Raw genomic sequence first — 60948 nt, 5'->3', positions numbered from 1 at the left:
AAAACAGACCATACCACCAGTGCTTCATCCAGAGGCTCACTGATGATGTTACCGAGTATGGTGATAAATTGTCTGAAAATGAACCCACTAGCTCTGTGCGCCAACTTACATCCAGAACCTCAACCTGAGCTACAAATCTTCTCAAAACTCACTATTATCTTAGAGATTTGTAAATGTTTTGCATGACTTTTTGTTTGTAATACCTGTCTTGACAAAGCCAATATTTTATGTAATTTTCTTTAACGTTTCAACAACATACCATACCTTTCAAACATTTATGTATATTCAGTTTCCTTAGGTCTTGCACTGCCCTTAAAACAATATAATCGAGATGCAAATTCACAAATTGGAACTGTTTTCTAAAATATTAGAAACACAGCTACACAGCTGACATTAAGGAATACATCTTAAGTGAAAAACAAAATGCAGGTTTTTTCCCCTTTATTCTGAATGAAAGTGGCAAAAGTGAGGACTGCAGATGCTGGAAACCAGAGTTTAGGTCAGAGTGGTGCTGGAAAAGCACAGCAGGTTAGGCAGCATCCGAGGAGCAGGAAAATCGACGTTTCGGGCAAAAGCCATTCCTGATAAAGAGCTTTTGCCCGAAACGTTGATTTTCCTGCTCCTCAGATGCTACCTGACTTGCTGTGATTTTTCCAGCACCACTCTGATCTTTCCAGCACCACTCTGATCTAAACTCTTCTGAATGAATGTGGCAGTCACTAGGAAGGTTAATGGTTGTTGCCCTTGCCGAGCTGGCCTCGAACTGATCATACTGTAAGGCTATTGCAAAGGGCAGTTCAGAGTCAAGCTCTTGCTGCAGCACTGGAGTCATAAGAAGCCAGACTGCAGAGCATTGGCTTAAAATGCAAATCTCAAGTTCATTTCTGTCTTGGGTATGAAATTGGCTGGTGAAAATGCCTTGGAAGTGTAATTTAGTGTTTGTTAAGTTCTCCTGCACTCAGGCCCTCCTCCTCCTGAGTGAGGTCACACTGCAGACACGTGACCCATCACAATGGAGAGGTGGTGGCACGGCGCATGCGCAGTTTCCTGGCGCAGACGCAGTGCTGCCGATGAGGTTGCCATGACTCCGCTGTCAACAGCCGAGCCCGGGACCGGAGCGGGGAGAACAGGAGGCAGCAACCCGGAGATCACAACCCGACACGGCCCAGCAGTGCAATCAGGTCCACTTCCTCAATACTTTCTGCTCACTCTTTAAGGCTCGGCTCCGCTCGGGACGGGACGGGGACCCTGGGGTCTCTCCCGGAGGTATCCCTGACCCGGGACAGCGACCTCGGGCCTCTGTGGGATCTCCCTGACCCGGGATAGAGACCCTGGGGGCTCCCGGGAGTATCCCTGACCCGGGACAGCGACCCTCGGGCCTCTGTGGGATCTCCCTTACCCAGCTCAGAGATCCTCGAGGGTCACTGGGGTATCCCTGACCCTCGACAGAGACCCTTGGGGCTCCCTGGGACAGACACCTTCGGAGATGCCCGGGGCCTCCTTGACCCAGAGCTGAGACCTTCGGGGCTCTGTGGGATGTCCCAGATCTGGGGAGAGCCCCTTGAGGGTCCCTGGGGTATCCCCAACTCAGGACAGACCCTCATGAGATCACGTACCTGGAAATATGTGCTCAGTTCTTAGTCCACTTTTATCCTTAATTGAGCATTCTAAAAAATAATATAAATTATTTTAAAACCAACTACGCAAATATCCAAGTTAGCTCTGTCTTTGTTTGACAACTTTGCAGGCATCCGCTCTCAACTGAACTCTGAAATTAAACCTCAAGGGCCTTCTGGAATTCAACTTGTTTATGAGAATCTCAGATATATAACATCAAGTTCTGGCATTAGGCTGTTCTATTACTGAACCAATTTTTCTCTTCCTGTTGAATAATGAATGAAATGTGCTAAGAGTCCAAAAGCAGAGAGTAGAGGCAGTCTGTTATTTTTCACTCTGAAGTGATGTATACACTTGCATCCCTGAGCACTTATTACTAGAACAATGATTCTTCAATATTTATTGATAGCCTGGACTTTGATACACAGGGCATATTTTTTAAATGTGCCAGTTGCTGGAACTCTGAGATGTAGTGAGCAGTGAGGAGAATAGTAACTTCAGGAGGTCACAGATGGACTAATGAACTGGTAAGGCACAGAGAATATGCAGTGTAAGATAGTAGAATTAGGAGAGGCCATAAAACAAACTTAATTTTAAAGGGGAAATAGGAGTGTACATAAATAAATCTCAGAAGGAGGACAATTTGGGAAGGTTACTAAAAATAAGTGTAGGTTGTTTGATTTTATACATGTGGCCATGGAATAGAATGCGTCAAACATTTAGGTTAAATCATTATAAATTGTAAGTAAGTGACCAGGTAAAGTATATGCCCAATTCTAGCGCTAAGCTTTAGGAAAGATGTCAAAACCTGAAGGGGAATAGAGAAAAAAATTACTGTAATAGTACCATGGACTTTTTAAAAAATTAGTTCAGGGGACGTGAGTGGTGTTGGCTTGGCCATAATTTATTACCGATTCTTATTTGTAATGGAGAAGGTGCTGAGCTACTTTGTTGAACCTTTACACTCTTTGGGATGTTGTGCCATCCACAATACTGTTCGAAAGGGAGTTCCAGGACTTTGAAACAGTGGCAATATTAGAACAGCTACTTTAGTTCCAAGCCAGGGTGGGGTGTGGCACATACAGGTGGTGCTATTTACATGCATTAGCCATTCTAGGTGGTTGAGCCTAGAGGTTTTGAAGTTGCTTGATGAGTTCTGCTTGTAGATGATACATATTGCTGCTATTGAGCAACAGTGGTGAAGGGAGTGGATGTTGAATGTGGTAGATGGGGTGCCAGTCAATAGGCTGCTTTGTCCTTGATAGTGCTAAGTCTTTGAGTGTTTTTGGATCTGTACCCATCCTAGCAAGTGGAGAGTATTACATCAAACTCCTGACTTTCTTTTTTAATTCATTCATTGGATGTGGGTGTCACTGACTCGGCCAGCATTTAATACCAATGCCTAATTGCTCAAAGTAAATGAAGCAGTTTCGAATTATAGTCCTTTTGTATTTTAAATCATACCAGAAATAAACCTTTCGGGATTTATTTCAGTGGAAATAAATTATTAAAGAAGTCTGGATTGGTTATTCCTATTTCCTACATCTTAAAGATATTTCGATAAATTGACGAGTTTATTGACAAGTGGCAGGATAAGTCAGGAGTAAGATGGATGAGTGCATCTCCCACAAAAGCTTGACATCATCCAGAACAAAGCATTCCCATGCATTATACCACATCCACCAATTCATTTCTTCCACCAGTGACAGACTGTAGTTGTAGAGTCAACCATCTATGACCTGCACTTCAGTAACTCCCTGAAGCTTCATCAACAGGAAAATCCAAACCTGCAAACTCTACCACAAAAGAAACATGCAACATCATTACCTGTAGGTTCAGCTATGAGTCATATGTCATCCTGACTCAGAAATATCATGCTGTTCCTGCACCATTACTGGACCAGAGTTAAAACATAAAACATTACAGTGCAATACATTCTGGGACTTCAACCCTCAAAGCACTGTGGAGTATCTGTGTCATATTGACTACAATAATTTCCGAAAGTAGCTCCCCACAATTTCGCAAAGAAACTAAGGATGAGCAAATAGAAGTGCCCATATCATGAAATTATTTTTAAAAAACATAATCAGGCTGAACTCAGTACTATATAGGGTGTCTTTCTATTTTGTGCAGACAAATGGCAGAAAATGAAGACCGCACCCAGAAGGCTGAGGAACAAAACATTGCATCTGAGCAAGAGGAGCACACTTCTGACCATGCCATAGAAATTCATGAAGTGTCAGATGAGGGTCATCCTGAAGAGCCTGCAGGTGAAGTAGATGATACAAAATCTGGAGAATACATTGTTGAGTTACCTTCAGGTAAGATCGTATTTTAAACATAACTATTATTTATGTCTAAAATCTTACTTGGGCAATATTCTGGGATAATAAACTGTGTTATGTTCCTGCTGTGTAGAATCAATTGAAGTCTTTAAACGTGGGATGTATATTTGTGAAGTTGAGAATCAGATTGGAAAGAGGATTAAAAGGCTAAATTTTCCACAGCTAACAAGCTGTCAAGACCAAATGCACTACTTCACTTCTTATATTTCTACATCAGGCAACGTACAGATCGTTTGCCATTTTGTCTTAACTTTCCTGTTTATTTCCTCCTTAGTAATGCTACTGCAATAGAAATTAATGACTCCCATATAACCCATCTATAGCCTAACTAATCATTGATGCAAATATGTACGCTTGCAAATATGTATGCTTCAGTGCGGCTAAGAATGCTAAAGAAATTTAACTTAGAGTCCTATGATAGAATACACTGATTTATTTAACTTTATGCACTATATTGATTATTAATACTATAATTGCTGATGTCTTCATGATAAGTTTGATATTGGAATTGTAACAAATTATCTTTTTCAAATTGATATGAGTACTCATTTTCCTTTGTCAATTAATTTCCCTTTACCTTTGGCCATTTGATACAATATGTCTTTTCCTGGTAGAAACAAATACACATTTCCCATCCTACAGCAGATGTATGTAAACCATAAAGGATGGCTATGTGAAAAAGGTGCATTTCATATGGGGAAATTATTGAATAGCTTTTTCATAGGACTTTTTGATGGACAGAGTAATGTGGCTTACATTTGTTTTCATCAGCTGCAGTAGGTTTGTGGCTTTTTATTGTTTCAAGGCTTAAAGATTAGCTAATATGAAAAGCTGTCCTATTTCAGTTGCATTTAAAGGAAACACATCTGCCCAACTATATGGCGAAATATCAAAGTTTGCTGTTCTGCAAATTTCTGGTGGTGATGCTGTGAGAAATGCTATGGAAACACTAGGAACACATTGATAAACTAGTAGTTAGCAGAGAGTTCAATATAGAAAAGATGAGAAGTGTTACACTTTGGAACTAAAAATGGAGAAATGGAAAATAAAGTAATTTGAAGTGTCAGTTAGTTCAAGAGGGCAAGTTGTTACTTTTTTTTTCTCAATTTTCTCATTAAGATGGCTTCTTGTGATGGTCCAATTTGCAACTTATCTCATTGCCAGAGTGGAAGATTTTTTTTGAGCTGCCTAACCCTAGGCTGGAGTTCTCTTCTTAGAGTGTAGCTTTGAAGGAAAATTATTTCTGAGTTCTTTGCTAAATTAAGTATGCCATTTGTTGATTGGGATCCACTTTACACAACAGGCCAGTGGTCAGGCCTCTCTCCCACACAGATTTAGGTGAACTGTTGACAAAGTCTGCCTGTCTCTGGCTATTTTTAATACTTTTTACACTAATTAAAAAGCCTGGATTGGTAAAGCATCAAATAATCAACTAGAATGAATATCCATCTGTCTTAAAACCATTTGATATGCTCAAAGAAAATGCAAATTTTATTTTTGTTTTCATACGCAAAGGTGCCCAAGGATATTCATGCTCTCACTTTGGAAATTGTGTTTTTGCTCTATTTGTGTATTTAATATAAATCAATTTTGAATCAAAAAGTTAAGACTCATCTCAATAGAGTTTGTATTAATCTACAACTTATAAAGGGCGAAGGGAGAACATAATTTATGTCATATTCAATGGCCATTGTTAAGAAGCAAGCAGTCTTTGCTTAATTCTCTGTATCATGCTATTATTTACATTGCATAGAACAAATAAGCAACTTGGATCATAAATGAATATGCTGGAGTGATCTTGAACAATGAATTTAAGGAAATATCTAGTTCAAAACAGATGGAATTCCCCAAATGCAATATTTAAATGATAGATGAAAATTTCCATACCATGAATATCTCATTTTTGCCAAACCAAGATTTTCAGCTGAAAGGCTAAATACATCGATCCTGAGATTAAACATTCAAAGAAATAGTGAATTTGAGTCCTAACATATTGTGTCATTCCATCTAATACCATGCACACAATCTAATTACATGCTAACCTACTGTGGCACTAGGTCATTTTCTTCCTACCCTATCTGTATGTATGATAACCTATTTTGTTTCTCCTTTTCATACTGACTATTACATTGCGTGTTTCAATAGAAAGTTCTGAATTTGCAGATAATGATGTGGGAACAACTTCAGTATCTGCAGCTACTTTGATTGATGAAGAAACAGTAAATAAAACATCAGAAGAAATTATATCAATGGAGAGTCCTGAAGTTATCGATTCAACAGGTATTGCTGATTGCTAATAGAAAAATAAGTGTTCATAAACTACAGAAGTCTTATTTTTGAAACTACTGGTGAAATTTCAGTTTAAAAACTATGAATGTGTTGGCACAAATGGCAGGCAATGTTATTATATCTATTAACATTAATATTTTCTCCCTTTTTTTGTAATTTTTCAACTGCATTCTTTAGGACTCCACATATCTTTCTTCATGCCCTATTCAAAAATGGAGAGATGTGTTGTTTCCATGTTATTCTCCTTATTACATCATAACTATCTGCAGTCAATGCTCAAGTGCATCTCAAAATAGCTCACTAAACTTTTGGAAGATCATAGACCTTTCTTCTCATGCAACACCCCCCCATCAAAAAGAAAATGACCAACCCGGAAAACTAATGTAGTATTGTGGTTGCAAATATACAACTCTGAATGGAGAGATGATTATGCAATCATTGTCAATTGATTTTGCTGCTACCATTCCATTATTTTTATTTAAATTGAGGGGGAAATAGCTTTCAGTCATGTTTGAAGAGATGGGCATTTAGAAGTCCTTTAAGGTAATAAGGAAAATAGCAAAATGGTCTTGTGAAAATTGTAGAGGGCACAAATATTATGACTGAAAAATTAACATTCTGTGGTAGAAAAGAAACCAAAGGACAAGCAGTAACCTCACAGTAACAAGGAAGAGCATATACAAAACAAAAAGAGAAACAGAAATTGCTGGAGGAGCATAGCATGTCTGGCGGCTTCTGTGGAGAGAAAGCAGAGTTATTGCATCGACTCCAATAAACTTTCTTCAGAAGAATCTGTCCTGGAAAAGGATCACCGGACTCAAAAACATTAATCCAAAGAATCCCTATAGTGTGGAAAAAGGCCAATCAGCTCAACAGGTCCACACCTACCTTCCAAAGAGCACCCCACTTAGATCCATCCCTTACTCTACACTTCCGATGGCTAACACTCCTAACCTACACATCCCTGAACATTGTGGATAATTTAGCATAGCCAATCCACCTAACTTGCACATCTTTGGACTGTGAGAGGAAACCAGAGCCCCCAGCGGAAAACCCACACAGACACAGGGAGAACGTTTAAAATCCACGCAGACAGTTGCCTGGGGGTGGAATCAAATCCCTAGCACTGTGAGACAGTGTGCTAACCACTGAGCCACCGTGCCCCTCTGCTTTCTTTCCACAGATGCTGCCAAATCTACTAAGTTTCCTCAGCAATTTCTCTTTTTGTTTCAGATTTCCAGTATTAGTAGTTCTTTGTTTTATTTTAAGGAAGAGTATATGGCAGGAGTATATAGATTGTAAAGATTAAGATAAAGAAATATGGAGTCATGGTGATTTACCATATGTGAATTTCGCTCAAATTATATTGGTAGCAGGGAACCATGATGGCATGAGAGTGATGGGTGTGTGGGCCTCAGTGCAGTAGGAAGCGCAAGCAGGCAAGTCCTGGAATCTCCTGAAGACTACAGGATGGGAAGTCTGGCAAAGATGCCTTCAGAATACTCAATCTGGATGTCCATTCCCATTAACTGTTCATACTATTCTTAGGTTTCTTTCAAATTGATATTGTTAAACAATTTACTTCCCAGCCTTCTACCTCCCCCATCCAAATTAATTCCAGGAAGGTTAAAGGTAGGACAAAAGGAATGGCAAGGCACTGGTACTAAAAGAGCCAGTAAGGAGAGTAAGAGTAGAGGGGAATAGGGATAGGCACTTTATCTTATTTGACATTAAAGCAAGATCACTTGCTTTGTTTTCGTAGTTGGAAAGTAACATGCACATAAAAATAAATCCAGCTGATTCTTTTGCCCCCACTTTAAGTGAAAAATCAGCAAAATGAGACTTGTACACATATGAATTCTACAATTCTATAGGGAAGTGTATAATCTTGTAAATTTTGTGATAACATGCTCAATAACTCAGCATGCTATTTATTTAGTTAGATTATGTTTGATCTCAATGAATTTCAATGGTCAAGCATTTATTCTATTTGTATTGCATCCTATTTATTCTCATTCAGTTGAGGCAGAAAATCCTGAATCTCCAGAACAAAAGGTTGGGGAAAATCCAATTGACGACGTCACAACTGTTGAAATGATGGTAGAAAAGGATGTTACAACAGAAGAGATGGTGTCAACAGGTGGTACTGACATGAGCCAATCAGGTAATGTTGACATTTTCACAGATTGTAATATGTGGCAGAGTCTTATGGGGTCTGAATCTTATGTGATGTTTGGCAAGGCTTATCTTGACATTGAAAGCATCTTGCTCCATCATGTATGCTTTTCATAAATGCTATAGCGAGATTCTCACTAGCCAACAATAAGTTGCCTATTGGCAGTGCTTAAAGCTTGTTAAATAACTTATTGATGGCGTAACTCACCTCATTACCCTTCAGCTTTCTATGTTACCAAATGTGCCAAACAAGCTAGACATTGAAAAATCTTGACATGGAACCTAAATCTGGTGAATGCAGCTCACCTCCTGCTCCAAAGAACCTCCATGTTGGACATCGGGCACCAACATGTCAGGGCATGCTCAATGGGCACCTGCCACACTCTGTGTTCACAGACAAGGGCATCTGATATGTGCCATCTTTGGACTGTGGGAGGAAACCGGAGCTTCAGGCACATCTCCAACCCACTTACAGGATGCTTCTACACTTCAGTACTGCATCTTGGGATGCACAGCAACTATCATTATAATGTTACAGCAAAGGCACTGTGTGCTCAGTGACATGTACCCAACTCACTGATGAACTAGATCAAGCTGCATCTCTATGGGCTCTTTATTTACTGTCACAGTGCACAGTCACTCTGAGCCTACATAGATATTCATAAAGTTCCTATTTTAAAAAGCTTTACCTTGTCTCACCCCGTCAACCAAAGACGCCATATTACTTCTATCTTGCCTTGCCATTTAGCGCTGACATAAAAGAAAGAAGCTTGTCCTGATTGTTAGCATGTCTCCGTCAAGTCAAGAGAGACAACCTTTGCTCGGGGGCCCAGCACACAAAATTAAATGAAAATCTGGAATTAAGAGTCTAATGACGACGGCAAACCATTGTCGATGGTCAGGAAAAGCTCATCTGGATCACTAATGTCCTTTAGGGAAGGAAACCTGATCTGGACTACATGTAACTCCAGCAAAGTGGTTGATTCATAACTGCCCTCTGGGTTGGGCAATAAATGTTTACCTAGCCAGTGATGCCCTCATCCCATGAATGAGTAAAGAAAACGTCAGGGCGCTCTCCACATTAGGGGCTGAGGAGTTGAATGTCAAGCACCTCACCACTTAACTGAGCATGAGCTTTATTGGGAGGTCAGTAGATTAGATTAGATTACATTACATTACAGTGTGGAAACAGGCCCTTTGGCCCAACAAGTCCACACCGACCCGCCGAAGCGCAACCCACCCATATCCCTACATTTACTCCTTACCTAACACTACAGGCAATTTAGCATGGCCAATTCACCTGACCTGCACATCTTTGGACTGTGGGAGGAAACCGGAGCACCTGGAGGAAACCCACGCAGACACAAGGAGAACGTGCAAACTCCACACAGTCAGTCGCCTGAGGCGGGAATTGAACCCAGGTCTCCGGCACTGTGAGGCAGCAGTGCTAACCACTGTGCCACCGTCCTGCCCACTAGAGTAGCAGAGATGGAGTGAATATGAGGGATCGGAGATGGTGATAGTTAACACTGGCAAAGTAGAGAAGGTCATTCAACATCCTACATCCTGGTGTATGTTTCTCTGGACAGCTGAGACCTGGCTGGCATGGGCTGGTATTGTGACCTCTACTACTGATCCTTGGGGAAAAGGAAGTTCTGTCTTTGCGCTACCTCAGCTAGCAGGGCCTCCAGGTCTTTGCCCACAAAGTGAGGCACCTGTTTTCCTTATTGCTATGTCAAGGACAAATGTCAGGGACAGTACGCAGCAGCTCCAGACTTGTCTGGGTGCATAATAGTCTTTTGAGGATGGTGTGAGTACAAGGGATGCCAATAAATTCCATATCTGGACAAACATAACTATCTCTTTAAACGAGACTGAGTCCCCTTTTTCCAACCATTCTGTGAGCAGTGTTTAGGCTTCTTTGCTAGTCATCTTGTCCAGCCTAACTTGGCAGAGAGAAGAGACCACTTTAACTGACTTCCTTGCCAGTGTCTGAGTCTCAGTGCCAGTATTCGTGTCTGAGAGTCACTGGTGGATTCTCAATGACCCCACATCCTTCACGTTTCATGTTTTCAATGGCACTGTTAGCCTGGCAGATTCGCTAGGTTCCTTTTTTTGCACACACTGAGTGTTCCTGTTCAGTCTCAACCACATTAGGGTCACCAATTTTGTAAGTTTTAGGGGTCTTATAATTCACATTCAAATATCAATATGAATTTGTTCATTTGAAATTTATAGTCTTGAAAAAGGAGGCTTTTGTAATCATGATTCAAGATTAAAAATCACACAACACCAGGTTATAGTCCAACAGGTTTATTTGGAAGCAGTAGGTTTCGAAGTACTGCTCCTTCATCAGGTGGCTGCGGAGCAGGACCATAAGACACAGAATTTATAGCAAAAGGTTAGTGTCATGCAGCTCAACAATATTAAACAAACTTAGATTAAGTCTTTCATCTTTTAGAATGATTTTGTTAGTTTCAGTTCATTAATACGTAAATCCCAGAACTCCTTTTAAGTCATATTCTCAAAGTAACTTCAGGTTTTCTAACAGAGTGTGTCATCACAGCTCAGACAATGCATTAAAGGTGTGAGGTTAAAGTCTGTCTGTGTCCCAATTTTGAGTCTGACTGATTCTATTTCTGAAGTGGGACTTACAGAACCTTGCATGGATTGACCATGTAAGATTCTGTAAATACCACTCTAGAAATAGGTAAAGTGGGATTATGTATGAGGCTAAGCAGAGTCATATGATCTTACAGTAATTAGCTCTACTTAAACAGATTAATACAATTTTTTTGAGAAAATTGTATCTCAGGTTGAGGTTCAGGTTGTAAGTTTGCTTGCTGGAAGCTTTGCTTTCAGACATTTCATCACCAAACTAGGCAACATGGTCAGTGAGCCTCCGGTGAAGCAATGGTGTTATGTCCTGCTTTCTTTTTATTTGTCTTGGTCTTTTAAGGTGGCTGATATAATTTCTGGTTCTTTTTCTCAGAGGATAGTAGATGTGGTCCAAACTGATGTGTTTATTTATGGAGTTCCAGTTACAAAGAACAAAGAAAATTACAGCACAGGAACAGGCCCTTCAGCCTGTGCCAATCCAGAACTTATATCTAAACCTGCCGCCTATTTAGAATGCCAAACCTCGAGCAATTCCTGTGTGTGTCTCTGTTTAGCTTGTCCTAGGATGGATGTGTTGCCCCAGTTGAAGTGGTGTCCTTCTTTGTCTGTATGTAAGGATACTAGTGATAGTGGGTCATACCTTTTTGTGGCTAGTTGGCGTTCATGTATTCTGGCGGCTAGTTTTCTGCCTGCCTCTCCAACGTAGTGATTGTTACAGTCCTTGCATGGTATTTTGAAAATGACATTTGTTTTGCTGGTTGTTTGTATATTATCCTTTAGGTTCATATTCAAAAAGAACAGGTACCCAATAAACACAGTCTGCTGATTTCTCAACAACAAACCCGTACAAGCAGACATGACACACTCAGAAACCCTAGCCACATTACCATACATCAAAGACATCTCTAAATTGACTTCCAGACTACTCAGACCCCTTGGTATCAGGGTAGCCTACAAACCTACCAACACACTTAAATAGCAACTAATGAACCTGAAAGACCCTATACAAACAACCAGCAACACAAATGTCATTTACAATATATCATGCAAGAACTGTTACAAACAGTACATTGGATAGACAGGCAGCAACCTAGCCACCAGGATACATGGACACCAATTAGCCACAAAAAGACATGACCCACTATCACTAGTACCCTTAAAAACAAACAAACAAGGACACCACTTCGACTCAGACAATACATCCATCCTAGGACAAGCTAAACAGAGACACGCTCGGGAATTCCTAGAGACCTGGCATTCTAACTGGAATTCCATCAATAAACACATTGATTTGCACACCATCTATTATCCTCTGAGCAAAAGAACCGGAAATTATATCACCCACCTTAAGAGATCAAGACACATAAGTAGAAACTGGGACACACCAGTGCTTCACCGGAGGCTCACTGATCATGTTGCCTAGTATGGTGATGAAATGTCTGAAAGCAAAGCTTCCAGCAAGCAAACTTACAACCTGAACCTCAACCTGAGCTACAATTTTCTCAAAAATTGTATTAATCTGTTTAAGTAGAGCTAATTACTGTAAAATCATATGACTCAGCTTAGCCTCATACATAATCCTTCTTTACCTATTTCTAAAGTGGTATTTACAGAATCAGTTACAGAACACTGATGATGTTACCTAGTATGGTGACGAAACATCTGAAAACAAACCTTCCAGCTCAGCGAGCAAACGTACTACCAGATTAAGACAATATTGTAGAGATCAGTTAATAATCTATTAATTCTGTTTCTATGACTAAACTAAAGTCTATCAATAAATGCCAGTTTCCTTACTAATCTTCCCGATGATAAGGAGATAATACAGGTCCCTTGCCTTCAGGTACAGATCAGCTCTGATCTGATTGAATAGCAGAACAACTTCAAGGGATGGAAGGGATTTTACATTTGGCAGAAGACATGTAGCATTCTCTTATCAAGTTGTTTACATACCATGAAGCTATCCCCCAAGTTGTATTCAAGAATGACACGTTCATTGACTTCTTGGTGTTCTTACATTTCCTCTAAATCAAAAGAAAACCTGGTGTCTATTTGGCTATGATAGATAAAACCCAAATTAGTTGACAAGTTTCATTGGATGTGGTGTGTGGGAGGAATGATTTCATTGAAAGGCCAGTGTATCAGCCAATTAAGTATTAATCACATTAGTTTGCAGTGGATTTTCCAGTTCATAACTATCTTTTGTATTCAAACAGCAAAGTGTCTAATCAATATTTACTTGCAAGTAACATTTTCATTTGACCTCTTCTCTTTCCTCTGTTGAACTCCTCCAAACCAATGAAATCAAATAAAGAGATGGCAAGAGAAGGGCTTATAATTATTGACTGTAGCAAAATCGGAACAGAAAACTCTTTAGAAGTTGTCTCTGATCAGTCAACTATGAAGCCAGAAGGTAATATACAATTTTACAAAATGTTTTTGTTATTCACTTTTAATACATTTTCAATTATTAACTGTTTATAAGGGTTATGCGCTAGAGTGCATAGTGTGCTCCACTTATTAAATCACTATTGCTGTACTTCTTCATTTCTTCCGAATGTAAAATATGACTTACTTTCCTTTTTTTTCCAATTATTTTATTCCACACCTTTCACATACGTTACTTTTCCAGATGGGTTGGAAAGATTTTATTGCAGTTTCTGAGGGTGTGTTTGCAGTGACATGGCCTGCCTCATCTATTTCAGCAACCAAAAACAGATTAACTCAAAATACATTTCAAGGCTATTTGTAAAATTTTGCTGGGTAGTGAATAACAGTGCTTATATTGGCAATATGATACTATGACTCATTCATTTAAGGGGAGGCAGTGGCTTAATAGTAAACAACACTGGGCTAGTAATCCAGCAGACCAGGCTACTATTCTGGGGACAAAGTTTCAAATCACCATGATGGATGATAAACTTTGTATTCTGTAAAAATCTGGAATTAAAGGTGAAGACACTGACAATATCATAAAAACCCATCTGATTCCCTTCAGGGAAGGAAACCTGCCTTCCTACCTGGTCTTGCCTCCATGTGACTCCAGATCCATAGCAGTGTGGTTGACTCTCTAAGGTAGTTAGCGATGGGCAATAAATATAGGCCTAGTCAGCAATGGTGACATACCATGAATTAATTTATAATCTTAAAATAAGATTTTAGACAAAATAGCTTTTCTTCCTCTTCCCAAGCTTCTGCCCATATTTGTGCAAGTGCTACTCAGGATTCATGAGAACTGTTTAAGGGATTTAGCTAACAATTTTAATTTTCAATTAAACTTGCTTACAGGCTATTTTGTCAGTAATCAAAATATATTGCACGCCGAAATGGTAATTTGTGAATATCAAAGCATTAGAGGAAAAATAGAGAAGGATCAGATTAGACCTAACCTTAGAACTCCTACTTGTGTTATCAGCTTCCAAGATTAGGCTTATTTACGTGGTTTTAAAATAAAAAGGCTTGGAGCAGATATGATTGAAGTTTTAAAATGTTGAAAGGATTAGATTTAGTGTAGTTAGATTATTTAGGATAATAGAGATTGTAGAATCAGAATAGACAATAGACAATAGGTGCAGGAGTAGGCCATTCAGCCCTTCGAGCCTGCACCGCCATTCAATATAATCATGGCTGAACATTCCTAATCAGTATCCTGTTCCTGCCTTATCTCCATAACCCTTGATTCCACTATCTTTGAGAGCTCTATCCAACTCTTTCTTAAATGAATCCAGAGAGTGGGCCTCCAATGCCCTCTGGGGCAGAGCATTCCACACAGCCACCACTCTCTGGGTGAAGAAGTTTCTCCTGAATTCTGTCCTAAATGGTCTACCCCGTATTTTTAAGCTGTGTCCTCTGGTTCGGCACTCACCCATCAGTGGAAATATGTTTCCTACTGCCAGAGTGTCCATTCCTTTCATAATCTTATACGTCTCAATCAGATCCCCTCTCAATCTTCGAAACTCAAGGGTATACAAGCCCAGTCGCTTCAGTCTTTCAATGTAAGGTAATCCTGCCATTCCAGGAATTGACCTCGTGAACCTACGCTGCACTCCCTCAATAGCCAGAATGTCTTTTCTCAAATTTGGAGACCAGAACTGCACACAGTACTCCAGGTGTGGTCTCACCAGGGCCCTGTACAGCTGCAGAAGCACCTCTTTGCTTCTATACTCAATTCCTCTTGTTATGAAGGCCAGCATGCTATTAGCCTTCTTCACTACCTGCTGTACCTGCATGCTTGCCTTCATTGACTGGTGTACAAGAACACCCAGGTCTCTCTGTATTGCCCCTTTACATAAATTGATTCCATTGAGGTAGTAGTCTGCCTTCCTGTTCTTGCCACCAAAGTGGATAACCATACATTTATCCACATTAAACTGCATCTGCCATGCATCTGCCCACTCACTTAACTTATCCAGGTCACCCTGTATTCTCCTAACATCCTCATCACATTTCACCCTGCCACCCAGCTTTGTATCATCAACAAATTTGCTAATGTTATTGCTGATACCATCTTCTATATCATTAACATATATTGTAAAAAGCTGCGGTCCCAGCACGGATACCTGCGGTACCCCACTGGTCACTGCCTGCCATTCTGAAATGGAGCCGTTTATCACTACCCTTTGTTTCCTATTAGCCAACCAATTTTCAATCCAATCTAGTACTTTGCCCCCAATACCATGCGCCCTAATTTTACTCACTAGCCTCCTGTGTGGGACTTTATCAAAAGCTTTCTGAAAGTCCAGGTACACTACATCTACTGGATCTCCCTCGTCCATCTTCAGAGTTACATCCTCAAAAAATTCAAGAAGATTAGTCAAGCATGATTTCCCCTTCATAAATCCATGCTGACTCTGTCCTATCCTGTTACTACTATCCAGATGTGCAGTAATTTCATCCTTTATAATAGACTCCAGCATCTTTCCCACCACTGAGGTCAGACTAACTGGTCTATAATTTCCTGCTTTCTCTCGCCCACCTTTCTTAAAAAGTGGTATAACATTAGCCACCCTCCAATCCTCAGGAACCGACCCCGAATCTATTGAACTCTGGAAAATAATCACCAATGCATCCACGATTTCCCGAGCCACCTCCTTCAGTACCCTTGGATGCAGACCATCAGGCCCCGGAGACTTATCAACCTTCAGACCTAACAGTCTCTCCAACACCAAATCCTGGCAAATATAAATTCCCTTAAGTTCAGGTCCTTCAGCCACTGTTACCTCAGGGAGATTGCTTGTGTCTTCCCCAGTGAACACAGATCTGAAGTACCCATTTAATTCCTCTGCCATTTCTTTGTTCCTAGTAATATATTCCCCTGTTTCTGTCTTCAAGGGCCCAATTTTTGTCCTAACCATTTTTTTGCCTTGCACATACCTAAAAAAGCTTTTAGAATCCTCCTTAATATTCTTGGCCAGTTTACCTTCGTACCTCATTTTTCCTCTGCGTATTTCCTTCTTAGTAATCCTCTGTTGCTCTTTAAAAGCTTCCCAGTCCTCAGTTTTCCCACTTATCTTAGCTATGTTATACTTTTTCTCTTTTAATTTTATATGTTTCTTTACTTCCCTCGTCAGCCATGGCCGCCCATGCCTCCTCCTGGGATCTTTCTTCCTTTTAGGAATGAACTGATCCTGCAACTTCTGCATTATACACAGAGATATCCGCCATTGTTCCTCCACGGTCATCCCTGCTAAGGTATTGCACCATTGAACTTTGGCCAGCTCCTCCCTCATAGCTCCATAGTTCCCTTTATTCAATAGAAGTACTGTCACTTCCGACTGTACCCTTTCCCTCTCAAATTGCAGATTGAAGCTTATTGTATTATGGTCATTACTTCCCAATGGCTCCTTCACTTCGAGGTCTCTGACCAATTCTGGTTCGTTTCACAATACCAGATCCAGAATTGCCTTCTCCCTGGTCGGCTCCAGCACCAGCTGCTCTAAGAATCCATCTCTGAGGCACTCCACAAAGTCTCTTGCTTGAGGCCCAATACCATCCTGATTCTCCCAGTCTACCTGCATGTTAAAATCCCCCATAACAACTGTAGTAACATCTTTACGACAGGCCAATTTCAGCTCCTGATTTAACTTAGATCCGACATCCAGACTACTGTTTGGGGGCCTGTAGATGACTCCCAAGAGGGTCTTTTTACCCTTAGTATTTCGAAGCTCTATCCACACTGACTCTACATCCCCTGACTCTACATTCAGTCCCGCGCAAGGGACTGAATATCGTCCCTTACCAACAAGGCCACCCCACCCCCAGGCATAAAGCTGTCTGTATAGTAAAGCTTGATGGACCCCCATGATCTTTACTTGTCCGTTTGATATATTTATTTATCTGTGAACTCCCTTATTAGAAAGAACATACTACATTCCTGATTGCCCTTAGTTACTCTATTTGTTCAGGTTCCTCACTAGCAACTATGGTCATTGCGTTATTTTGCTGGTTTTAATTGAAACCATGTTATTATCTCTCCTACTGTTTTACTGTAAAGAACATTTAGTAATTGAAAGTTCTGCAATATTCAAAAAACTAAGTATACATGTAGAAGCACAAATGCTTGTTAACAAACAGTGCATGTCAAAGGGGAACCAGCAGAAAATGATGTGTGGGAGTTGAAACAAGATTTTAACCTCTGAAATGATCAGGTAGGGGGAATATTTAGCATTCAAAAAGGGAAACTCAATCCAACCCACCTTCAGAGCACAACTTTTATTAAAGGCATAGTGAAGTACAGGCAACAACCTCACTGCCCAGAAACATCCTTATTTAAATATTTTAATCTGGCTGTTAGTGAGTTGGGGAGAAGGGTCCCAGAAGTTTAAATGAGGGCCTGGATCTTCTAGCCATCCTTTGCTCCCCCAGTGTCACCCCATGAATAATGTGGCACAAATTTCTACATCTTGCTCCAAACTCTGAAGTAAGAGGTAAAGTTGGCTGACAGATTGCTTGCATTTTATAATACCATTTGAATATGAGTAAAATGAATGTGAATTCCTCAGTTTTAATGGTTATTCTTCAAAATAGTTGCAGAACTTCAACATTTTATCATATATTGGGTGGATTGTTATTTTTTGATACTTTTTTGTTTATATTGCACTTTGAGACATTTTATTATCAAAAAGTTTCTATATAAATACAAGTTGTTCAGTTCTTAGAAACAATTTTTTTGAACTGGACACAGCACACACTATTCTCTAATTTATATACTTTATATACTTTTCATACATTAGAGAATATATTCAGAGATTCATACAGCATAGAAAAGTGGCCCATCAAGTCTGCAGCAACTTGTTTACCACTAAATGTGTGCTAATCCCAATTTCTTGCACTTGTCCCAAATCCTTCAATGTTATGATATTTGAAGTACTCATCCAATTTTTTTAAAGGTTGTAAGGTTTCCAGACTCCACTACCTTCCCAGTCAGAGCAGTCCAGATTCACACCATCTGCCAAGTGAAGTTCTCTTCCGAAATCCTCTCTGAAACTCTTGTCCCTTACCTGTGATTGACCCCTCAACCCAAGGGGAGCAGCTGCTGTCTAATCTTCCTGTCCGTACCCCAAACGACCTTATACACTTCAATCATGTCCCCTCTCGGTCTTTTCTGCTCTAAGGAAACAATCGAAGCTATCAGTTTCTCCCTCCCAGGCTCTATCCTGATGAACCTCTTCTTTACCCCTCCAGTGATACCACATCCTTCCCGTAGTGAGGTGACCAGAACTACACATAGTACTCCAGTTGTGGCCTGACCAATGCTCTATACAACTCCAACATTACTTCCTTGCTCATATACTCTATGCCACGACTGATGAAGGCAAGTCCCACATGACTTATTAACTGTCCTATTCAAATCCTGTACTGACTTCAGGGATCTGTGAATAATTACTCCAAGATCCCTCTGTTCCTTTAAGCTACCCAATGTGCTGCTATTCATTAAATACTCCCTTATCTTGTTTCTTCTTCCAAAGTGCATCACCTCACACTTATCATGGTTAAATATCATCTGCCACAGACATGCTTACCTGACCAGTCCATCTATGGCTTCCTGTAATCTACAACCATCTTCTTTGCTATTAACCACTCTACCAATCTTGGTGTCATCTGCAATTTTCCTTAATATTTCCCCCCCATTTTCATCTATGTCATTTATATATATAACAAACAATAAGGGTCCCAAGATAGATTCTTGTGGTCCAGACTCGAAATGTTAACTCTGATTTCTCTTCACAGTTGCTGCCAGACCTGCTGAGCTTTTCCAGCAACTTCTGTTTTTGTTTCTGATTTACAGCATTTGCAGTACTTTCAGTTTTTATTTAGCCTTCTACCACTACTCTTTATGTTCTATTGCTAAGCCAGTTTCTAGTCCATCTTACGAAGTTTTCTGCAGTTCCTCATGCTTTATCCTTCTCAATCAGTCTCCCCTGTGGGACCTTGTCAAAAGCTTTGCTAAAATCCATATAAGCTACATAACTAAACTTCATCATCCATACATTGAGCACATTTTCAAGTGATTCTAACAAATTTATTAGACATGACAAAACCATGCTGACTATCCCTAATTAATTCATGCCTGTCCAAGTGAGTATTATTTCGTTTCTTTCGAATTTTCTCCAATAGCTTCCCTTCCACTGACGTGCGACTCACTGGTCTGTAATTTCCTGGTTCACCTCTACCACCCTCTTAAAAATCACACTAGCTCTCTGACATTTCCCCTGCTGTCTGAAAGAATTTAGAAATTTGTGCCAGAGCCCCTGCAATTCCCACAGCAGCCTGGGATGTAATTCACCCAGACCAGGGAATTTGTCTGTTTTTAAGCTTGACAGAGTCTCCAATATCTTCCCATTTCCTATGTCAAACTGCACAAGTTCCTTACAATCCCCCTTCCGAACTTAGTACCAACATCCTTTTTCCGAGTGAAGACCGAAGACAGGTAGTCATTCAACACCTTTCCAATATCCTGCGGCTTCAAGCACAGGTTACCCTCTTCATCCCTAATGGGCCATACTCTTTCTCTGGTTAACCTCATTCCTTTACTGTATTTATAAAAGTCATTATAACTTATGTAGCTGACTTGTTCCCCAGTCACCTCTCTATTAAGATGGTTGAAGTGTCAGAGAGTAAAATTATCAACACATTGTTAAAACTGACTTTTCCAGATGGACTTTAGGCTATAAAATTGTTTCCTCCATCTCCCCATGAACAACCTTCGCACATCCTGATTGCAGCTTTTCAAAAGTGAATATCAGTTCTACTTTATTCAAATTGTTTCAAATGCTCAGTTTTCTTACATTGACTACAGTGGTTTCATTTATGGAATATTTTGTTGTTTTCCCTTGTGCGTTCAATAATTCCATTTTAGCCATGTATCTTGTTGGTTTTAAACCTGCATTCATCATAAATATATTCCTTAAATGTTAAGCAGAAGTGGCACAATGTAGTTCACAAATCACTTTTCCCTCCTTTCCTTTAAAGGAGCATTTCATTTCAAATTTCCTACTACAGCTAGCCCAAATGAGATGAAATACTCAGCAGATATAGCATTTTGGGAAGAAACACCTTGATGCTCATTGCATTAGCATGTGTCCACAATATCACACCACATTGGTTTGCTATGTTGGGACAACAATTTAGCTCATTAGCATTTGTTTTGAATTAATGTGTTCATAACTTTTTTCCTATTGCATTCCCTGAAACAAATAGATGTGACAGTGAGATCAGACACTCTAATTTTGGACTGTTCGAAATGCACTACAACAGAGAGCCCTACACCAATTGTCTCAAATGAGTGGCCAGAAGGTAAATTAATGCTAATTTGTAGCAAACTATTGTTGAGCTCTTCAGCTACTTTATGTTGTATTACTCGTTTTCCACATATAAATTTGCCAATCATGGGAAAGGACTGCGAGCAGTAAAGAAAATTACTTTCTTTGAAGATTAGAACTGATACCTACAAATTAAGGGAGAGCTGAACAAACATGCCTTTTCTAGGATTTAACGCACAAAGTCTAGGATTTAATAAAATCTAGGATTTAACACATAAACACCAGCTAGTCATTTGGTGTAGTACACATTCAGTAATACACATGGGAGATTTTTTTATATTTTCATGAAGAGATACTATATCACCCTATAGATTCATGTAAAAGATTAATTTTTTGAAACAATCTGTCAAAAGTCACGGGATTGACTTTTATATGGATAATGTTTTTCACGTGCATGATTTGGCCACATTGAATGGGCAAGATGACCTTGAGTAGCTACGGAGCTGAGGCATTGCCAAATAAATTTAAGTAGTTTTTAACATATTATAAAAGGGAGTCGATGTTTATTAAATAGACCTTTCAAATCTGATCCTTTTCAATATTTTAACTATGTATAGCTGAAAGAAACCTAAGGCAGCTATGGCATTTGTACTGCATTTTATAAAGATATCCTTCCTTTGCTGTTGTTTTTGAGTGATATATCAGTAACATTGCAGTAGGGTCCAAACAATATTCTCTCCATTTTAACAAATAAAATAAATCCATTATAATCTCAGCTACTGACCATCACTGTAATAATTTCTTTAACTTTTCTAATTGCTGGATTTAAGTTTTGCAATTCTTATCCATATTAAGATGTATTTAGTTAGTTTTACTCTTGCTTTTTCAGTTGTAGCCAAAGCATTTAAAGCAATTACTTCTCTCTTCCCAACCCCATGTATCCTTTGATTCTGAACTTTTCATGCCTTAATCCCAAAAAAAAACTATGGTCCACTTTTACATAAGGCATATGAGAAATTATGTTTCTTTAATGCCAAAAATCATGAGATGAACTTTTACATGAAGGTTGAATTTATGCAATACACCACCGTTCAACTGTGGTATATTGTGTAAATTGAGTATATGCAATATACCACAGTTCAAATTTTTTGTTGAAATTTGTAAGTGAATGTTACAAACCATTGTCTGTAGTGAGCACCCTCATCACTGTACAGTCACGATACAGCTGTGGTTTATCGCTCATAAAATATTAATTTACATTTTTCCATTATTCCTGCCCACCCAATGTTAACTGCTTCATCAGAAAGTAAATTGGTTCAAGTGGACTTTAAAGATTCCAGAGCATCTTTTAAGAACAGTGATTTTCTCAGTGTCTAAATCAACATTACATTTCCAACAAACAGCACCAAAGACTTCCAGATTAATTGGTTATTTGTTTCAATGCTATTTAAGTGATGATATTAAATGGGCTTACTTAAGTTGGCCACATTGAATGGACAAGGTGACATTCGGTGACTGAAAAGCTACAGTATTGCCAAATTAATTTACATACTTTTTAATGCTTGTAAAAGGGTGCCAAAGTCTGCAAAATAAAATTCTCAAATATGGGACCTCAACCATGCAGAAGAATAAGGGTAGCAGATGTTTGAGAACACCATCATCTGCAAGTTCACCTCCAAGCCACACACCATCACATTTTGAAATGTGTCACTATTCCTTCACTGATGCTCTGTCAGGGTCTTGGATCTCCCTCCTTGACAGCATTGTGGGTGTACCTTTGCCAAGGACTGCAAAAATTAAAAAAAAAAGTTCACCATGACCTTCTGAAGGGCAGGTAGGAATGGGTAATATATATTAGTCTAACCAGTGATGTGAACACGCCAGGAATGACTAAAATACATTAGAGTGTACAGTTTCAAATTGTGTGCAATGGGCCACTTGGAATGTGAACCATTTTACATATCTTGAGAACCTCTATTCAATAGCATCAGGCATAGAAGACAAAATGCATAATTGCCACTGGGTCAGCTCAGCCTTTAACCAACTGAAGATAAAAGTACTTAAGAGCCAGAACCTCAAAGCTGAGGTGAAAGTCATGGTTTACCAGGCAACAATGATCTCCAGGCTCTAATATGTGGAGGCTTGAGTAAGCTGCAACAAGCATCTCAAAGCACTGGAGAAGCACCACCAGTGATGCTTTTGCAAGATTCACAGAAGCAGGCATAGGGGTCCTTGGTATGTATGTTGTGATGAAACTGTTCCTTTAACAAGGTTATGCTGTCTTTGACTTTTTTTCTTGAGAGGTCATAAACAGCGCAGACTTCAAAATGTCTGGGGATTGAAGGGTTTTAGGGCCAATTTGATAATAGCTAACAGATACTGCCTTGGGAAGAAGGCTTTCAAGTTTTAAAAGCAAACACATGTACAATGAAAGGGGAGTGGCTAGTCCTCCCAGCTCAGCTTTTCTCTTGTTTGTTTTGGTTTTTAGCAGTAGTGTGGAAAAAGCTGCTGGACCCAAAGAAAGCAGGTCCAGGCTGGTACTTTGTCTCTGACTTCTTTCTTGTAAAAACTTGTGTTTGATTTTACTTTATGTGCCAAGGGGTGTTTGTGGGGATTGAAGTATTTGGAACATTAAGATGGAATGATCCATTGGGTTTTCAGAGTGGTTAAGTTATTCCATATTTTGTTTTCTGTTGTTTGTGTTTCATTCAGTAATCTTGTAATTAAATTCTGTTTTGTTTAAACTAAGTAGTTTGACCAGCTGATACTCTCTGCGAATATCCTCTTCACACCTGCTTAAAACAACGAGCAAAGTTAGAGCCTGGGCTACCTTCTTGAAATGTTTTGAGAGGGTTTGTCTGGTTCATAACAATGTCAAAAACCTACCTCCAATAGGAAACTGACTAAAGTTCAGATATTTGTGGAAATTAGTCCTTAATTGAAGTGGAAGTGGATTTTCTGTTCAATTAGTGGTCAGAAATGAAAGTGGATCAGCTGAAGTGTGGGACTCATCTCGACCCTTCATTGGTAGCCTTCTCTGAGACCACTGGTTATCCTGAGAGAGATCTGTGGTTTTGGATCAATGTTTGCCACTACACACAAGGAAATGAAATAGCACGCAGGAACTGGAGACGTTGCACTCAGGGTTAACAATAAGTTTATCACTCACTGATCTGCATCTGTTGCTGGAGGCCATGAATGAGAAGAAGGAAGTTCTCTTCTCAGAGGATTGCAGAATGAGACCACTTTATTATGCAGTAGAGGCACCTCGCTGTGGAATTCAACAATCTTGCTTACTGCTCTTTGTGATACAATGCCAATTGAATAATGACCTCTTGAACTGACAAAGTTTTCATGCTGATCCTTCCCCTCTCCAGTGATGGGTTGTTGCAACTTTTTCTTCAAATGAGTAAGCTTTTTCAACTCTGACCAGTCTTTACCCTTACCTGCTAAAACATTTGTGTCTTCCTGACTTTCAACCAGTTAGTCTGAGGCAGGTGACTTCCAAACACCAGATTTGGAGATTAGCCTGAATGATATGAACACTATTTCTTTTGGGTCTTATACTTTTGTATTGTGGAGCTCATAAATGCACAACCTAGAATGGTAATATGTGAATTTTCAAACTTTGGTAAAGCTGCAGAAGGGAATGACCAGAACTGGTTCGACAGCTCGGTTTAGGTTTATTTATTTTAGAGACATACAGGCCTTGAACCGATATTATCTTTTTATGTAAGAGTTTGGACTTAGCGTGGTTAGGTTATTAGAGATAAATAGAGATGGTAGGATTGGAAAACACTGGTGTATGTTATTATTTGTGGGGATGAAGATTGAAAGATCCATGAACTTTGTTGCCCTTTTATGTTAAACTCAGTTTGTTAGGATGAACGCAAATTGCTGGATTGCCTTGATTCCCCTGTATTTGTCTATGTTTCTTGTACTAGTCACACCAGCAAATATTGACTTTGCCTTCCTTTTATTTTCATTTAAGCTATGTTTATTTCTCACTTTCTATTTTACTCTGCAGAAGAACCAGAAACTGAACCTGCAGTAACCTGTGAGGAATTAAGAGCCAAGTTAGAAGCACAGATAGCTGCTATTGCATCAGTGCATGGTAAAATTGAACCCGAAAAGACTGAGACACTAGTTTCCAAAGGCACAGGTAAAGTTGCTAATCAAAGTGTTTTAATTTGCAGCTTATTAACCAGCAAAATAATATTAAATTGGTTAGTTTTATTACCATGTTTTGAAATGGTTTATAGAGTTAGCGAAAACCCACACCATTTTATAGTGAATGTAGTTGGCAGGTACCGTTATTCTCAGGTTGACTGTATAATCAGATGTTTGGAGATGTCTGGGAGCAGAATTATCAAACTAATTTTTTTTGTTCATTTCTCCAGTTGCTTCATCGGTGTAAACCACTTTTGTCCCATTCTACTCAGCAACTTCACATGACCAGATTAAAGCTTTTCAAAAATAATTGTCAGTCCCGATTTGTTTACACTATTTTGTGCTATTTTTGTTAGTTTTGAAATTGTTCCAGTAATTAGAAATCACCAAAACACTAGCTCCAGGAGGGAACATTTAATCTGAGTCTCTTGATTCATAGGATATTACTATTTAAAAACTTGAATGATTGAGATTTGTACAAATGATTTAACTTTAGATCATTACTGTACAAGGTCATCACTTGATTCACCCACACTCAGAGTTGACTATTGGTAAATAATGATCAATGAAATGTTTGTCAAAGGTCTGCACTTTCAAAACTAGTTCTGTGTTTATTGGAATAAATTAGCAGCCAGGTTTCATGTGCATTGCAAGCAGGAGGAAAGGCTGAATAATGCTTCAGAATTGGCAACTGATCGTGATTTCCTCGTGGTAAAAACAAGGACTGCTGATGCTGGAAACCAGAGTCTAGATTAGAGTGATGCTGGAAAAGCACAGCAGGTCAGGCAGCATCCGAGGAGCAGGAAAATCGACGTTTTGGGCAAAAACCCTTCATCAGGAATAGAGGCAGGGTGCCTGCAGAGTGGAGAGATAAATGAGAGGGGGGCTGGGGGTGGGGAGAAAGTAGCATAGAGTACAATAGGTGAATGGGGGTGGGGATGAAGGTGATAGGTCAGAGAGGAGGGTGGAGTGGATAGGTGGAAAGGAAGATAGGCAGGTAGGACAAGTCATGAGGGCAGTGCTGAACTGGAAGGTTGGAGCTGGAGTGAGGTGGGGGAAGGGGAAATGAGGAAACTGGTGAAATCCACATTGATGCCATAGGGTTGAAGTGTTCCGAGGCGGAAGATGAGGTGTTCTTCCTCCAGGCGTCGGGTGGTGAGGGAGCGGCGGTGGAGGAGGCCCAGGACCTGCGTGTCCTTGGCAGAGTAGGAGGGGGAGTTGAAATGTTGGGCCACAGGGCGGTGTGGTTGACTGGTGCGGGTGTCCCGGAGATATTTCCTAAAGCAGTCTGCTGGGAGGCGTTCAGTCTCCCCAATGTAGAGGAAATCGCATTGGGAGCAACGAATACAATAAATGACATTGGTGGATGTGCAGGTAAAACTTTGATGGATGTGGAAGGCTCATTTGGGGCCTTGGATGGAGGTGAGAGAGGAGGTATGGGTGCAGGTTTTGCAATTCCTGCGATGGCAGGGGAGGGTGCCAGGATGGGAAGGTGGGTTGTTGGGGGGCGTGGACCTGACCAGGTAGTCACGGAGGGAACGGTCTTTGCGGAAAGCGGAAATGAGTAGGGAGGGAAATATATCCCTGGAGGTGACAGAAATGTCTTTGGATGATGTGGTTTATGTGAAGGCTGGTATGGTGGAAGGTGAGCACCAGGGGGGTTCTGTTCTTCTTACAATTGGAGGGGTGAGGTTTGAGGGCAGAAGGGCGGGATGTGGACGAGATGTGTTGGAGGGCATCTTTAACCACATGGGAAGGGAAATCGTGGTCTCTAAAGAAGGAGGCCATCTGGTGTGTTCTGTAGTGGAACTGGTCATCCTGGGAGCAGATATAGTGGAGGGGGAGGAATTGGGAATACAGGATGGCATTTTTCCAGGAGGTAGGATGGGAAGAGGTGTAATCCAGGTAGCTGTGGGAGTCTGTGGGTTTGTAAAAAATGTCAGTGTCAAGTTGGTCGTCGTTAATGGAGATGGAGAGGTCCAGAAAGGGGAGGGAGGTGTCAGAGATGGTCCAGGTGAATATAAGGTTGGGGTGGAATGTGTTGGTGTAGTGAATTGCTCAACCTCCTCGCAGGAGCACGCGATAGAACCAATGCAGTCATCAATGTAGCGGAGGAAGAGGTGGGGAGTGGTGCCGGTGTAACTACGGAAGATGGACTGTTCTACGTAGCCAACAGAGAGACAGGCATAACTGGGGCCCATATGGCCCTTTGGTCTGGAGGAAGTGGGAGGATTCGAAGGAGAAATTGTTAAGGATGAGGATCAGTTCAGCCAAACGAATGAGAGTGTCGGTGGAAGGGTACTATTGGGGACGTCAGGAGAGGAAGAAATAGAGGGCTTGGAGACCCTGGTCATGGTGGATGGAGGTGTAGAGGGATTGGGGGGATCTGGACTAGGGGGGAATAGATCAGTGTCAAGGTAGGTGGAGATTAGTTCGGTGGGGCAGGAGCATGCTGAGACAATGGGTCGGCCAGGGTGGTCAGGCTTGTGGATCTTGGGAAGGAGGTAGAATCGGGCGGTGCGGGGTTCCCGGACTATGAGGTTGAATGCTGTGGGTGGGAGCTCTCCTGAGGTGATGAGGTTCTGTATGGTCTGGGAGATGACGGTTTGGTGATGAGGGGGGTGGGGTCATTGTCGAGGGGGCAGTAGGAGAAGCTGTCTTCAAGTTGGCATCTGGCTTCAGCGGTGTAGAGGTCAGTGCGCCAAACTACCACTGCACCCCCTTTATCTGCAGGTTTGATGGTGAGGTTGGGATTGGAGCAGAGGGAGTGGAGGGCTGCGCGTTGTGAGGGTGAGAGGTTGGAGTGGGGGAGGGGGGGTAGACAGGTTGAGGCGGTTAATGTCTCGGCGGCAGTTGGAAATGAAGAGATCGAGGGCAGGTAATAGGCCAGCACAGGGTGTCCAGGTGGATGGATTGTGTTGGAGGTGGGCAAAGGGGTCATGTCCATCAGTGAAACCAGAGCATAAAATGTTGTTCAGACAGAGTTCAGGTATATGCCTTTGTGGTCAGTTTTATTCCAACTTGAACATCACCAGCATCAACACCATTGCTTAGTTGTTCCCATATTATAAAATGGTTAGGTTGAACATGCCCTGCTGCTCAAACCCCAATGCTTTAGATTTTAACTCAGCCATCTCTAGAAAGTTTTGTGTAAATCAGTCTTTGGTATAATAATTCTTTGTTTTCAATTGTTGACTTACAAATAGCTAAATCCACTGTTACCAATGATAAAAACAGAGGTTAAAATATTGCTAGACAGAATCCAGTCAGTCGTCAGTTTTATTCCAACACCTATTTCTTTTAATCAACTTCATATAGAAACATGTCTGGTATGGTTCAGAGGTAGGGATAGTACAACTGCATCATAAGACCCCTTCCCCATATATAAAAGTATATAGAAGCAGAAGTAGGCCATTGAGTCTTCTCCACCATTCAGTTAGATCATGGCTGATCTGACAAGCCTGAAATCCACTTTGCTGCCTTTTCACCAGAAGTCATGATTCCCTTACAGAATAAATACCTGTTTATTTCAGGCTTGAATACACCCAATGACACAGCCTCTACAGCTCTCCATGGTAAGGAATTCCACCAATTGCATAACCGGCTGTCTTAAATAGGTGAGGCTCTACTCTGAGATTTTTCTCCTCTGGCCTTAGTCTATCCCATCAGGGGAAACAACCTCTCCACATCCACCCTATCAAGCTCCCTAAGCCTCCGGGTTGCATATAAACTGGGATGATTATAGGCTGAAATGCACCCAATCAAGTTCTCACCCAATTAGTTTATAACCACCTCTGCATCCCTATCAAATAATGACATTAACTTCAGGATAAACTAATAACTAATAAATTTAAAAAATTTTTTGGTGGTTGTTCCCAGTTATAAATGTTTGATTGTTTATAAAGTTACAAAGGCAAAAAATGTTCTCATTTATAAGTTTATTCAATGAGTTTTACAGAGATTCTAGGTTTCTCCCCACGTTTCCCCAAATTTAGTTATCTCAGCCAAACCAATGGTGAGAGCCCTACCATTGAACCCAGAGTACTGGGTTAAGAATCATGAAATTCTAGCTAGTATTACTTCTTCTGTTGAAATTTTCAGTAATCACAGAGGGGAAATATGGTAAGGTTAGCATAAGTATGGTGTGATCTCTCCCGCAGAAGCAAAATGAAGCTTTCTTTCACGACTGAAACACCAAAATTGGTTACTAGCATGCAACCCAGCAAGGAATCAACTGTAGTTAATATACATCCTTCATAAAAACAGGATAGATTATGATAGAAGTAAACACAATGGACTTTGATGGTTTGTGTGCATTTCACTCAGATAACTTTTGAATAGAACTAGCAAACAAACTAGCTCTACCAGTCTCTAGACATACAAGTTGATAGGATATGAATGAAAAGAGCTTGTGTCACTGTGTTGCACCAGCTGTGTATTTCTTCACACCTTTTAGGTTTTACATTTATTTTCCTGTTTTCCCTCTTGCTGGTAAGATGCTACCGAATGCTTGGTTTATCGATCTCCACCAACTGCTGCCGACAGAGACTTAAAAAAGAGATCAGTACTGCAGGCATATCCTCCGCTACCAAAGACCCCACCACCAGATATTGCAAGTAGTACAGTCACAGGTAATGACCCCCAAAGAAAAATGTTGTTGCATGTGTTCAGTTTATGGTTTACCTGATTAACTGACTTAACAGCAAGCATTTAATCTGTATATTGCAATGTTAACCAGTGTTATATTTGACTGTTGGATGGTACATAATGGTTCAAAACAAATTGCCAAATTTTGAATTTGCAGAAAACTACTGAATATTCATAACCATTGTACTGTAGAAAGGCAGAATGATTTTGGATTCTACAAAATGTGCCTTTCCAGTTAATTTTAATTCTGGAATCAAAATGCCTTCCTCAAATTTACAGTTTTTTTTGGGAGGGAGTTTTGATTTACAGGTTTTGCTAAACACAAATGGCTATAATATAAATAATGACTGTAAATAGATGACTGCAATGTTAATTCAGTAGAACACTACCAAGTTTATTTTTGTGTTCAAGCTAATTTTTTGTGCTTTTTTAATTTAGTTAAAGTTGCCCTACTTCCTACTGGTGATGTTATGACCGTGGCACTCCCCATCTGCCTTACAACAGGGAAGCTAAAAGCACGATTTGGAAAAGAGTTGAAAGTACCAGCAAATAAACTGGAAATAACATGTGACAGTAAGGCTGAAACAATTAAAGAAATTGTGTGACAATATGTGTGTTTACTGAATTGTTATCTGATGCATTATTAGCCATGGAATCTTCTAGCCTGGTGGTTAATTATTTTGTCTATCAGGTTTTGTCTCGTTGTTTTTACTAACATAAACCACCTTGTCTAAGAAATTGCTTCCTCTCCAAATATTCTGAATATTACAGTATTTCAAACAATTTCCATTTTGAAAGTACTTAAGAATTCTCCTGGAATGTCAGATTGTAGAAGAGAGTTCTACATTCTAAATACATGCAATGTAATGATTATCTTAACTACCCATTCAATTCTTTTTGTGGTCACTGTAGATTTCCACACTCTCATTTACATTTCACAGTCAATCTTCCATTTTCCTCATGCCTCTCACAGGTCAATAACCAAACCTTTTGACGACCACTGTTTAAAACTCTAACCCTTTAAATCTGGGTACATAACTGTAATGCCAGTCACGGGTAAGATGCTCATAAAAGTGGCAGTTATTCTGTCCCTTTCTATCCACCCCTATCACCCTTGTAACATTCTATAAAGCATTTCTGTGTGGACAGAAGTACAGATTAAGTCAGGCCAAATTAAATCAACTTGATTTGAAATGTCAAGTGGAATGCATGTTACAGTCTTTTTGGTGGATTTGGACTATTGTCAGTACAAGGCTTTTTTCAGAATGTTACCAGCTATACTGGATCTTCAACCTACACTAGAAGTATGAGATCTTTTTAGCATAGATGTGCAACTCTTCCATCCATTACCTTACAGTCTGTAGAAACAGATAGGAATTGATTCGTAAGATAACATCCTGGGCTGGACCTGCCTGTAGTGCTACCAACATGTAATGTGGTCTCAAATGCTGATTGTGACTGTTGACACAATTATTTTGAAGTGTGGCCCATAAGATTTTGTAAAGTCAGTTTCGTTGCTGTAGCTAGTTTTAAAGGTGATCAGTAATTTTCAACCGTTCTGGCTGATACTAACCCATTGAATTCTGACAGGGTCAGGCATGTTAATAATTGGATAATGGAAATCCATTGCCACGATTGCAAAGGACGATCGTAGAGTAGTGGAATTAGTGGATGGAATTATTTTCCCTATCTGATCGTGGTGAGAAGGGGAATTAATTAGGCCGATCTGTTTGACAAGATGTCCACACCTTCTTGCCACCTCACTTACTATGTTCTGGGCAGGAAGGTCCTTTTGGAGCTTTCTCAGTCTGCCAGTAATTAAGATGTTTAAGTAGTCAAGTGATAGCCACTTAAGTGCCTCAACTCATCATCTCTCTGATTTCTTGCCTTTGCATTGGGTGGGAAAGTTTCCCAGCTACGAAACCAGGATGGCCTTATTGCTGGATTGGGGGACAAAGGGGTGACCTCTGAAGTGCACCTGTCTGCCCTTGCCTTTGATGTCCCTCTCCCTGCAACTCCATCCTGCATTAAGATAAAGAACACTAACCTTCTTGTTGCTGTCTTACCCAAGGCTTAGGCTTGGTGAAGGTACTTAAGTCCCAGAACCTCCCTGCCACTGATTGTTCAGCGGTTTCAGGCAATTCAGAATGCCAATGTTAAGATAACCACCTAAATTCTTAATGATCTGATTACCAAGTGATAGGTCAAGTTATTTGGCATTGGGAGGGGGCATGCTAGTAGCCATCGAACACCCCATTCTGACTAAAAATGAGAAAATTGCCTAAAATATTTTGTAGTCATAATTTTGGATTTACTTAATGCGGACTGATTTGGAATTCCTTACCTCTGGTAAATTAGTAAAACTGCAGATCCAAATCCTCACTACAGTTTATGTACAGATTTATATCAGATCAGTTTGATTCGACACAGATGATTTCCATTGTAAAGTTCAATAAGCCCTATTGATCTGTTTAATGTACTTAAGATTAAACCTGCCTGTTGTAGTGATATATTTTAAAGTTTTTGAATTGAGTATCTTTGAGAGACAGTTGCTGCAGTGGGTAGAGAACATACTGTTCAGTGAGCAATAAGCTCCATTAGTGGGGTGCAAAGCCTTTCTCAGGGCCATTAATGTTACTGATTCAATAGGATATTTTCATAATTTTGCAGTCATTACCTGTGAGGATATTTGGAGATGCTCCAAGAACAGTATTTATTTTATAATTTAGCAGTTTTATAATTTAACTTTGCTCAAGATGTTGATTGCTTGGAGTTGGAGAAGAAATGCCTATTTTGCAGCTGGGAGAATTGAGTTCTGCAGTTTTGTTCATGGATGCATCTCAGTGAATCTGAGAGATATACTGATTGAAGATCCAAATTATTGTACTGAAAATTGACAGAGTATATGAATGAGGCAAAAATATACACTCCTCTTCATTGCTGCTTGTGCCTAACAGACGGATATGAGCGGTTACTTTACAACCTAAAGTTTTGGCGAGTCTTAATATGATCTTAAATTGTTTGATGGGAAAAAATAGAAGAATAGCCCATGATTATTATCCATTTTAATTGTACTACCATTTGGAGTCATAATTTCAGCTGCCTTGTCTCAAGTCTCTGGAGTTCTCTTCCTAAACTTCTCCACCTCTTTAATTCTCTCCTTCCTCATTTAGGATGCTCCTTGTAAACTACCTCTTTGACAAAGACTTTGGCCATTCAGCTCAATATCAATATTCTGTGGCTTGTAAATTTGGCCTTATGCTTGTGTGAAGGGCAAAGGAATGTTTTATTACATTGGAGATACTGTGTAGAAACATGTTATTGTTGCTAAAACAATATATTTTTGAAAATGTGAAGAATTTGGTTGTATTTTTTATTACAGAATGAAGTCTGTACTATTTTCATGTTGAATGAATTGATCATAGAAAGTTTTGGACCTCAACCTAATATTAAAGTTTAAGCTTCTAATGAGTCTAATAAGACATTCTTGTCTTATGTTTTAGGCAAAATAGCTAAGGACTCTGAAACGCTGGTAGACTTAGGAGTCAGACCACATGGCTCTATCCAGCTGGAACTGACATCTGTTGATCCTGAAAAACACCCAATCAAACTAATTAGACCACAGCAGGAATCTGCCACATCTGATGTAATAACTGTCACCATTCAAAAAGGTATTGCATAAGCACCAACCCATGAATATTAGATACTAAGATAAATCTATTCAGATTTGTCCAAGAATGCACAGCTCTACAACAATTACTTTTAAACAGAAACATTAAAATTATGGAGGAAATTGAGGAGCAATGTGGATCTTTCATCTTACACTTTTGATCCTTTTAATCAATTCCTGACCTTTCTCATTTTTGAAATTTTGTAAACGAGGTACGTGTTAGCTTGTGGATCAGTTCTTGTGTTTACTATGTGCCCGATGCACATAGAGGGGCATTCTACTACTGGGCCTCTTTAGAAGTACAAAAGTCAATACATTTTCATACTAAGACTTGAAAATTATGATGATCTTTTAGCTCCATTTCCATTCAAGATATATGGAGATATTGACTCGTTATTTGCTCATATATTTCTGACCAGATGAAATTAATAAATTTTGAGGATGAAAATCCTTGGGCCTTAGCTGTCCACACATATTGTTTCACAAAGGTATCTTGAGGTCTTTGAGCAATGAGTAAGTTTATTTATGCTGTTTTATTGTACTAAAATGCTGAATGGATGAATGGTAGAAGACAGACTTATACCTGCAATTTTTCAAACACTAAATTTTCAGTCTCAACTATTATTTAACTGGAGAAAGACTGCAGAAAGCTAGAACACAGATTGAATTGTGAGTCCTTCTGCATAGATTACAAAAGCGCACAGGGCCAGGGATTTGGATTTGCTTCCAGCCTTGGGTGACTGTCTGTGGGAAATTTGCACATTCTTCCCTGTCTGCATGGGTTTTTAAGTGGATTGGCCATGGTAAATGTGGAGTTAAAGGGATAGGTGGGTGAATTGAAATGCCTAGGGTTGCATTTCATTACTTCAGGTTATAAACAAACATACTCCTCCTTTACAGACAGGTACTTATTACAACTAAAACAAGGAAACATTATGTCATTTTTACATTCATTAAGTCTAGAATGCAAACATTATCAAAAGGAGAAAATACTGGATTAAAACAATTGCTTATGAACAATGGGCCAACTGGCCTTGCTTCCACTCCTATGTCTTATGGTCTTAAATGTATATTCTGAAAGTTATCTCTTTCAACAAGTAACACTGATTTCTTACAGAAGATGAGACTTGTTATTGTGTTGTGGTGGAAATTGAAAGACGTCCTTATCACAAGCCTTTTTTGGGTGGCTTCAGGCACAAGATTACAGGAAAAGAATTTCATCATGCAGGAACACAGACTCCGATCAAAAAAACAAACTGTAGCTGTGTGGAGAGGTTCTGCAGGGAAACACAGGTAAAATTGAAGCAAATTGGTTATGTAATTTGTTAGATTTTTAAAACTTTTCAAGTTTTAACCTGCTGTTGTGTTTTATAATATGTTATTGCTTTCTTGAAAATTCCACCCTCTTATGAAAAGTATTTTCCTGTCACGTAGCTCTTCAGGAGTAGGTTTTCAGCTTTAATGCTAACTTCAACATTTCTGTGTTAACCAGTGGCAGAAATGTGAAATGAATTTACAAGGCACTTCTTTTACTTTTCCATTCCTCAGATGAAACTCTGATTGCCCGTGCAAGCCCTGCTAATAAATGTTGAGAACATTTGTCTCCACAGGGGTGGATTCAATGATAAGAAGATCTTTTAATTTGTTTCTAACACTAAGATGAGCTTATTATCACAAATCCACATCACTCCTAAGACCACCTATTTCCACTTCAATATCACTACTAATTCTGTCCTTTCCTGTGTTTATCAAAACACGCTTGGCCAGCCCATACATGGGAAACTTAACATAATTCAAACTGCTGCCTGTGTCTGAATCCTCATCAGTTCTTGCTCACTATCTCTCCCATATAAATCTATGAATATAGAATTTATAATCCAGGTTATTTCTCAAGTTAAACAATACCTTATGTTCGTATCATGCTATGGTCTCTCCACTTCCTATCTTTAAAATTTGCTCCTAATCTTCTCCCCTCCAAGATGTCTGTACTCACTGAACCCAGGCCTCTTCAATAGTTCCAATTTGAAAAGCTTCTCTAATACTGACCATGCCTTCAGTTGCCTAGATCCTACATTCTGGAATTTCCTCCATAAACATCTCTACATTCCTTTCCTCTTTTAAGACACCTTTTAAAATCTACTTATAGTGTCATAAAGATGTACAACACAGAAACAGACCCTTCAGTCCAACCTAAATTAATCTGGTCCCATTTGTCAGCACTTGGCCCATATTCCTCTAAATCTTTCCTATTCATGTACCCACCTACATGTCTTTTAAATGTAATTGTACCAGCCTTCACCACTTCCTCTGGCAGCTCATTCCATACAAGCACCACCCTCTGCATGAAAAAGTTGCCCCTTAGGTCTCTTTTAAATCTTTCCCTTCTCACCCTAAACTTATGCCGTTTAGTTCTGGACTCCCCCACCCCTCTATAAACCTCTATAAGGTAACCCCTGAGCATCTGATGCTCCAGGAAAAACAACCCCAGCCTATTCAGCCTCTCCCTGTAGCTCAAACCCTCCAACAACTTTGTTATAATTTGGTATAATACAGGAACATCTCATTGCAGATAATAAAATCTGAACTGAAAACAAAAAATGCTGCAGATCACAGCAGCTCAGGCAGCATCCATGAAGAGAAAGCAAGCTAACGTTTTGAGACTAGATGACTCTTCAGCAGACCTGACTTCACCTCAGTTGAAGAATGATCTAGACTCAAAATGTTAGCTTGCTTTCTCTCTGTGAGTGCTGCCTGACCTGCTGTGATCTCAGCATTTTTTTTGCTTTCAGTTCTACTATAATCTAGTTTGGTTTTGTGGCGTAATTAGCTTTGTAATGCTCCTGGGAAATGCCTTGGAATACTTCATAACATTGAACATGCCATATTAATAGAAGTTGTTATTCTGTTCTTCTTCAGTGTGGGCTTTGTTATCAATATGCTAACTGCTTGCCAGTATTGAGAAAAAATGGCTCCTTTACTTCTGGAGTTAATTAGCCTAATTATTAATGGGGTAAACGTACTATGAAATTAATGAGAAAATCAAAAAGGAGATGCATGATGTTTTTTCTTCACAAATTTTGCTTATTGTAATAAACACTTATTTTCTTTTGTCTTTGGCAAATTTCCTCAATAAATAATATTGTTTCCATTTAGACAGTTTCTGCCAAGAATCAGTATCAGCAAACAACAAATAACACATCTACACAAATGACCAAAATTGGCTGTTACGTGTCCAATATCACAGACAAAATGGTTACTCCAGGAAAATACTTCACTGCTGCAGAATACCGTGCTCAGAGATTGAAAGCGGTGAGTTATTAATGTGTCTAGAAAGATTGTAAATATTTTTAACATTTCTGAACCAGCAACTTAACTACATAATTATAGCATTTTTTTTCCCATGGTAACAGGTTCAAATAACAATTGATTTAGATAGGTGATATGCCGATGTAAAGTTATGAGCGGATTATTCCCATTTTCAGTCAGTGCTTTGTCAAGCAAGATTCATGGCACCTGATCCACAATGGATCAAAGTGGCTTTTATCATGAAATTTTCTGCTCTTCACTGTATGAGTATGACTGGTGGTTATTTCAGTATCCATTTTGTGGAATTGCATGTCAGGAGTACTGGAACCATACTTAAAACATCACTCTGGACACTATAAACTAGGAACTGTCCTTTACACTGTGCATAATGGACAGAGATCTGGGAGATGCTGCTCGATGGGTGGTGAAGAGCAGTGCTATCTTTTTTCCTGTCAACTGTCACAGGAGGCCATGCCACCAGACCAAGCCAGCCTGGGCCCAAGTAGCAGTTTGGTATAATACTGTGTCAGAAGAGACACCCAGCAATGCCCAAAAATGTCAATGAAGGTCTGTGCTCTGCAAGAATAAGCACATCCACTCCCATCTGTTTTCCTTTTTTTTTCTTTTGCTTCCATCCTTTTTCTTTCTTTACTTTTCCGTGGTGAGTGGTTGGTAGCTTTGGCACGGTAGTGAGAGTGGGCCGGGTGTGGAGTGGCAGATGTGACTTCTCCTGACAATTGGAGGCAGCAGCTGCATGGATGTCCTCCCAGTGTTTGTGGCAGTGGCAGCAAGAACGTCCTTCCAGTACTTGGGGCCAGCAGCAGTGGCATAAAAGCTCCTCCAGCGTTTGGGACCATTGGTGCTGGCGGCAGTGGACTCATCAAGATGGAGCCGGCAAGGCAACATCTGCAGCTGAAGCAGGACTCCTGGCATCACAGCAGTCTGGATTAGAGTGGTGCTGGAAAAGCACAGCAGTTCAGGCAGCGTTCAAGGAGCAGGAAAATCGATGTTTTGGGCAAAAGCCCTTCATCAGAAATCTGATGAAGGGCTTTTGCCCGAAACGTCGATTTTCCTCCTCCTCGAATGCTGCCTGAACTGCTGTGCTTTTCCAGCACCACTCTAATCCAGAATCTGCAGTCATTGTTTTTATCACAGCAGTCTGGCCTGGTAGTGGTTCCAGAGACATTTGGTGGTGTTGGCCAGAGCAGGGACTCCTGGTGTTGGTGTGGCAGTGGTGGGAATATGGTATGCCTGGAGCAGGGACTCCTGGTATCATTGAGGCAGTATGGGAGCTAGGGATGCCTGGTTGCCATCGTGGAAGGCCCTGAGTGGGGATTCTGGTTATTGGTGAGGCTGCGGCGCTGAGGACTCCTGGTTTTGGGGTGAGTAAGGATTCAGCAGCGTTCACAAAGTGGGCCCAGTGGCGAAGACTTGGCGCCTAAAGTGTCATGACTCCTACATTGGTGGGCAGGAATGAGTACTGCAGATGCTGGAGATTAGAGTCAAGATTAGAGCAGTGCTGGAAAAGCATAGCAGGTCAGGCAGCATCCGAGGAGCAGGAAAAATCAATGTTTCGGGCAAAAGCCCGTCAGGAATGTTCAAAGCCATTCCTAATGAAGGGCTTTTGCCCGAAACGTCGATTTTCCTGCTCCTCGGATGCTACCTGATCTGCTGTGCTTTTCCAGCACCACTCTAATCTTGACTCCTACATTGTAGGTCCAGCACAGGTCTCTCTTTCAGTTACTGGAAGCTAGTTGCCGGTGTGGACTGGGTTTGAAAGCCTATTATACTGAACCTTTCATTAATTTTTCTATCTTTTTTCCGTAGAATTTGTTCTTCAGATTCTGTACCTGGGTAGGTCTGTACCTGAGATGGCGCCTTAATGTGGTGACTTATAAACTTTTCACTGTACTCATTTGAATACATTTAACAATAAAACTAAATCAATTCACTTCATATCCTCCCTGCAATTGACACTAACAGGACTACCATCTAACTCTGCCAATACACGTGATTCTCACCAAAGCTCATTGTCTCCAACTCTCACTATTGCATGCATCATGTCCAATCAACAACTCTACCCCCTTCAAACTTTCATACTAATAACCCCTCCTACCCTCTTGAGTTTTCTATGCAACCTATCCTACTTATGCATTATCATGAACTGCTTTTCCATCCACTTTCATTGTACTTAATCCCTCACTTTGTCTCAAAATGGCTAATAATCAGACTGGGATGTGAATTGTTGGGTGGAGAGAGTGTTGTGGAAATTCTCATTGTCTGCAAGAAGATTTTCAAATTAGACAGAGAAGATCATGTGGTGACTGGGAGATAGCAATGGCCACTCAATCCAGTCAACTTTGTTGTGCTTCATTGCTCTCCATTAACATCATTGCTGACTCTTTCTTAATTTGTACTAACTTTAATTTTAGGCAAATAATTCCGTCTCTTGTCTTATGTACAAGTTGCACTCAATGAATTTTTGTCAGGCTAAGGCCAAGGCCAGAAATGTTCAGCTCTGCCTCTAAGGAGGAAACTTCAAAGGATGTGCCAGCTAGGTATCCTCCTGCACTCTTCACCAGCTCAGATTTTACACCTTGGTGGATTCTCTTGCTACATTAAACTCAGGGGCATAATCTGGTAGCACATCCTTGACATGTCTGCAACTGACTGAAGAAGGAATGCTCCGGTCTCTGTCTCTCAGAGAACTCCTGGAGATCACTCACCATCTCTGCCCAAGCAGAAGATGGTTCTATAGTATTGGCCATTTGTTAGAATGCACGGGCAGGCACAGAAACAGTAGGTAGATTTCTCAGAGACATTCAGTAAGCTACATTAAAAAGATCAAGGAGTTCATTAATGTTATCAGTACTGTGATGGCTTCATCATGCATGTATCTGACTATCTCCATGGAGAGGTTAGCAGCTGCCATAGACACCCAACCTCATCAAGCTCTGTGTCTGGACCTAAACCCATCGCTCTAGTTATAGGTTCTCAATGTCAACGGCAGAGTGAAATGGGAAACAAGGGGTCTCAGCCTCACCCAGAAGTAGGCGCTCCTTCTTTTCATGGAGGCTGTACGTTTCCAACAGACATGAAAGGTACGACAGTAGAGGTAGAACTTCTCAGGAATTCCAGACGTGCCGAGCCCCTCCACATCCCCATTGCCTGCGTGCGCAAAACTGACAGAACTTCAAACTGAAGAGGATGAACTTCGGACAGGATGTTGTCAATAACACATCCAGGTGTAACCATCTAGTCTCCAGTCAACATTGCCAACTAAAAGCAGGATTTCTCCACCTCCAGCTTTGTAAATTGGGACTGCATTTGAACATGGAGGGGGAGCGGAATAAGAAAAATAAACTTTCTGAAGACACAGATAACATGGGTAAAATATATCATGGGTATAAATAACCTTTCACTTTAGTCATTATAGTTTCACTTGCACTGTTAAAATGTCTGCTCCAGTATATTTTCATTATTGTACCTGGTTAAGTTGCGAGATAAGCAGCATCTTCAGATAACCAAAGATGAAAGGAGTTGTAACAGCCAAGCATTATTCATCTCTCACAAGTAACCAAGTCTTTGCAGATAGGCTCAGCTATCAGAGATCCTTCAACCACGATATTGAGGACTACAGCCAAAGTGTGCATTTTAATGTCGACAATACTTAGGATAAACACTGGGCAGAATCTTATCAGGTTCTGATTGATATAGGCTATGTATGGCAGAATTGACAAGGTGTTCTTTGTCCCCTCTAATGAGACAAAAAGAAAATATTTGTTTAGTTCATTTGCCTTTTCTTTTTGTCTACTATTAATTCCCCATTCCCACTGTCTTCAGGACCAATTCTCAACTTACTCTTCTCCTTTTTGAGTAAATCTAAAAACTTTCACAATATATTTTTATGTATCTAGTTAGCTTCTTCTTATGCTTTCATTTCTTTCTCCTGATCATACTGTCTGCTGTTCTTTATATTTTGACCAATGATCTGACCCACCACTCATTTTTGCGTAATTAAATACTATTTCTCTAAATGTTTTGGATAACCGTGGATGCTAGCTCCTCAATTTAGAATTTTTCTTTATAATTGGAACATATGTATTCTGAAATATTGCCTTAAATGTTTGCTACTTCTTCCTTATTTATCTAGCACATGGCATTCTATTCCCGGTAAGTTCAGCTTACTTAGTTTTTGTGTCAAATAATTTCCCTTATTCAGGTTTAAAATGCAATTCTTAGATCCAATCTTTTCCCTTTCAAACCAGATGTAAAAATCACATTGTGCTCGTTGTTACATAGGGATACCGTAACTCTATGGCAATAATTCAGTGTGTTCATCATGATTGTTTGAAGTCAAAATTCTTAATCTCTATTCACAGACAATAAACAACTTGACTAGAAAGTGCAACTAGGTGGGTGACATTACTAATGATTGAAGGCATGATTACTGCAACTTCCCTTCGCAGTGCCTCAAATTTAAGAAATTTACTTTGTGTCAGGAAATGAAACAGTGACTAATGACTCCAAGGGATATGGAGGTAGAGTTTGATAGCGGCACTGCATAGATGATCAGCAATGATCTAGAATCAATGGGCTAAATGGCTTATTCGTGATCCTGATCCACGGATTGCAAGGGCACAAGTCCTCAGTGGAACCAAGTGCCTGACTGAACGTAACCGTCGCAAATTCACCTGCACCTCCACACTCATCATTTACTGTATCCGCTGTACCCGATGTGGTCTCCTCTACATTGGGGAGACAGGCCGCCTACTTGCAGAACGTTTCAGGGAACACATCTGGGACACCCGCACCAACCAACCCAACTGCCCCGTGGCTGAACACTTTAACTCCCCCTCCCACTCCACCAAGAACATGCAGGTCCTTGGCCTCCTCCATCGCCAGACCCTGACCACACGACGCCTGGAGGAAGAGCGCCTCATCTTCCAACTAGGAACCCTCCAATCACACGGGATGAATGTAGATTTCTCCAGCTTCCTCATTTCCCCTCCCCCCACCTTATCTCAGTCCCAACCCTCAGACTCAGCACCGCCCTCTTGACCTGCAATCTTCTTCCCGACCTCTCCACCCCGCACACCCTCTCTAGCCTATCACCCTCACCCTCACCTCCTTCCACCTATCGTATTCCCAGCGCCCCTCCCCCAAATTCCCTCCCCCCTACCTTTTATCTCAGCCCGTTTGGCACACCAGCCTCATTCCTGAAGAAGGGCTTATGCCCGAAACGTCGATTCTCCTGCTCCTCGCCATGTCATCATATCAAATCACACCACTTGAGTTTGTCAATACTCTATTTCAGAGCCAACAATATGCATGTTTCTGCCAAGTTGCTACGGAGCAAGGACCAGGCATTTACATGGCAAACACATGGCAAACACATTTGCTTCAAGCAAATGACCATGTGTGAAAGTCTGGCCTGGCCTGCTGTGTTTTTCCAACGCCACATTTTTCAACTCTGGTCTCCAGCATCTGCAGTCCTCACTTTTTCCCTCCTAAACGTAACCATCACCTAGCGTGGAATTGAATGAGCTCTTTTACTGATTGTAGTGTTACTGACCACAGTCCACCTTAATACCTTTAAGGACTACTCCCCTTAGACTTTCACACACGGTCATTTGCTTGAAGCAAATGTGTTTGCCATCTAAATGCCTGGTCCTTGCTCCGTAGCAACTTGGCAGAGACATGCATATTGTTGGCTCTGAAATAGAGTATTGACAAACTCAAGTGGTGTGATTTGATATGATGACATGGTGAGGCTGATGGTTTGCAAATGCCAACTTGAATGGATATAAGAAACCAAAAGAGAAAATGCTGGAAAATCTCAGCAGGTCTGGCAGCAACTGTAAGGAAAGAAAAGAGCTGACATTTTGAGTCTAACTGACCCTTTGTCAAAGCTGAATGGATATAAGGTTGAGGAGAATGATGTCCATGGACATGTAAGATGGTAACGAGCATGCACTGAAGGTACAGCTAAATGATTGCTGGGAATCAGTGAACTGCAGCCGCCAAGTATCTGCTCTGATTAACCTGTTGGTAATTAGCACCAGCTAGTTTCTTAGAGAAGATTATTTGATGGCAGTAAAAAATAAATGTTATCACATTTACAAAAGCGTTGTTTTAAAAGATGTCTGTATTATTGTCCTGATGTATGAACAAAAATTCATGTGTGATTTTTAGCTGCATAGTTTTATTCCTCTTATTAGGTAATTGTGCTGCAGACCCACTTTAGACGCTGGGCTGCTAAGAATTATGTTCAACAACTGAGGATGCAAAGGGATAGGAGGATACAATGGGAACAGGAGCAAGAACTGAAAATTAAAATGGGAAAGCAAGAATACTTGAAGAAACAGTATGAAAGAAGAATGAATCCTAAGACAAAAGAAGATTTTGACCTACTCTTTAATGCATTGGAAGGTATATTTATGCTTTAAGATAGACCTTTAATGTTCTTGCTTCCTGTAAGTGGACATAATTTTTATTTGTTAAATGTTATTTTATTCCTGAGCTTGGACATTTTGTCTCAATTCAGAGGTGACGTTCACTTTCAGTTCTGATTTTTTTTTTGTCTTGTTGTAACTAATTTGGATAGCATGCTGGAAATCAAGCCCTGCTTTTCCTGAAGTCACATAAAAGTGAAAGGTTTTTATAAAAGTGCCTACATTTTCCAATTTACCTGACTTATAGCCCTTGGTTGACAGAAACTATGGAGCAGGTTTCTATACAAATGAGCAGATTCTATTTACAAGTAAATAATTATAAACCAATGACACATGTTTCATCACCATGCTAGATAACATCATCAATGCGACTTCTATAAAGCATTGTTGTTCTACTCCGCTTGATATTTATATGATCTGGTCTGTTAAGATGGGTGTTGTCATTACCCACCTCAACAGACCAAATCATATAAATGTCAAGCAGAGTAGAACAACAACGCTACACAGAAGTCGCACTGATGATGTTACCTCACATGATGACACAACATCTGTATGACAAACTACCAGCTCGGCAAGCAAACCAACAACTCCATTTGGAGTTGGCAAGCAAACCGACAACTGCATCCACAACCTGAACTACAAATCTTCACAATTCTACTGATTAAATTTCTAACCCCCTTATAAAACTCCCCCTATGCACACATAAAGATAAATACAGGAAGATACGGATGTCAAGGTGGACAGAAAGACTGGGAAGGCAGTTCAATGGTTCCTGTTCACAGGATTTGCTTAAATGATCCTATTTGGCTTGTGAGGACTTGTTGCTGTTTCTTGACCTTCCTTTTTCAGGTACTTACACTTGCCTGCAGGTTACAAAAGAGTGAGTGGTTCACATGTAAAGTCTCTGAATTATTGGTTAAAAGCCCCTGCTTACAGTAACTGATGCGGTAAATAAACTTCCTTTTTTCAGGCTTGAGATCTTTTTTAGCGTGAAATCCATCTCCTTCCTTTCCATAGGTCCAACGGTTTCTCCTTAAACATTCACATCCACAAGCTGTTCAGCTACCTAGGAAGGTTGTTGGAAGGTAGAAGGCCTTTGTCACTTATTACAGGTCACTATTCCCCAGGCCAATCAACTACTTACTACTGGTCAAATCTCCATTCACAGATGCTCCTACTTGTCTGCAACTAGACAACCACTACTGCTTGAATCAGCAGCTCTGTAAATAGCACTTACAATGAATATTAGGTTACCTGCTTTTAAAAAGTGCAGTAATACTTTACACAATCCTTGGCTTTTAAAACTATTCTTTTATAAGAGTCAAAGTTACAGAAAGGTAAAACGATTTGGTCTTTACATTTACATACTCATTCTGATTATTTTATGTGATCATTTGTTGCTGGTACTCATTGGTTGTGGTAAGACTGAAAATTGAGATTACCTCTATGTTCTTTATTTATGTGTATTTAGTGTGGAAACAGGAGGAGCTAAGTAACATAAACCGTACTCTTACTGGACCAGAGAGAAAAGCAGCTCTTTACATGCTGCTGGAGCAAGAAGCACAGCTTATTGCATCAATTTCTCGACACAAAGTTGATGCTGCTAAGGAAACTGGACCAAAACTAATTCAGAATCTTTTGAATAAGGTCAATGTTACTTATTATATTAAAACAATTTCATACAAGCCAGATCTTATTCGAAATGTCGATCAAATAAGATAGTGAATACGGTCAAACCTGCATCAGGGAAGTTAGATAGCCACTGAACAGTATCTCTGGAATCCCATGCAACAGTATAAAATTAAATTGGGATTTTGTTAGGATTTTACCCTCTTCGGGGTTTGGAAGGGAAGGTGGTGGAAGGAGGTACTGAGCTACACAGACATGAAAATCCATGCTGCCAGCCAGCATGCCTGTTTTCTGTAACCAACCAATCCTCTGGCCATTTCCCTGAATACGGGATAAGGGTTGCAGGTGATTAAGCGTGATTGGGTAATCTATTAAAAGGACCTAAGGTCACTCGAGGCCTATTGTCGGTTGCTGACTCGTTTTCATGTTGTCAAGGAATGAGCCAGCTGCCTGGAGGTGACCTCCCAGTGGCAGAACAGAGGTCAGAGCTCCAGGAAGGCTTTTAAGGCCCTGTTATTAGAGTCATAGAGATGTACAGCATGGAAACAGACCCTTCGGTCCAACCTATCCATGCCGACCAAATATCCCAACCCAATCTAGTCCCACCTGCCAGCACCCGGCCCATATTCCTCCAAACCCTTCCTACTCATATACCCTTCCAAATGCCTTTTCAATGTTGCAGTTGTACAAGCCTCCACCACTTCCTCTGGCAGCTCATTCCATACAGGTATCACCCTCTGTGTGAAAAAGTTGCTCATTAGGTCTCTTTTATATCTTTCCCCTCTCACCCTAAACCTATGCCCTCTAATTCTGGACTCCCCCATCCCAGGGAAAAGACTTTGTCTATTTATCTTATCTATGCCCTCATAATTTTGTAAACCTCTATAAGATTAGATTCCCTACAGTGTGGAAACAGGCCCTTCAGCCCAACAAGCCCACACCGACCCTCCAAAGAGTCACCCACCTGGTCCCATTTCCCTCTGACTAATGCACCTAACACTATGGGCAATTTAGCATGGTCAATTCACCTGACCTGCATGTCTTTGGACTGTGGGAGGAAACCGGAGCACCCGGAGGGAACTCACGCAGACACGGGGAGAATGTGCAAACTCCACACAGACAGTCACCCAAGGCTGGAATTGAACCTTGGACCCTGGTGCTGTGAGGCAGCAGTGCTAACCACTGAGCCACCATGCCGCCCCTCAGCCACTGACGCTCCAGGGAAAACAGTCCCAGCTCTTCCTCCACAATGAGGACATTTTTAGTTGAAATATGTTAGTTGTTGGAGGGACCCACACTCTCTTATCTGAACTATAAATTTCCCATTGGGCTTCCTGCTCCAGAGAATCTGTCTAACATTCCTAATTGGACAGCAAGCATGCGGTCTGGCTGTTAACTGGTCAAGTTGTGAAAAATTACTGACTGAAGGGGTTTCCTAAGCAATATAAGAACACAGCCTCCATGTAACCTTGGCAACAGAATCCAACTCCACCTTAAATTCCTGCGCTTGAATTCCACATTTCACAAGATAACTGAGGTTACGCATGGAATCATCGTCCACAAAGCACTATAGGCATCTTTCTTCATTAGAGAGATACATTTGGTTTTGTCTGGATTGAGGGTAATCACTCCATAAGCATGCAGTAAGGTGAGGGGTCAGACCTTCATGAACTGGTAAGATTGAATCCACACTTTCTACACAACATTCCAGACATCTAGCCAAGTGAGCAAACCAACCTTCTATACCCCTTACGAATCTAAACTAATGATCGGAAGTTTGCAGATTGATAAGTGGCACAATCCATAACTGTTCACGTTAAAAGTATGCTTCATTCTTGTTATACAAATTTGTTCATTTGTTACAGGAAGTTTCAAATCCCATTAACTCTGAAGTATGCTGGGGTTCAAGTCTAGTTAAGTTCAAAAGGCATTGACATCTGCTCCTTTATAAAGTTTAGAAAACACCATATTTTAATTAGTTTATAATGTCAGTCAGCTATTATTTCAAAATTGAAGATGCAGGCAAGTACGTGATACTTTGTCTTATGATAATTGCAACTTTCCTTCCTTATCAAGATTTTGTTACTTTGTTTGCCTTCGGTGAAATCTTGCTCAATTATTATTAAAATAACCTTACATATTTCTTTATGTCTGCCTAAATAAAGTGCTTTAGTTTAATTCGGAATTTACCTTGAAGAACGAAAACTAATGAAAATATATTGTACCTCAAATGTTTATTTAGCTGTACTTTTCAACTAAACTAATTGTACTATTCTCACAAAGTGTTAAAATAGTATGATGGAATATATCTTGTTGACCGTTTGTTATAATGGGAAACGCTTTTGTTCTAAATGCAATTTAATGTGAGCTGTGAAAAATGTTTTTTAAAAATATATTTAACTGTTGCAGTGTGCAGATCCCATAAGGTGGAAAGCATATGATGGGCGAGTCACTGAAATGGACACACCGTTCACCATCCGGGCCAGAGAGCTACGAGATATTTACAACAGTATTAACATGAAATACTTGACCCAGGACGAGCGGCTGGATGCGCTTTTGACACTGAAGCATACTGTCAAGGTATTGACGTGTGTAAAATCGGCACAGAACTGCCCGACAGACATTAAACTACCAGAACAGTTCTGAAGAAGGGGCACTGGACTTGAAATATTAACTCTGTTTTCCCACTACAAATGCTGCTGGACCTGCTGAGTTTCTCCAACAATTTCTGTTTTTATTTGTTATTAACCGACTGATGTTGGATGATACTTTTTCTCTGTTAAAACTCAGATGCATACCTGGAAGCACATTTGCATGGATGAACAATAAGATGAGGTTGACATGAGTTAAGACCATAAGACATATGTGCAAAGGTAGCCCATTCAGCCCATCAAGTTTGTTCTGCCATTTAATGAGAGCATAGCTGATCTGATAAACTCAACTCCACTTTCCTGTCTTTTCTTCATAACTCTTGATTCCCTGATAGATTAAAAATTTGTCCATTTCACTCTTGAAAATACATTACAATCCAGCCCTGACAGTCTCAGTAAAGAAGTTTGCAGATTCATCAGCCTCTAGGGAAAAACAAATCCTCATCCCAGTCTTATTCTGAATTTAAGCTCTCTGTTCCTAGACTCTCCCACAAGGGGAAACAACCTCCCCACATTTCTCATGTCAAGCCCCAAAGAATCTTATATGTTTTAATAAAGTAACTCCAATGAGTACCAACCTATTAACCTCTCATCATAAGAAAAACCCTTTCATACCTGGGGTCAACCTACTGAATCTTATCATTCCCAGTTTATCTTTCCTTAAATAGGGCACCCAAATTTTGTTTTGCACATCAATATTAAAGTAATCATGGTAGTGTGCAAATGTGTACCACCCATGGAAGCAAAGAAATTCTATTCATAAAATATTTTAAAGAGTTAGTATAGAAATGGAAGAAAACGGTATTTTAAAGTTAGGTTTTTACATTAATAAGATACACAGCTTAAAATGTTTATTTCATATAGAGCCAAATAAAAAGAAAATTAAAACTACACAATGTTAATGTGCAGAGTGGGAAATTGCACCTTATTCAGTAATGGCTGTCACAATGGAAAATTAATTGATAAATTAAATATATTGCTGCTCAGTGTATGTGGATGATGAGGAATCAACACTCCACAGTGTGCTCACTATTCAGTGCCTATTTCTCACTTTCTGGTAAATCTCAAAGCTGGCAGTGTGCTAATGATCTCCATCTTATGACATGCTTATATTGTCTGCTAAGGATTCCATAGCAGAATTCCTGCATCTCGTTGGCATTGGCCACTGCCCACTCCCAAGCAGCAACCTGCAAGCTCCCATCAAACCTCTTTACATCAATCTTCAGTCATCCTTTGATACTTTCTTTGAAAGACAAAGCATTTTAGTGATGTTCTAATAGTTTTGTTGAATGGTATCTGTAATTATGACACAGGCCTGTATCATTAAAGGCACTAAGTAACATAAGTGCTTTCCTTGTTTTATATTTTATTTGATATATGAATTATAAGAGTTTGCCTTTTATTCTTGTCTTCCTGTTGAAGTAAACATTAACTATCTTTCATTCTCATGCTACAACTTGAATTAAATGGTAACTATTTTCTGTTTTGTCTTCAAAAGCTTTATGTTATTTAGGATTGTGTGATTTGTTTCTTAAATTCTAAGTTAAGCTCTGATATCAATTGTTTTTTTCTGTATAGGAACATGACTGTAAGTTAACACAAGAAATTGTGGAATTGATTGACAGAGAGGCAGATCTTCTCATGAGACAAGTAAAGGAATCTTACCTGGAAGGACTCAGACAGAGAATATCAACACTCTTTCTTCAGTATGTCAAAACACCAACATTTAACCCAGAAATTGCCAGATTTCTTAAGGTACAAAAAAAGGATGAATATAGTTTCAAATGGCAGGGTTGATTTAGATGTAAACATTTCTGCACTTTCATTATTACAAAAGTAATCCAATATGCTTCACTTTCTAATATCTGTCTATGGTCAGCAAGAATCCTATACACTAGGCTTTACATGTAGCTGGCTGCATCAATCTCAATGTGCATGCATAGCCAGCTAATCAGAGAGAGTCGACACGGTGGCTCAGTGGTTAGCACTGCAGCCTTAGAGCTAGCGATATTGGTTCGATTGCAGCCTCGGACGACTGTCTGTAGGAGTTTGCGCATTCTCCCCATGTCTGCGTGAGTTTCCTCTGGGTGCCCCGGTTTCCTCCCACAATCCAAAGATGTGCAGGTCAGGTGGATTGGCCATGCTAAGTTGCCCATAGTGTTAGGTGCATTAGTCAGAAGGAAATGGATCTGGGTGGGTTACTGTTCAGAGGGTCGGTATGCACTTGTTGAACCGAAGGGCCTATTTCCACACGTAGGGGTTCTAATCTCTAATCTAGTCCAAGCATGAATTTGTGAAGGACAGGTTATGTCAGACTAATCTAGTTATTTTGTTTGTGGAGGTCCCTAACATAGTGGTTAAGAGAGTGGCTATGGTCATTGACTTGCAGAAAACATTTTATAAGATTCATAGGAAAGAGGCTCATGGAATTGGATGTCACATTGTAACATGGGTTGGTAATAGTTTCGGAAATTGGTGACAAATGAGAATAAAGGAGCTATTTGCTGATAGCCAGTTTGTGGCAATTCGTGTTCCCAATGGATCTGTGCTCAGGCTTCAGTTTTTGATTACGTATGTTAAAAACCTGGATGGACAAATTGAGTTCTATATTCTATATTCATGCTTGATGTCATGTAAATGGGAAATTCCACAGACAGAATTAATAAATGAACAAAATATGGGAAGGCCATCCATTTTTGATCTAAGATGGTAGACTCGGAGCTAGTGCTTTGTTCTGTTTGAATAGTGAACCTAAGGAAAGAACATAAGAAATGGTCACTAGAGAAGACTTTCCATCAAGGCCCATCAAGCTTGCTCTGCCATTTACTGCAGATGTGGCTGATCATGGATTTCAAATCTCCTTATCTCAGCCTAAAATATCGTGCAATCACAATTCTCTGGTTGGGAATTCCAATAAATCATAATGCTTTGAATGAATAAATTTATCCCCATCACAGTCTTAAATGATTGTTCCTTTTACTTTGAGATGGGCTCCCATCTTCTAGATTCCACAGTCAGAGAAAATAAACTCCTGCACCTAATTTTATTAGACATTTGTTAAGCGTTTCAGATATAGATTTGATTAATTAGTGCGTTGCTGTGAGGGTGCAGCAGACATTGGCTGTCTCAGTACAAGTACATATACATAATATATATACAGGCCTTGCAAGTAGGTCAGCATAACCTTCCAGCTCAGCAAGCAAGCCTACATCCATAGTCCCTATGTCTGGACCAAGAGGTTTGTGTTCAACTCCTACCTGATCCAGAGTTGTGTCATCACATATTGATTTAAAGAAAATTGTAAAGTAACTATTCCTCTGGTTGGGAAATCCAAAACACTGGGCATGGTCTTTAAATTAGTTTCAGGAAACGCAACGGGAAATATTGCAGTCTCATTCAAAAAACCTCTAAAATTTTCAAGATTGAGATAGATTGCTTTTACATAAAAATAGACAGTAACATAGAAATCTAATAAATATATAGAAATTAATTCAATGGACCTGAGCATCATCCATATTTTTCACCCATCTGTAGCTGCTCTTGAAGGTGGTGATAAGTTGCCTTTTCAAATTGATGCAATCTATTTGGATTAGTTATCCCTACAGTGCCATTAGGGAGGGACTAAATCCCTTTATTACTTTGAACACCTGAAGTAAATCACCCCAGAGTCTTCTAAGTTTATGTAAATCAAGCCAGTTTTATCAAGCTAATCTCCCGGACTTTATGTTTTAAGTTGTAGCATTCTTTTATTGCATGTATGCTGACCCACTTATAGGGCTAAAATCCAGGATATTGATCCAGCCACGCTGGAAAACTGGTGATATACTTCCAAGTCAGATGATCTTGAAGGGAAACTTGCAGGTAGTGATACATGTATCAGCTGTCCTTGTAGATGGTGAGTAGGGTTTGGGAAGTCAGTAGGTGATTTGCTCACGACAGGATTCTAAACTTCTATCCTACTTTTGCGGCCACAGTGTTAGCATTTCTCTGTGCACTTCATGGAGTTAGAAATGTTGAAAGGCTCTCACACTTAAGAGTCCTGCTGCTTTTGTTCTGCACAGTAAACTCAACTTCAGTGATGGAAAATAGCATGTGCTATGTCTAATGAGTTATGTTCAACCTTGCAGCAGTTTGGTGCTTCCCAGGCAATCCTGAAAATATTTCCTACATTCCTCTGGTATACTAAAAACAGGCATAATTAACATTCTGTGATGATATTGGGCCTAGCAGTAACAGTTCTAGTTGGGTTGTGGACTGACAAATGGGGATTGTAAAACTGCGATTGATTAAACCACTGATTAATAACCTCCACTGGGTTGAGCATGGCATCACTCCAAAGATCCTTTGTTAATATTGGACGTGCCACTGCAAGCACAGGACTCTCCCCTAAATAGTTTCGGACAAGGCCTTGAGGGGATCCAAATATTGGGCTGTCCTGTTGTCGTTCTGGCAACAGTACTGCGTCATCTCAATTTCTAGTTTCCAGCGTGTGAATTGTGTTGTTATATTGTGACTAAGTGTATTTGGTCCTGGAGTCTGGTATTATTTAGTTTTCATTTTCTCTGGGTGGCACAGCTCAGTGGTTAGCACTGCTGCCTCACAGTGCCAGTGACCTGGTTTTGATTCAAGCCTTGGCTTTGGAGTTTGCACGTTCTCCCCGTGTTTGTGTGGAGTTTCCTCCAGGTGCTGCAGTTTCCTCCTACTGTCCAAAGGTTTGATTAGCTGTGCTAAATTTCCCTATGCAATCTAAGGATGTGTAGGCTAGATGGATTTGCCATGGTAATCGGTTACAGGGATAGGATGGGCATCAGATCTGGGTGCAATGCTTTTCAGAGGGTTGGTGCAGCCTTGATGGGCCGAATGGTCTCTTTCCACATTGTAGTGATTCTATGATCTTCACTGGAAGGTAAATTTAATTTTTCCTCAATGTTGCTGTGCAAAGAGTAGAAATGGGGTGAACTTCCTCTTTCAGCTTTTGGTTTGCACGCAGTAGCAGAATTGAAGATTTTGCTAACAATGTAAGGTAAATATTCCATTTCTTTTATAGGTCCCACAGGATCCAATGCAATTACGCAAAAATATTTACTTCTGTTCGAGCTGTGGAAGCTATTTGCCATCCACAGAGTTCCCCTTGTCACTAACTTCACAGACTCTTAAAATATGTCGGCAATGCTTTAAGCTGAATAATGAAGCTCGACGTCGTGAAGAATCGACCTTGTACAAAACAATGCTTAAGCGGCTGAGAAAAACTGAGGCAAACTTTGAAGATGGATCCCGGCTGGCATTTTTATTACAGGTACAATATAATTCTTATGCAAAACTTTTAAACAAATACTTCTCTGTAATTATTTTCCTGCCTAATATTAATGAAAATATATGTGACTATAAAGCAGATTTGCTAATTTTATGCGGCCATATCTGTTTTCTAATATCAAAAAAAAACAAAACCTTTCTAGTGGCCAGAGGTGACTGTACATTCATGCACTTTTCATGTCAAGTAGTTTTATGTTGAAGTGAGTAGAATATTACTGATGTTAGGTAATCTGACAGAAAAGCAGTGCATACTGAAAACACAGGCAACTGCAGAGAGATGAATACCTATCTTTTATACTGCTGATAGAAGAGGGAGTATTGGCCACAACAAGAGTTCTCCTTTTGTCTGATACCTCCGTAATAAAATAATGCAATTTTGAACAAATAACTATTTAGTGTTTAACATTTTTGAACCATTATTTTGAACCAATACTTTTTAGTTTGACATTGAGTTATAAATCAAAAATTATGTTGGCAGGAACAAGATTTGAAACATCTGGTTGACAGTATTTGGGGAACACAATCTGCATTGAGCGCTACGAATAATCTGAAAGATTTAACGATGATAAGGTGGGATAAAAGGTTTGAGTGGTCTCCATGGAACTGTATCCTCCTTACAGAAGAAGAAGCTGTGGCCCATCTTAAACTCAACAATATTGAAAAGGTACATAAACTTATCTCCCTTTTTTAAACTTGCTTATTCATCCATATTTTAGCAGTTTCTGAATATCATTCCTTTTTTATGGTCTCATACAGTTCCTCCCTCTAAACATCTCCTTCCTCTCTTGATTCATTTGTCTTTCCTCTGTGAGTCTTGATGAAACCAGACCCTTCGGCCCTCGATGTAGCACCAACCTGTGAACTAATCTAAGCCCATCCCCCTACACTATCCCATCATCATCCATAAGCTTATCCAAGGACAGTTTAAATGCCCCTAATGTGGCTGAGTTAACTACATAGGCAGGCAGGGCATTCCATGCCCTTACCACTTTCTGAGTAAAGAACCTGCCTCTGACATCTGTCTTAAACCTCTCACACCTTAATTTGCATCTATGCCCCCTCGTACAAGCCGAGGTCAGCATTTTAGGAAAAAGACTCTCACTGTCCACCACATTTAATCCTTTGATCATCTTGTATGTTTCTATTAAATCTCCTCTTAACCTTCTCTCCAGTGAGAACGGACCCAAGACCCTCAGCCTTTCCTCACACCAGACCAGGCAACATCCTGGTAAATCTCATCTGCACCTTTTCAAATGCTTCCACATCTTTCCTGTAACGGGACAACCAGAGCTGCACACAATATTCCAAGTGAAGCCAGACTATCATTTTGTACAGTTGCAGCATGACATCACAGCTCCAGAACTCAATCCCTCTAGCAATAAAGCCTAACACACCCTATGTACTATCAACCTGGGTGGCAACTTTCAGGGATCTATGTACATGGACACCAAGATCCCTCTGCACAACCAGACTACCAAGAATCTTTCCATTCACCCAGTATTCTGCCTTCTTGTTATTCTTCCCAAAGTGAACCATCTCACATTTATCTGCATTGAACTCCATTTGCCACCTCTCAGCCCAATTCTGCAATTTATCCAAGTCTCCCTGCAACCTGCAACATTCTTCCACACTGTCCACCACTTTATTGTCATCTGCAAACTTACTAATCCATCCACCTATGCCTGCATCCAAGTCATTTATAAAAATGACAAACAGAAGTGGTCCCAAAACAGATCCTTGTGGCACACCACTCCTCATTGGATTCCAAGCTGAATATTTTCCATTAACCACCATTGCCTGCTTGCCTTCTTACCTTCTTACAGAAAACCAGTATCTAATCTAAACTGCTAAATCACCCTCAATCCTGTGCCTCTGCATTTTCTCCAAAAGCCTACCATGTGGAACCTTATCAAGGCTTTACTGAAGTCCACGTACACTGCATCAACTGCCCTGCCCTCATCCACATGCTTGGTCACCTTCTCAAAAAACTCATTGAGGTTTGAGAGGCACGACCTTCTGCGCTGTATTGTTCTATGTTCTATGAAACATGATTTTGATCATCTAATGCTTACAGTTTACACTCTTTTTCCAAGTGCTTAATGTGTAATTTTGTAGTGTTCCCTTACTGTCCTTAAACTAAAGATGACAGCCTCAAGACTTTTCACATCTGTGCTACAAATGGAACATACAAATGTGAATTTACAATGTGTCAAAGAAAATCTGATCTGTCAGCCTTCAACTTGAAATCACAGTTACTTACGCTGGTTTCTGTTCTCATTCACCATGCAGGATTATGAGGCTACATTTGTTCGCAAGATCAAGCATCGGCACACTTTGGGAAAGACCTATTTTTCTCGGATTCCTGAAATAGTCAATTATGCACACACTTGCTTGATGCAAGACTTGACTTCCATGAATGACCTTGTAGTTACAAACTCATTTCATTCTAAACAGAAGTTGTAGATCTTTGACAACCTTGTTGTAATGTTTAATTTCAATTAAAAATGTCAAAGTTGATGAATAAAATGTTGTAATTCAATTCCATTGGCATCAATTACAAGTGTATATCCCTATTTACGCAGTTTATTGTTTATTAAATTACATGAATCTTGTAGACTGAAGAAAGGCAAATGAATTGAAATGTTACTGGAACTAAATTTGAAATCCTTTGTGTACAAATTTTCTTCAACATAACTGAGCATATTCAGTCATAATATTTACTTGATTACAAGAATTATTTCCACGGCCACCAGAACTGCATACGATATTGGTATGTTGTTCTCAGAGAAAAAACAATAAGGCCTAAAATCATTTAGGCATACAATAGAAAATGTGTTGGCTACATTACCTCTTGCAATGTGGATGTCTTCAAATTGGTAAAAAACACTACATTTCAGATCTGTGTGTAAAAAGAAGAGTACTGGATATTTTTATGGAGAAGTATGTTTATACTGAAGCAAAATATTGGCAATGCAACCCTCTATTCTTTTCTGGATACAAGGTTTGTCCATTAAATTTCAGCATAGCACATACTGTTGTTAATAAACGACATTGTAGTTCCCTGGTGACTTGAATAGCATCCAATGTTGGTCTCAGGGAAAATCAGGGTTCTTATTTTAACACTAGATACTTTTGAAAAAGCACCTGTCTAATATCCATTTAATAATAACCTATTATCCAACAGTTCCAGCTGGGTGCACATCTCAAGACATTGAGTGTTTATAACTTGCAATTTTCCATCCTATACGTTAACTGGGTAGAAAATTACAGGCGACACGGTGGCTCAGTGATTAGCATTGCTGCCTCACAGCAGCAGGGTCCCAGGTTCGATTCCAGCCTTGGGCCACAGTCTGAGTGGAGTTTGCACATTCTCCCCGTGTCTGCATGGGTACCCTCTGGGTGCTCTGGTTTCCTCCCACAGTCACAAAGATATGCAGGTCAGCTGAATTGGCCATGGGAAATTGTCTATGGTGTTAGGTGCATTAGTCAGAGGGAAATGGGTCTGGCTGGGTTACTCTTTGGAGGGTCGGTGTGGACTGGTTGTGCCAAAGGGCCTGTTTCCACACAGTTTCATACCGTAGGGTTTTTTAGATGCAGCCCTTGCAATCGCAGTTACCTGCTGCATATGTGGGATTAATGAATCAGTTCGAATGTTTAATCAAAGATATATATGTAGGCACAATATGATATTTTGAACCAGGGTAAAATTTCACCTGGTAAAATACAACAGTTAGAGAAATTAAAGTTTAAGTTTGTCAAAGTTCTAAATTACTTCTCTCTCAGCACCATATGGGAAAATTATGAAGAGAGACAGATTTCTTTTAGATGCTTATTGAGAAGAACTAAGTGGTTGTCCTTCTCCCCCTCTTTAAATCATCTAGGTTCTTACCAAAATTTCTGTTTGATATATAAATTACATCCATTGCCATTAAAAATTGATGATAGCTTAAAGTCCTGTGGTGTTAGGATATTTTGTTCATAATATTGCTTAATGCACTACACGTAATCTTTAAGGGATTGTCCATCAGTTTTCAGCTGATATGCAAATCTAACAATGTTCGAGCTCTGAACAAAAACTCTACTGTATCTTTATAAATTGATGTAGTACATCATTCTCAAAGATTCCAACCAGTGCCATGAAACATTAGTTAAGGTTAAGGCAGTGTGAGGTATCACTGTAATGAATCAGTATAAAACAGAAGAACCATGTTTCGCATGTTGCATTTAGTCATACTGCAGTTTTGGTTCCCTCTGTTGTGGGTAAATTACCAAAGTTACCTTTAATTAATCTACTTACTAAAATACTCACAATCAGGTACTGAAACAATGGTTTATACTTTAGTACATGTAGCAACCAAGAGAAGTCCCTTCAAGTAAGCAAGTTAAGCATCACAAGTCAACTTGGCTATTACCCAATTAATGGAAGAATTTAGCTACAATTCCAACCAATAGTCTCTGTCTCTGGAAGTGTATGGTGTTGTTCTTCGAAGTTCTGTTAATGAAGAGTTCTGGTGTTATACAGACTTCTGTCCTTCAGGTCTCTGATGTGATATTATTGATGATTCTTTAGAGTCCTTTCATGCAAAATATTAATTAATCTTTTGAAACCAAGTCTGCAACTTGCCTTCTTACCAGAACTAGCTTACCTGTTTCTTGTTACATTTGGCATTGATCATCTGTTTGAAGACACATGCTGTCTTGGAATTAATTCAAATTCTTCAGCAGGGCAAACATTTATCCTTGTGGCGTAAGGCACAAACAAGTGTCAAACAGTTTTATTTATGTAGCCCCCACTCCTCCTTTTTGCAGACATGACTAATTGCTTTCAATTTCTATGTAAGATTTCCTGTCTCTTAATAGTTTATTCCAGACAGAGTTATTGCTCCTTATTTCCACACACAACAGCTTATCTTTGTTTTTTTTTCAATCCATGAACAGGTGTTAAAAATCTGAAGTTTACAGTATCATACCTCATACTGTAGGTGATGTATAAGCTTTGGATAGAGTTCAAGCTGGAGCCATTAGAATGATATGTAACTTAAAATCCCTGTATTGAAATAATAAGCTTAAAAAGCTGACTGAATCTATTTCACTTCCATCACATCTTCTCTTTCAGGTTCTAGTTGCACAGAGCATACTGTGATAGGTTTATGCAGTATACTCTGGAGTGAACTGTAAAGCTGCCTTCCCCTGATTGATCCAAACACCAGGATCTTCAGGAAGGCATATTCTCTACTCGATAATGGCCCTGGTGGAACAATGAGCTGTACTGTATCTGCAATCAGATTCCAGGGTTTACATAACTGATTCATCAGCCATGATTGTGCAGGGTATCCCTAATCTCCCAGTAAAATAAAGCAGCAGCCTGGGTTATCGAGGATATAGGAATCATGGTATCTCTCAGGATATTTGGCAAACTAATCTGGCACCAATGATTACTGATGATTTGTACATTGACCAAATTGTTTTCTTTTGATGAAGTTAACTGTATTATAATATAGCACTCCCAACATGTGTGTAACTGTGGCACTCTGAACCAACTATATTAGCAAGCATTCAGCTTGCATTATATCACTGCTCTCAACATGGGGAAACAATATGAAAGAATGTAATTTTTCACAAATTATATTGCCAACTGCCTTGATGCATTTATGGGTCAATGTTTGGGAGATTCCATGTGGGTTTCCAGCAGGTATTTAGAAGCAGCCAACTTCAAAATTTAGTGCAGCTTTCACTTTGATGACCATTGGGATGGAATGTCCACATGCTCCCTCAGGTCTCAGGTCCCACTCCAGCAGATGATATAATTTTGTGACAGTGCCCCAGGACATCCTCAGCCTGTGGTAGCAATGTACCTCACTTATCTGAAGGAAATCACATCATGGCTGATAGACTCTGAGCCTGCTTTCCCTCCTGTAGCTTAATCTTGTGATCAGTCAGCATTTACATCACACAGACATGACATGGTAGAATAGTCCTGGATATAGTGGGAAATTGATGATTCTGACAAGGAGGGCCATAGAATGCCTAGACATGGACTATTCACACAGGAGACCTTATTCCAATGCAGTACAAGCCATGTTGCATAAATAAAATAGCAGCTTATAAGTGCAGTGAGGTTACTGAAAGTATGTCTTCACTCAACACTCACATCGTCCAAGATCGCATTGCCAAATATTTACAGTTCAAGATGAGTGAAGTACAGCTCCGCTTATTGTGCAGTCTCTAAGACCTTGAATTTGTCTTCATAAATTGCAGCCAGCAGGTGAAACTTTTAAGGTCACTTGTGATTACTCCTGTTTCAAGGAGCTGACTGCGATCATTTTTCATATTCAATGATATGGTCAAGATTGCTTGTGGACAGGATTTGTATCTCATGCAGTTATAGGAAACAGGCTCTTTTGTCCAACTCACCCATACCAACCAGGTTTCCTGAGCTGAACTAGTTCCATTTTCCTGCTTTTGGCCCATATGCCTCTACACCTTTCTTATGCATGCACCTGTCCAAATGTCTTTTTAACGTTGGAACTGTTGGTCACTGCATTCGGTACATATGCAGAATTCTATGATTGCAGATATTTTAAATCTGAAATGTGTAAGTACACAGTTAACACCTTGCAACTGAAAGGGCCTCACAACAGTCATTAGTACAGCCTGCTTTCTTTGGCAGAAAAAAATACTTTCTCATCCCATTCCTGCTGGGGTGGCAGCATTTTCATTTCCATTGCGCATTTGAGTTTCAAGTGAGATGGAAGGCAGCATAAGGTCACACTTCACAGAATGAGTCGCAAGCTCAGCCTGCCAATTTAGGTGAATCCCTCACTCCTCAATGCTTTGTGTTTCTTTTCCCTTACACTCCCTGTCAACCCTGTCGTTTCAAAGCTTCCTCACATTGTCAGCCAACTCTTTATGTTTGATTCTCCTTACGTTACCCAGTACGTCTCAAGCCACAGTTCAGTTATGCCGACCATTGTGATGCAGTGTTCACCCACAACAAAGCCATGGTGGTGACCGCTAATGACATTTCTCCCACAAGAATACATATGCTTCAATGCTCGGTCTTTCACGCATTTATGTTGAGTTGCTCCCATTACAAAAGTGCAGTAAACGCTCTGCTAATTAAAGCAAACACGCAGAAAAGCTCACCTCGCCTTGTAATCTGTTGAAGTATGAGTGACAGAGAACTACCTAAATTCCACTATTTAAAGAAAAAAATACCAATTTTATTCTTTAACTCTAAAATGAACATTAAACAACAACTATTTACAACTCTAAGCCTCCTTTCTCTTAAATGTTTGTTATTTATCTCCCACTCGATAACAGTATACCGATCCATTAAAGCCCCTATTAAGTGAATTCTATGCCAGTAAGGGTACTATTGATGGTCTTGACGGTTTCCTCTAATTTGTTTTGTTTAGTAATGACAAAGATGTCATCCACGTAGCAGACCCAAAGTTTGGGTTGGATGGTTGGCAGAGCTGTTTGCTCAAGTCTCTGCATTACTATGCATCTGTGCATGCTGCCTCCAACCGGACAATAAGCTGGAGGAGTTGAAGTAGGCCATTCAGCCCGTTGAGTTTGCCATTCATTGAGATCATCCTTGATTCACTTTCCTCATAAACCTTGATTACTGATTAAAATCTGTTTATCTCAGCCTTGAATATCTTTACTGACACAGCCTCTACAGCCCTCTGTGGTAAAGACTTCCATAACTGCAAAAAGAAAATCCTTCTCGTTTCTGTCCTGACTGAGAGACCACTGGTCTGAGAGTATAATGTCTAGTCCTAAAGTCTTTCATAAAGGGAAACAACTTTTCACATTTCCCTGTCAAGTACCCTAAGAATCATGTATGTTTCACTAATTTATTCTTCTAAATCCACTCAAAACAGATCCAACCTATTCAACCTGTCTTCATAAGATAATCTCTCGATGCTTGGGATCAACTTAATGAACTTCTGGACTACTTCCAATGCTAATATATCTTTCCTTAGATAAGGGGACCAAAACTGTTTGCAGTATTCCATGTTTGGTCTAGCTAGTGTCTTGTATAATTTTAACAGGACTTAACTTATTTTTACGCTTCATTCCCTTTGAAATATAGAGCAATATTATATTTATGGCTGCTGGTACCTGCTGATCTAGTATGCTAGCCTTTTGTTATTTACACACAAGGACTCCCAAATCATTCTGTGCTGTAGCTTCCTTCAGTCTTTCTCCATTTAAGTAATATTCAGCTCCTCTGATTTTCCTGCTAATGTGTATAACCTCATATTTTTCCAACATTATATTCCATCTGGCAAA

The 60948-nt window shown here is 40.0% G+C and overlaps 1 protein-coding gene across 3 annotated transcripts; it reads left to right on the top strand.

Annotated features, from left to right (window-relative positions):
* Window positions 1-1088: 1088 nt before the first annotated feature.
* On the top strand, window positions 1089-55164 carry iqub (IQ motif and ubiquitin domain containing). 3 transcript variants are annotated; one of them, XM_087997424.1, is made up of 19 exons: window positions 1089-1181; window positions 3751-3938; window positions 6126-6242; window positions 8272-8415; window positions 13360-13458; window positions 20745-20840; window positions 24834-24968; window positions 29473-29607; window positions 30062-30196; window positions 33127-33294; window positions 34411-34586; window positions 36447-36602; window positions 42821-43031; window positions 44526-44701; window positions 47093-47263; window positions 48913-49089; window positions 52382-52630; window positions 53126-53311; window positions 54937-55164. In XM_087997424.1, exons 2-19 carry the CDS (start codon window positions 3755-3757, stop codon window positions 55108-55110), a joined length of 2889 nt encoding a protein of 962 aa, XP_087853550.1. In that variant the 5' UTR covers window positions 1089-1181; window positions 3751-3754; the 3' UTR covers window positions 55111-55164. The 3 variants fall into 3 exon arrangements, with proteins under 3 accessions (XP_087853550.1, XP_087853549.1, XP_087853548.1); XM_087997423.1 differs by having other exon boundaries at window positions 6108-6242; window positions 34414-34586; XM_087997422.1 differs by having other exon boundaries at window positions 6108-6242.
* The last annotated feature ends 5784 nt before the right edge of the window (window positions 55165-60948 follow it).

This window comes from Chiloscyllium plagiosum, unplaced genomic scaffold (genome assembly GCF_037043375.1).
Source record: "Chiloscyllium plagiosum isolate Xiang-an unplaced genomic scaffold, Cpla_swu_hap1 HiC_scaffold_19, whole genome shotgun sequence".
Classification (NCBI taxonomy): Eukaryota; Metazoa; Chordata; class Chondrichthyes; order Orectolobiformes; family Hemiscylliidae; genus Chiloscyllium; species Chiloscyllium plagiosum.
The sequence above is the reverse complement of the archived record's forward strand: the minus strand, read 5'-3'. Positions and strand labels throughout refer to the sequence as shown.

Bases quoted from the DNA above. Each gene is read 5' to 3' on its own strand.
- iqub (XM_087997422.1), top strand. From the start codon at position 3,755: ATGGCAGAAAATGAAGACCGCACCCAGAAGGCTGAGGAACAAAACATT. The intron at 20,841-24,833 runs GTAAATTAATGC...TTTACTCTGCAG, and splicing joins CTCAAATGAGTGGCCAGAAG to AAGAACCAGAAACTGAACCT. The intron at 24,969-29,472 runs GTAAAGTTGCTA...CTTGCTGGTAAG, and splicing joins ACTAGTTTCCAAAGGCACAG to ATGCTACCGAATGCTTGGTT.